The 70,061-nt window shown below is 35.9% G+C and overlaps 5 protein-coding genes and 1 long non-coding RNA gene across 13 annotated transcripts; 3 read left to right on the forward strand and 3 right to left on the reverse strand.

Moving 5' to 3' along the window:
- The first annotated feature begins 9,000 nt into the window (after positions 1-9,000).
- On the forward strand, positions 9,001-33,190 carry LOC143712720 (uncharacterized). 2 transcript variants are annotated; one of them, XM_077204716.1, is made up of 6 exons: positions 9,001-9,089; positions 10,047-10,656; positions 30,252-30,392; positions 30,575-30,639; positions 30,862-31,128; positions 31,975-33,190. In XM_077204716.1, exons 2-6 carry the CDS (start codon positions 10,056-10,058, stop codon positions 32,017-32,019), a joined length of 1,119 nt encoding a protein of 372 aa, XP_077060831.1. In that variant the 5' UTR covers positions 9,001-9,089; positions 10,047-10,055; the 3' UTR covers positions 32,020-33,190. The 2 variants fall into 2 exon arrangements, with proteins under 2 accessions (XP_077060831.1, XP_077060832.1); XM_077204717.1 differs by having other exon boundaries at positions 30,862-31,109; positions 31,975-32,165.
- On the reverse strand, positions 33,172-42,031 carry pnpla1 (patatin-like phospholipase domain containing 1). Of its 3 annotated transcripts, none has more exons than XR_013195053.1 (10): positions 41,219-41,522; positions 40,775-41,007; positions 40,098-40,163; positions 39,767-39,976; positions 39,327-39,387; positions 38,764-38,994; positions 38,553-38,685; positions 35,312-35,434; positions 34,557-35,218; positions 33,172-34,378 (listed from the first exon to the last, which is right to left on the reverse strand). XR_013195053.1 is itself a non-coding variant. In XM_077204711.1 (10 exons), the coding sequence occupies exons 2-10, from the start codon at positions 41,316-41,318 to the stop codon at positions 34,906-34,908; spliced, it is 1,470 nt and encodes a 489-aa protein (XP_077060826.1). In that variant the 5' UTR covers positions 41,319-41,350; positions 41,917-42,031; the 3' UTR covers positions 33,172-34,905. The 3 variants fall into 3 exon arrangements, 2 of the variants coding, with proteins under 2 accessions (XP_077060826.1, XP_077060825.1); XM_077204711.1 differs by adding an exon at positions 41,917-42,031 and having other exon boundaries at positions 33,172-35,218; positions 41,219-41,350; XM_077204710.1 differs by having other exon boundaries at positions 33,172-35,218; positions 41,219-41,617.
- Positions 42,032-42,832: 801 nt separating this feature from the next.
- Positions 42,833-52,151, reverse strand: etv7 (ETS variant transcription factor 7). Of its 4 annotated transcripts, none has more exons than XM_077204715.1 (9): positions 51,772-52,151; positions 51,143-51,260; positions 49,661-49,825; positions 49,448-49,567; positions 48,668-48,745; positions 45,888-46,043; positions 45,593-45,735; positions 45,419-45,519; positions 42,833-43,625 (listed from the first exon to the last, which is right to left on the reverse strand). In XM_077204715.1, the coding sequence occupies exons 1-9, from the start codon at positions 51,805-51,807 to the stop codon at positions 43,442-43,444; spliced, it is 1,101 nt and encodes a 366-aa protein (XP_077060830.1). In that variant the 5' UTR covers positions 51,808-52,151; the 3' UTR covers positions 42,833-43,441. The 4 variants fall into 4 exon arrangements, with proteins under 4 accessions (XP_077060830.1, XP_077060828.1, XP_077060827.1 ...); XM_077204713.1 differs by having other exon boundaries at positions 48,668-48,814; positions 51,772-52,036; XM_077204712.1 differs by having other exon boundaries at positions 48,668-48,814; positions 51,143-51,263; positions 51,772-52,029.
- Positions 52,152-54,270: 2,119 nt separating this feature from the next.
- On the forward strand, positions 54,271-57,056 carry ube2t (ubiquitin-conjugating enzyme E2T (putative)). Its single transcript, XM_077204609.1, has 7 exons — positions 54,271-54,402; positions 54,615-54,732; positions 54,830-54,899; positions 55,994-56,099; positions 56,289-56,387; positions 56,588-56,671; positions 56,821-57,056. The coding sequence occupies exons 2-7, from the start codon at positions 54,624-54,626 to the stop codon at positions 56,941-56,943; spliced, it is 591 nt and encodes a 196-aa protein (XP_077060724.1). The 5' UTR covers positions 54,271-54,402; positions 54,615-54,623; the 3' UTR covers positions 56,944-57,056.
- Positions 57,057-58,058: 1,002 nt separating this feature from the next.
- Positions 58,059-60,630, forward strand: LOC143712722 (putative methyltransferase YdaC). Of its 2 annotated transcripts, none has more exons than XM_077204718.1 (3): positions 58,059-58,210; positions 58,767-59,204; positions 60,203-60,630. In XM_077204718.1, exons 2-3 carry the CDS (start codon positions 58,769-58,771, stop codon positions 60,397-60,399), a joined length of 633 nt encoding a protein of 210 aa, XP_077060833.1. In that variant the 5' UTR covers positions 58,059-58,210; positions 58,767-58,768; the 3' UTR covers positions 60,400-60,630. The 2 variants fall into 2 exon arrangements, with proteins under 2 accessions (XP_077060833.1, XP_077060834.1); XM_077204719.1 differs by having other exon boundaries at positions 58,095-58,265.
- A 1,353-nt stretch (positions 60,631-61,983) lies between these two features.
- On the reverse strand, positions 61,984-63,061 carry LOC143712723 (uncharacterized). The gene is made up of 3 exons (XR_013195054.1): positions 62,742-63,061; positions 62,459-62,647; positions 61,984-62,350 (listed from the first exon to the last, which is right to left on the reverse strand). It is a non-coding gene; the product is annotated as an uncharacterized LOC143712723 (long non-coding RNA).
- Between the last annotated feature and the right edge of the window lie 7,000 nt (positions 63,062-70,061).

Genomic DNA, 70,061 nt, shown 5'->3' on the forward strand with positions numbered 1-70,061 from the left:
TTCAAACACAGATCATTATGGCTGATAATGGCCAGGATCGTCTAAACTTATTCCTAGAAGAATATGCATTCATGGCAAAAGAGATGCACAGTGTTTCACAATGAGCTGGCACACAGTTTGTATCAGAAATAAGCCCATTCTCTCAAGGATTTGTCTTATGGACTTGTGTGAAGAATAACTACAACTGCAATTTCAGTGCAGGGAATTTCAGTTTCATTTTCATTAGAAAATTAAGATCAAGTTGTGATGAATTCGTACAATTTGAGTTGTAGGAAAATGTACATTTAAAAAAAAACTCACCCCTAAACTTATCATACGAAAACATTCGAAAATATAAAACAAAACAAAACTAAAGCCATATTTTTTTTATTATTAAAATTGCTAAAGCAACATTTCTCATTTTCGTTTAGTTAAACTTGAAATAGTAAAATAACTAAAACCAAATACAAAAATCATAAAACTATAAAATAAATGCATTTACATTGACACATTTAGTAGATACTTTTATCCAAAGCGATGAAAGAGATAGTAAGGGTGTTTTCACACTTGGCATGTTTGGTTTGATTAAAACAAACTCTGATTCGATCGGTATGTTAGTGTGATTCATTTAAATAAGTGTGAATGCTGCCATCTCTGAACCCTGGTGTGCACCAAACAAGCGGACCGAGACCGCTGAAAAGATGGGTCTCAGTCCACTTACAAACGAACTCTGGTGCGGTTCGAATGAAATATGAACACAACTCGGACCAAAGACATCTAAACAAACTAAAAACAGGACTGCATGTTGCTCATCACAGTTCAGTACAGGCATCAGAACCGCGTCTCCTCGCAGCAGATCTTCATTTGTGTGTGTGACGGAGGGATTCCTGACACTGTTTTGACTCATTTTATAAGCTCTTCACAAAATATCACCCTATGTAGGCTACACACACTCAACAAGTGAATGTATCCCCGCACACAGCTTTGTTTTGGATGTTCAGCAAGTTCTGTCTCAAATAGCCAATACATAATAAAAGTCAACCAATCAGGTTGTGAACGCATCCCTAAGCATTTAGGTTCAGTATCTATATAGGTCTGGTGTTAAAAATGTCAATGTGTACACTAAGTGGACCAGGGCTTAATGTCCTGTTTTTTTTTAATGTTTTTTTTTGGTCTGGACCGAATGAACCAAGCGAACCAAACTACAAGTTTGAACACACCCTAAAATAACACTTCCATGAAATATGATATTTGCTCAATGACATATGATTCAAAGCTAAAAGGATACCATGAGTCTTCCACAGAGGTTTTTCAGTAAAAGAACCCTGGAGGAAGGACTGGGCATGTGAGATTGTCCTACTGATTGCTGTCTGTAAAGAACAGCAAGATTTTGGCCATGGCTGTGTACGCTCCAAAAGTACGCTCCCTCCACTAGGGACATCTCGAGAATATGTGGTGCTATTTCAATGTGGGATCCTCCCATGTTCGTCCCGGAGGCAAAACCCGCTTCTAAGTCTGACCTGGTGTGTGAACCGGTTTTTATATTAGTCCCACCAGGTGTGTGAACCGGTTGCTATATTATCTAATATAACATATATCTATATTATCTGTTGGTTGGGCTCATGACTCCACCCTGGCTCCTCTTTCCCAGTCGGAATACTGGTGGGGTTGGATGAAGAGGAGTCGTGTCCTGCACATCCTCCAGCACTGGAGATGTGTTTTTTACGCTGTTTGGAGTAATTGATGCTCTGATTTCCTCCCTTCCTCCTCTGCTGGTTCCATCCGGCATCCAAGTCTCTTTGTCTCGGCTGGTCCCACCCGGCTTCCATGACTCCTCATCTCCCCTGGCACCGCCCAGCTTCCAATTTTGCCCGTCTCTGCTGGTCCCGCCTGGCTTATATTTTTCCTCGTCTCCGCTGGTCCTGCTCAGCTTTCATGGCTCCAACTGGGATGTCGTCCTTCCGGCTCCACAGGGCTTCCTTGTCCCTCCGGCTCACCCTCTGTCAGTCGTTGCTCTGCCTCAATCACGGACTTCCGGGCTTATGGGTTGCGCCTCATCCCTCCACTTCTTAGGCTTTGTTGGGCTCCTCCTTCCCTCTAGCTCCTCCTCAGACATAAGTCCAACCAGTTCCACCTCAGCCTTCCGGCTCCACCTCGGGCGCTCGTCACCATGGATCTGCTTTGCCCTCCTGGTCCTCCGGTGTTGCTTGGTCTCTCTGTCTATCGGAATCCGCCTGGGTCTCCACTTCTCCCGGATTTACATCTGTTGGTTGGGCTCATGACTCCACCCTGGCTTCTCTCTCCATCAGTTCCACCATGGGTCATCCTCCTCCTGAACCTGATTGGGGTCGTCCCATGGTCTCTTCTTCCAACTACTTCTCCATGGACTCTGCCTCCCTCAACTCCACCATGGACTATGCCTACCTCAGCTCCCCCATGGACTCTTCTTCCCTCAACTCCACCATGGACTCTGCCTCCCTCAACCACCCCATGGACTATGCCTACCTCAGCCTTCCCATGGACTCTTCCTCCCTCAACTCCCCCATGGACTCTGCCTCCCTCAACCACCCCATGGACTATGCCTACCTCAACTCCCCCATGGACTCTTCCTCCCTCAACTCCCCCATGAACTCTGCCTCCCTCAACTCCCCAATGGACTCTGCCTCCCTCAAATACCCATGGACTCTTCCTCCCTCAACTCCCCCATGGACTCTGCCTCCATTAACTCCCCAATGGACTCTGCCTCCCTCAACTCCCCAATGGACTCTGCCTCCCTCAACTCCCCCATGGACTATGCCTCCCTCAACTCCCCCATGAACTATGCCTACCTCAACTCCCCCATGGACTCTTCCTCCCTCAACTCCCCCTTGGACTCTTCCTCCCTCAGCTCCCTCTTGGACTCTGCCTCCCGCAACACCCGCAACACCCCCATGGACTCTGCCTCCCTCAACACCCCCATGGACACTTCCTCCCCCATGGACTCTTCCTCCCTCAACTCCCCCTTGGACTCTTCCTTCGCTACCCCATAGGCCTGTATCTTTGTTCACCCCTCCTTCCCACCCCCAGAGTTTTGGCAACCCTCCATCCACTTTTTTTGTTTTCTTGTTTAAGGCACCAGGAGGCGCCTAATGGGGAGTGGTGTTAATGTAACATGAGGCTTTTGCTTTATTTTGTACTTCCTAGTTTTATTGTGTTAGTTCTCGTTTCCTTTGTGCCATGGTTATTCATTTGTTAATTGTCTATCTCCTCCTGTTCCTTATTTTCTCCCTTCACTTAGTTTGTGTATATAATTTGTGAATAAATGTGACTGCTGCGATTAGATCCTGCCTCTTATTGCAACCAGCGTATGAGACATCCACACACAGTCTTTGTCACATGTCAGTGGGAACACAGGGAAACAAAGAGGTGAACTCCATCTTTTTAAATCTTCACTTCTGCTTACCTGTTCTCCTGTTTTCTTATCCATCAGGGCACATCTAAAGACAGGGACAGTAACAAGTCATGACTGCTTAACATTTTAAAGCTCTGCACTTTGTCACTCTTTCTTCACATGACAACCGCCCATGTGTTTTGCTCTTCTATAACTGTAAGTCTGTGTATGTGTCTTATAGTCCATCTTCGCTCTGGGTCTGCAGCCCCAGACACAACATTCATCATTCTAAAGATCATCTGTCTCTGTCCTCTCTTTCTCCTTTGCTCCATATTTTTTTCAATCTGTCCTAACTTCCACACCCGCGCAATCAATACACTTCAATAGCTTTCTATTGTCATCTCACCATTTTCTTTTTTCTCTACCTTCCTAACAACATGGAAGACGCCCATCTCATTTGAACTCAAACATATGCCCAGTCCAAAACCTAAGCATAATTGTATGCAATAACAGACATAAATACTGTTATCTTAATTATAATGTCCAATAAGATGCATTACCCAAGTCCCAATATGCCTACTTTCTACAGTATGCAAAACATTTGTATGCCCAAATTCATAGTATATTCATAAAACAGTAAGCAAACATATTGTCACCCTTGTGAAAAATAATGGCTCTTTATCATACTTTTAGGAAGAACTTGTGAAAATAATACACTTTAAAACAACATACTTAAGTATGAATTGAATGTGATGTTTTCGGACACTTAATTCCCTGTTATTTACAATCAAATGAAAATATATTTAGTTTAAATTTGTATTAAATGCAATTAGCTGAACTTAAGAGTGCTTTTTTGACCCACTCGATTGTCTGTGAAACATGGTTAAAGTTACTGATAAATGTACTGACAAGCATTTATGGTAAATTAAAATATATAATGTCACTTTTATTAAAACTAGTATGTAATGCCTTTCATGGCTTGGCTTCGCAAACGAAGATTTAGGAAGGACATCCACATTTTCTACAGGCACGCTGGTGGCTGACGAGGCCTATGGGGGACAGTCAGGCCCTGCCAGAACTGCTGCAGGTAAAGGTCTGGTCCAGGATGGGTGCTGAGGGGACACGGTTCTTCCTTCTTCTCCTTTTGTCCTCCATACTGGCCCTGCGGGTATCTTCAAAGAGGGAAGTGGCCTGATGGACTGTGCACCGCCAGGAGTCGCGAGCAGCTGCTTGTGTTGCCCACTGACGGTGATCGATGCAGCAAGCAGTGAGGGACTTGTTCAGGGAGTCTTTGTACTGCTTTCGTGGTGCCTCGATGTTGCGGTAGCCAGAGGACTATTCTCTGTACAGCACGATCTTGGGTAGGCGATGGTTCTCCATCCTGGAGACGTGCCCTGCCCAGCAAAGTTGTACCTCGAGGACCATAGTCATAGCTAGTGACCTCCGCTGACTCAAGGACTTCAATGTTTAGCGATGAAGTCACTCCAACGAATGTTGAGGATTGTGCGGAGGCAGCGCTGATGGAATCACTCGAGGAGTCTCAGGTGATGACGGTACGTGACCCAGGACTCAGTGCCATACAGGTGAGTGGACAGCACAACAGCTTTGTATACACGGACCTTCGTGTCTTTTTTAAGGTTGTTGTTCTTCCAGACACGTCCGTATAGTCTGCTGAATGCTCTGTTTGCCTTGGCCAGCCTGTTGTCAACTTCTTTGTCGATCTTGGCGTCAGACGAGATTATGCACCCCAAATAGCTGAAATGGTACACTGTAAAAACAAATGTGTTCAGTTTACTTAATTCAATTGAGAAAAGTTGTTGCCTTAATTTAATTAAATAAGCATAACTTAATTACACCAATTTCTTCTTACTTAATCTATTTAAGTTTTGTCAACTTAATTGTATCTGTGATCTGAGGAAGTGTACTCCCATAGTGCATTGCGACATGAATAAATTAATTGCTTTGTTTTACCATTTTTGGCTTTATTTTACCGTTAAAATTTTATTTGCTATCGTTATTCGGGGTTATACTGACAAGAGACAGCTAATAAAATTGTAATGGTCTAATTAATTTAATTAATTTAAAAAAAAAACTTGTTACCATTGTTGTGGTTTGCATGCTGAATGTTGAAGTCTGTGTGTGACAAATATTGCCACAAATATAGAGGGATTATATCAAATCAATTTAAAGTTAATGCCATAAGTTTTAGCAATAAAATGTTAAAAGATCATTATTAAACATGAAATATAGTTATGTTATACATCATTAATACATGCATTAAGAACATGGAAATCATTAAGTATTATTATATATAATATTTATTACTTCACTTCCTTTGAAATCAAATAACTGTGATTTCATATTGCATCACTGCATCAATTGGAAGATAATCACAATAATATAAATGAAGTGCCCAACCAAAGGAACACTAATCACAATAATGGTCAGAAATTTTAGGAAATCAACAAGAATTTATGAAGTCAACTTATGTGACGTTCTCCCAAAATGTTTAGTTGTATTGACCATAACATTCAAGATGACTGGAATATGAGCGTATGCAACTTAGAAGAACAAAGACTGCAGAAGTGGAAGATATGAGTGAAACATCTATTAAGAATTGCCCCGCATCAAAAACCATTTGCCCCGCCTGCTTTTTTTTTTTTTTTTTTTGCTTTGGCAAGATGGTACTCAAACCAGTCAATTAATGTTTACTAGGGTTTTCTGAGTAATGAAGGCATAGCATGCAAACAGCACAGATCACTAAAGTGTTTTAAGTTCAACACATTTTTGGGGATTAAGTAAAAATAACTAAAAAATTTTTAGTAACAATGTTAGATTTTACATAAAACTTGTATGTCATGCAATATATTTGTAATTGCACATTTGTAATGATAAAATTGCAATTTAGTAAATTTATAATACACAAAATTTGAATGTAATATCAAATAACACATTACAGTTAAATTATAATTAGTACGTTTCAAGTGCTTTTCATTTGATATTATTGCAACATGCACTTTTTAAAAGTGTACTTGAGTGTGTTAAGAAACATGAAAGTGAACTCTCTTTAAGTGCATTTAAGTGGCCTTTCATTTCATTAATATTATATTATCTGCTTGAATTATTTTTTTAAATTTGATTTCAAATAGAATAATATATAGATATTTGTATATTTGTTTAAGGTTTATTATTTTCGTAATAAATACTCTTTTTTTAAATAAAGTGCACTTCTTTTTCACAAATGAGTGCTCTGTTTTAGGAAACAAATCACACTGCAAATCTATAAATCTCTCTGAATTTTATAATCACCATTGCGTGCACTTAAAAGTTGCTACATTGTCTTTTAGAATTATGTATATTATTGTTTATTGAATTAAATGTCCCATTTAATCTCCCTGGCTGACCAACTTCAAGCAAATCTAACATTAGTGTTAACCTACTTCTGAATAATTAAACCACTGGAGTTGAGTTAAACTCATGTGAATTATTCACTTGGGTGACTTAGAGGTAACATGGTGTTTCCTGACCTATATCTGTTTGAAAGATGCCAAAAAGACACAGTATCTCACGATAAGCCCTATTTTGACTTGCGTATGGTCTCTTAAGGGAATTTAAGTTGAATATCTGCTCTGCCGCAGTCTATGTAAGCACAGGTTATGTTTCGCCAGCCAGATTGAATTCTGCTGTGATAGGCTTCTGCAGTCATCAAGCTGTCAAGTGTTTTGATGTTATCGGAATGGAACGGAATAAGTAAATAAGGTGTCCGACAGTTTGTCAATTTACAGGATGGTCAGGAACTAACCGAGCCTAGTCTGATGAATAGACCAGTTTACATTGTAAATATTTCATTGATTATTTCCAATTAGTTTTAGAGAGTGTTTTAAAGGAGGCACCGCAATGCTGACTATGCAATACCGAGCCTGAAGGAGAGCTGGGTTTTCTTAAACTCAAAGAGAATGAAATAGGCCTACCCAAATATTTTAACCAAAGGCATGCAGTTTATAAAGAGAAAATGGAGAGGCCTTTATGAACGCATATGGAGCATAATTACAATTAATTCAGTTTAAATGAAGACGTACCATGTCCATGCAACACTGTAAAAAAAAATATTTTCATGATTTGTAATCACAACTTTTTCTTTCTTTTGTTGAATCAGGTAATTAATGTGGATTAGATAACAATGTTTAGCTTTTCTGTTGATTAAACCAATCTCCATAATTGTATGATCTCAAAATGTTAAGGCAACCAGGTAACTTACTTTTCTAAGTTAAACTAACAATAATGTTTACAGTGCATTAAATAATGTAACTATAACTCTATTACATTTGAGGCTCAAGGAAAATAAATGGCGGACATTGAAATGCAGAGATGCATTTCTGTCAAGCAACAAGAGAGGAAACTATTTGTGTCTTTTCTGTTGTAGCATAAATAGAATTAACTTTGAATGAATAGCGCCATCTTTTGGAGAGTTTAAAATGACAATTTGTAGAAGCCTACCCTCCTGGGACCCTGGAATAGACTTGTGTCCTATTATATTCGAGTGAATGTCACATGTCCCAATCTGGGTGTCCTGTAAAGAGCACATTCAGGGCTTTTCGGAGATACCAAATGTTTGGAGGTTTCACCATGAAAACAACTACTTCTTGGTCTTTAAAAATGTCTGACATTCATTTAGTGATTAAATGTAGCACTCCTTTGGAAATATTATAATAAATTGTAATTATAATTTAAATCGGACAAATTTTCAAATTGTATTTCCCAAACCAACATCGTAGGAAAACGTTATGGGGTTTCAAAAAAAAAAAAAATACTTTGTTACAGAACAGGGCATTCATTTCACTGTAGAGGACATCAGTACTGATAACAGGCATTTGGGACACAAGTGAATATGGAATTAATTTATATATCAATATTCCTATGAAATGTTAGATATTATAATTAAAATGTTGCCAATTATTACACTTCTTTTTTCATTAAATATTGCTCCAAGAACACATTAATATGCAAATTAGATACAATGTACAGATACATTGCATTAAATGGGAATATAAATTTTTGGCCATTTTACCCACATATTGCATAAAGTAAAATGATGTGTCAATTAATTCCGTTATATCTTTCATAAAGAATAGTCTCTATACAAATTATGGTTAAAAAAAATCCTGAAATCCCAAAATTTATTGGTGATTGAATTTTTTTATTTTTTTTAAGCAACTGAGTCATGGCGTCCACTACAGAGGACATAGATCATAACATATGCATAAAAAAGGTAATAAAAAAAAAAAAAAAAAAAAAAAAAAAAATATATATATATATATATATATATATATATATATATATATATTTTTTTTTTGCAATGGCATAACATATATATATATATATATATATATATATATATATATATATATATATATATATATATATATATATTATGCCATTTGTTTCTTATGCTCTAAAAACAAAGGGATGACATGAAGAAAAACTAAATAAAAAAACTTTTTTTTTCTGGTTCTCATGAGGCAATAGAGTGTGTGCTTCTTGTTGTTGTTTTCTAATGACTACAAATTATTCATGATGCTAATGAATATTCATGAGGTGGGTGGGCCATGACTGTCACGTGATCTCGTCGGAACCGCTAAGCGCTAACTTGCAGGGAAGTTGTGCGTTACTTCTGCAAGTGCAAGCACTTTTTAAATCGTTATTTGATCTCTACGTCCAAATGTGGTCTACATCCAATAAGGTGAGGTTTATTTACTTTAAATAATGATGTCGCCATAAGTGTAATGAGCGAGACAGCGCGTCTGGCGGTCTCAACAAATGAAAAGTGTTTTTGGGAGAGTACGAAGGTAAAGGCTGTGTCTCTAAACTTAGTGAGCTGCCTACTTAGACAAGCAGTTGGAGCCATCAAACCCGTTAACTTTACATGTTGCCCAAAGATATCTAAGTAGGCAGACAGCTCGCTAGGTTTTGAGACACGGCACTGACCGGGACCTAATTTCCGTTTTAACAGATACAGTTTCATTTTAACCGTTTAGATATGCTTATATATATATATATATATATATATATATATATATATATATATATATATATATATATATATATATATATATATATACATACATACATACATACATACATACATACATACATACATATATATATTTGATGAAAACCTTACACTGTAAACTGTAAGTGGTGGTCTAAGTTAACTGTGACTTTTACCATAGTCCTATTTTTTAGTGGAAATGTGTTTTCGAATAGTACAAATAATCTATTAGACGACTAAAGAATTAATAATTTTCATTATATAATAGGCCTATAGGCTATGTATATATATATATATATATAGATATAGATAGATAGATAGATAGATATAGATAGATAGATAGATATAGAAAAAAATATGATAATCTAAAAACAGTGAAATAATATAAATCGATTAGATATTTATTGTGTGAATAAAATAAATGATGCCTGTCACAAAGTTGTGGGGTCATTTTGATGAAATAAGAAAATAAAGGTAGAAAAACAAACACTTGTAGGTTTGTCAAAAAGAGCACATATGAGAATGTGGAAATGTTATTGTTGTGTGTATTTTGGATAGGCTAGATCAAATGCTATAAAATAGATGAAAATACAGTGTTCATGTGTGTGTTTTTTGGTTCTAACAGTATTATATTGTTTCATTTTATAGACATTGTGAATGCAAAGTACAAACATGTTCAAGTCTGCTTCCCGTAACTCTCAGCTGCTGTTGTTGGATCAGAAGTGTGCTAAATGTCTGTTAGAGACGTACGTCAAGCGGAGCCTCAGCCTGAATGAGGGATGCAGGAAACATCAGCTGAAACAACTCAAGAGGGTGAAAAGGGATGAGCGAGGAAGCCAGGCCAGACGGGCGTCCAGTGACCCCTCCACACACTGCTCTGCAGAGAGGCTTCTGAAGATCAACACGTGCCCAGACTGCACAACATCAGCATCTCATTTACAGTGTAATGGCCGGAAGGGCCTGAAAGAATCAAGCAAAACCAAGAGGCGTTCTCCCTTTAAAGGCTTTCTCAAACTCTTCTCTAAGAAGAAGTCTGACCTGAAAGTGAACAGAGAAGGAGTTTCAGAAATAGACAGTGGACAGTCTACAACAGAACAGAGGGTTGACACTTCTTATGAAAGCTCACCCGGCCACACTGAGACTCTGAGGAAAAAACACTCTCTGAAAGAGATCTCGCGCTGCAGAGATGCTGAGCAGAAAGAGTCATTACAATCAGACTCCACTCCAGTTCTAGGCGGTGTAGAAGGGCTTTCAGATGGTGAGTCAGTGTGATATTGCCTTATATTGCGCAGAGTTTATTGATAATGATAATAAGACAGTATTTTTACTGTTTTTGTGCCTGTCATGGACAGCTGACTCCAGAAGCTTCTCATATTCTTTAATATCTGCTAACTCTTTATTTTGATGCTCCCTAATAGACATTCTACAGACTATAAGTAACTTTGCAACTTTCATTTTTCATCAGCCTCAGAGAATTTGAGACTGGTGCAAACAGCTATTGAAATGACATCAGATAAAAGGCATATAAAAGGTTGATGCATATTGGGGTTTGATTTGAATGAGTACAATACCTGTTGACATACTGTGATTTTAGCCCAATCCTCCAAAACCCAGTGAGCGCATGTCACAATCTCAGTGAATCAAGTCCACAGAAGATGGTCAGATGAAGATGAATTGAAAAATAAAAGTATTTAATCAAACAAACTCAGATCATCTGCAGGCAACGTAACAGTGTTTTCTTGTGCAAACTCCAAACACAAGTAATATCTGACAATTAAGGAAGAGAAATGAGGGACTTTATACCCAGATAGTGAACTAAAAAGACTAGCAGGTGTGATGATTAAATTAATTACAATAGTAACAAATGAAAGAGGGAAACATGAACAAAGAACACAGGAAATAAAGAATTTCAAACTAAAAGTCCGTAATAGTGAAACTTAATGAACAAAAGACTGAATGTCTCTGACAAACCTCAGCCAGAGAGAGTCTCAGTGTGGAACCACACAAAGCAATTACTGTTAAAGTTCATGTGTTCCATAAAGTCTGGGTGAAAATGCTTACTGAGGTCATGTAACAACACACAGTTTTCTCTCCTTTCTTCAGAGACAACGAAATACTAATATTAAGTAGAAACAGACTGCTGTGGTTTTGCATAGCTATCATTTGTGGGGAAATATAAAAACCCACAGTAGACTTCGATTGCTGACTCTCCAGCATGATGTGTGGCTGCCTAATTTCAGGACAGAGTGTCTCAGGAGTTAAAGAGTTTGGCACTGTAGCTTTTCTTTGCTAAACTCGCACACACAGAGCAGAACAATTAAGGAAAGTATGCTGTTGGAAACCCAACAGAAATGTGTTGTGGGCATGTGGAAAGGTCTGTCATGCTTTGCACCACAAGAGCTTAAATGGTTATGGTTGTGATGTCAATGGTGTGGCGACTGTACTTCTTTCCTTTAGGTTAGGAATTCCAGAACACTCATTATGTTAGTGTGTGGCATCTTAAGATATATCTTGGCATGTAGCTTTACACTTACAGTATAGCTAGTCCAAATGTGTTGGACTCCAAAAATCCATGCTGTGCATATTAAATAAGTTTTTCACAAATACAGTTTTTTCATTTGATTTAACCAATCCTCCCTCTCACAGTGTAGCTAACCATTTAAAATATCTAGGCAAGTTATCAAATGGTCTTTTGAAATACCCAAATCTCTGTAATTTGGGGGCATTATGACTGAATCATTCAGTGTGGTTTTTCTTACAAACACAATAATGGATATTATGCTCTGTTTGCTTCACCACTGTGGACATGTGGTTATTTTTTACAGTAAATTTTTATATAAAAAAAAACTTTCCTTCCAAGTTTTTTTACTCCACGCACAAGCATAATCATATTGGATGTTCCACTGTTTGACATCAAGTCCTGTAAATGTGAGTCAGACAGTGATCTCATTCTGGAAAATTGGAAATTGTCACAGTAAGTGAAGAATCTGAAAAGTTTTTGACTGTCATCTAGATGGGAATAAGTTATTGCTTTAGATTGAAGGGAGATATAATCAATATTTGGCACTATAATATGTATAGAACTGGAAGCCACAGTAGTGTTATAAACTTAAGCCAAGTACAGTTACAGAATTACCAGGATTTCCTGGTAAGTCCTGAGTTTTTCAATAGTTATAATTGAATTTTACATTAAGCATTAAACTTAAAACTCTCAAATTCTAAGATAAATATTGAGAAGTGCATTCTGTGGATGTGCTAAACTAATAAATAGCAACAAAATATACATTTCATTCAAAAAGTTCAATTTCTAATGATAACAAGGGCCATATTATTGCATGCACCACAATTTTATTTCCATGGCCAAAAACTGAGGTAACAGACAAAAGAAAGAGAGCTGCTAAAGGCCTGGACTGGATAAGGACAGAGGTTTATCCGAACTACAGGAATTATGATATTATTCAAAATATAATATTAAATCAACAACTGGTGTGCTTCTAAATGTCTTTAAGCTTGTGCTTCAAAAGTATTGGCCTGACTTCTGATTTGACTTGGCCTGAAAAAAATGTATACCTATTGTCAACGCAAAACATCATTTCAGAGGAAAATATTCTTTGGACAAGCCAATTTAGATGCATTTAGAAGTATCACATTACATTCTGTGTGGAAGGTAACGTTTTCATTAAAGAGCAACATCTGCCAGCTTAAATTCATTTCCTGTGGCATTTTTGACTTTTATACGTTTTTTTTTTAACCTTATTAGATGTATCCATCATCTTTTAGGTAAGATTCTTACATTTAAAAGAATAGTTCACTTAAAATGAATGTCCAAAAATAGTTATTCTGTTTACTCACCCTCAAGTTGTTTCACACCTGTATGAATGTCTTCCTTCTGTTCAACCCAAAAGAAGATATTTTGAAGAATGTCGGTAACCAATCAGTTGATGGACCCCATTGACTTCAATAGTAGGAAAACAAAATACTATGGAAGTCAATGGGGTCCATCAACTGATTGGTTACCGACATTCTTCAAAATATCTTCTTTTGGGTTGAACGTAAGAAAGAAATTCATACAGGTGTAAAACAACTTGAGGAAGAGTAAATTATGACAGAATTTTAATTTTTAAGTCAGCTATTCCTTTAATCAAATTAATTTAGAATATCAAGACACCGTTACCAATTAAATGACATCAGTATCAACTAAATAAATTTTACACTGCAGAAGTGGCACAAAAGCTGCATCTTAAGCTGCATTTACATTGTATTTACACTGCAATTACAATTGCATTAATGCGCATCATTTTGTGTAATGCATTGTGTTTAATGCTATGACATTTATGTTTTAAAAGTAGTATTTCGATTTTTTAAAATTAAAATAAACTTTAAATATGCAACTAAAACCTCCAGTTGGTGGCGGCAGTCATTAAGTCATTCATTCAACTGATTCATTCAAATGGCTGATTCATTTATGTTGCTCGGAGAGGGAGACACACACCATCTGTGGCTTTGTTTGGAACTATAGCCTATTTATCTGCCAAATAGAGCAAAAACAGACAATGTTGTCAATATTGTGTCTAAAATATAACACAATATCAACTTCTTGTTTATTGAACTGTTATATAAAGTCAATATCCCGTTTGCAATTGAGCAGATATTTAGGGGAAAAATCCTGGTTGCTTGTGTGATATTGCTCAACTATGTCATATAGAAATACAGGGGGGAAAAACAGATGGGGCATTATATTATAAGAAGACATGAAGAAGATATGAAGAATGCCGGTAAACAATCAGTTTCTGCTCACCGTTGACTTCCATAGTATTTTTTTCCTACTATTGAAGTCAGTGGGGTCCATCAACGGTACATTCTTCAAAATATCTTCTTTGCGTTTAATAGAACAAATAATCTCATACAAGTTTAAAATAACTTGAGGGTGAATAAATGATGACAGAATTTTTATTTTGGGGTGAAATAACGTGTCATTTAGGGAGTCAAGGTCTGTTCACACTAAGACTAATGTTCAGTACAGAAATTCGGTGCAATAAACATTTTAATTTGAACTAGATAAAAAGTTTGTTGGCAAACTTTAAGTTGGCTTGAAAAAGCCTAGCCAGAAAGTTTGAAGTAGTTTTAAAAGCTTTCAGTTTAAAGGTTTTCAGTTTGAAATAGTTTTAGTTAGATAGATTAGATAGATAGATAGATAGATAGATAGATAGATAGATAGATAGATAGATAGATAGATAGATAGATGATAGATAGATAGATAGATAGATAGATAGATAGATAGATAGATAGATAGATAGATAGATAGATAGATAGATAGATAGATAGATAGATGGATGGATGGATGGATGGATGGATAGATAGATGGATAGACGGATAGATAGATAGATAGATAGATGATAGATAGATAGATAGATAGATAGATAGATAGATAGATAGATGATAGATATATACAGGTCCTTCTCAAAAAATTAGCATATTGTGATAAAGTTCATTATTTTCCATAATGTAATGATAAAAATTAAACTTTCATATATTTTAGATTCATTCCACACCAACTGAAATATTTCAGGTGTTTTATTGTTTTAATACTGATGATTTTGGCATACAGCTCATGAAAACCCAAAATTCCTGTCTCAAAAAATTAGCATATTTCATCCGACCAATAAAAGAAGTGTTTTTAATAAATAAAAAAAAGTCAACCTTTAAATAATTATGTTCAGTTATGCACTCAATACTTGGTCGGGAATCCTTTTGCAGAAATGACTGCTTCAATGCGGCGTGGCATGGAGGCAATCAGCCTGTGGCACTGCTGAGGTGTTATGGAGGCCCAGGATGCTTCGATAGCGGCCTTAAGCTCATCCAGAGTGTTGGGTCTTGCGTCTCTCAACTTTCTCTTCTCAATATCCCACAGATTCTCTATGGGGTTCAGGTCAGGAGAGTTGGCAGGCCAATTGAGCGCAGTAATACCATGGTCAGTAAACCATTTACCAGTGGTTTTGGCACTGTGAGCAGGTGCCAGGTCGTGCTGAAAAATGAAATCTTCATCTCCATAAAGCTTTTCAGCAGATGGAAGCATGAAGTGCTCCAAAATCTCCTGATAGCTAGCTGCATTGACCCTGCCCTTGATAAAACACAGTGGACCAACACCAGCGGCTGACATGGCACCCCAGACCATCACTGACTGTGGGTACTTGACACTGGACTTCAGGCATTTTGGCATTTCCTTCTCCCCAGTCTTCCTCCAGACTCTGGCACCTTGATTTCCGAATGACATGCAAAACTGAGCAACAGTCCAGTGCTGCTTCTCTGTAGCCCAGGTCAGGCGCTTCTGCCGCTGTTTCTGGTTCAAAAGTGGCTTGACCTGGGGAATGCGGCACCTGTAGCCCATTTCCTGCTCACGCCTGTGCACGGTGACTCTGGATGTTTCTACTCCAGACTCAGTCCACTGCTTCCGCAGGTCCCCCAAGGTCTGGAATCGGTCCTTCTCCACAATCTTCCTCAGGGTCCGGTCACCTCTTCTTGTTGTGCAGCGTTTTTTGCCACACTTTTTCCTTCCCACAGACTTCCCACTGAGGTGCCTTGATACAGCACTCTGGGAACAGCCTATTTGTTCAGAAATTTCTTTCTGTGTCTTACCCTCTTGCTTGAGGGTGTCAATGAAGGCCTTCTGGATAGCAGTCAGGTCGCCAGTCTTACCCATGATTGCGGTTTTGAGTAATGAAACAGGCTGTGAGTTTTTAAAAGCCTCAGGAATCTTTTGCAGGTGTTTAGAGTTAATTAGTTGATTCAGATGATTAGGTTAATAGCTCGTTTAGAGACCCTTTTCATGATATGCTAATTTTTTGAGACAGGAATTTTGGGTTTTCATGAGCTGTATGCCAAAATCATCAGTATTAAAACAATAAAAGACCTGAAATATTTCAGTTGGTGTGCAATGAATCTAAAATATATGAAAGTTTAATTTTTATCATTACATTATGGAAAATAATGAACTTTATCACAATATGCTAATTTTTTGAGAAGGACCTGTAGATAGATGATAGATAGATAGATAGATAGATGATAGATAGATAGATAGATATATAGATAGATGATAGATAGATAGATAGATAGATAGATTAGATAGATAGATAGATAGATGATAGATAGATAGATAGATAGATGGATAGATAGATGGATAGATGGATAGACGGATAGATAGATAGATAGATGATAGATAGATAGATAGATAGATGGATAGATAGATAGATAGATAGATAGATAGATAGATAGATGGATAGATAGATAGATAGATAGATAGATAGATAGATAGATAGACGGATAGACGGATAGATAGATAGATAGATAGATAGATAGATAGATAGATAGATAGACGGATAGATGGATAGATAGATAGATAGATAGATAGATAGATAGATAGATAGATAGATAGATAGATAGATAGATAGATAGATAGATAGATAGATAGAGAGGCAAAAAAAAGAAAATACTTTAAATGTACTTATGTAGCAGAAACATAATTAAACTAAGCACCAACAATAATAAACTCAAACAGACTTCAGAACAACATACATTTCATTCTATTTCACTATTACAATATGCGGTAAGATACAGACTTTCTGAAATATTGATATGAACAGTTACTCATGTAAGCGCATTGACTGAGCCTGTCGTCTGCCTCACGGCTGGACCTACACGTGAACACGACGATAACCCCCAAACCCTACACTCTGAAACATGTTATAAGTTTATGTCACAGTGTTATGGGGAGTCTGTACTCTTCGCAAGTGACACTTTGACAGAAAGGACAGCATATTTAATAATAGGTAATTACAAAATTTGTCTGTGGGTAATCAACACCTAATTTGAATTATTGTTGGCATATATATTGTCTTCAGCGCTTGTTTAGAGGTAATGTTAAGTGCGATATAAAATAAATAAATAAATAAAAAAACACTATTTTTTTTTAAATTGTGTATGTACACATTACTTCTCTATATAAGTATTATATAAATATGTAATTAACAGTTATAATGAATTAATTAATTACTCTCTTCTATTTCTTTATTCATATATCATATGTCATAGGTCATATATACGACCTCCTAGACCTAGAGAAAATGTTACTCTTAGTTAATGACTAGTAATTTAATGTTTAATTTGGAATTTATTAATGAGCTTATTTAATTTTGAATGTACTTGGTAGCATTAAGATCAGAGCAACATTAAGCATTTATGATTTATGTTTATGGTAGGGAGGTGATAAAACGCATCAGACTTAATCTTTATTTAATTTACCTTTATGAAATGCATAGAAAAACACAAACCAAAATATGTTAAAACTCTCTTATATGTTATTTAAATGTAACATAAATTCATGAATTCACACTGCTGGTGTGTGTGTGAACTTTAGCTTTATGAGGAGGTCCTCAGCAGTGATGTCGAGGTGTAGAGCTGCAGGAACACTGAGCTCCTCGTAGCTGTCAGACAGCAGAACTGTGACTCCTCCACCACACCGATATTGGACACCTCCACCCTCAATAAATACCACAGCTTAATCTGTTCAGCGCCTGTTCTCCGCCCAACTGCAGGCTCCACTCGTCACCACGATGGGAACTCCATCACAAAAACAAAAACATCTCTAGATCCCAACTCAATACAACATTAAACTATAATAACAAGCTTTCTCCTTAATTTATTTGTCTTAAAAACACGAAGATAAATAAATTAAACATTATCTCTTCCGATTATGTCCCGTGCAAAGCATTCTGGGAAATAGAAATCTCATTAGCCACAGTTCTGTACAGGAGGCGTCAAAAAGCAAGAAACCATTGCAATAACTTTTTGTACTGGATGAGGTGGTAAACACGACGAGACACAAACAGTCTGTAATAATCCACCTATAATATTTGCTTTTGTGAAGCTTCCAACAACAGAACTAATGGAATTGGTCAGTTGGCTTTGATGCGTGTGATATCAGGCAGCTTAAACATGCCAAACAAAGAAATAAGTCGTTTATAACCCAGTTTCATACATTTCAATCTGCAGACAAAGCTTTTCACTAGTTATCAGATCTTTTGAGAAGATAGCTTCACTTTACTGAAAATGTGGCTTATTTGTCACGCAGACGCAGTAATTGGCTAACATCAGGATCCACTCGTCACCACGACGGTAACCCGCAAAACTCCATGACAAAAACTTTTCTAAACAGTAATAACAATGATTCGTGTTTAAATGTGAGCATATTTTAAAATCTTCATCATAACATGTATATTTATTTCAACACTAGTTAAAATAGGAAATGTATATTTTAAGAACAGCTAATGTGGCCCTGGAGGCGCGTTGCACAGTAACCAAGGTGAAGATAAGGAGGAAATTAAACTGCTATTATGATATAAATAGAAAGAAAGAAAGATTAGTTAGAAAGAAAGATAGATTAGCTAGAAAGAAAGAAAGACTAGTTAGAAAGAAAGATAGAAAAAAAGATTAGTTAGAAAGAAAGAAAGAAAGATTAGTTAGAAAGAGAAAGAAAGATGGATTAGTTAGAAAGAAAGATGGATTAGTTAGAAACAAAGAAAGATTAGTTAGAAACAAAGAAAGATTAGTTAGAAAGAAATATAGATTAGAAAGAAAGATTAGTTAGAAAGAAAGATAGATTAGTTAGAAAGAAAGAAAGATTAGTTAGAAAGAAAGAAAGAAAGAAAGAAAGAAGAAAGATTAGAAAGAAAGAAAGAAAGAAAGAAAGAAAGAAAGATTAGTTAGAAAGAAAGAAAGAAAGAAGAAAGATTAGTTAGAAAGAAAGAAAGAAAGAAAGAAAGAAAGAAGAAAGATTAGTTAGAAAGAAAGAAAGAAAAAGTAAAAAAGAAAGAAAGAAAGAAAGAAAGAAAGAAAGAAGAAAGATTAGTTAGAAAGAAAGAAGAAAGATTAGTTAGAAAGAAAGAAAGATTAGTTAGAAAGAAAGAAGAAATATCAGTTAGAAAGAAAGAAAGAAAGAAAGAAATATTAGTTAGAAAGAAAGAAAGAAAGAAAGAAAGAAAGAAGAAAGATTAGTTAGAAAGAAAGAAGAAAGATTAGCTAGAAAGAAAGAAAGAAAGAAGAAAGATTAGTTAGAAAGAAAGAAAGAAAGAATTAGTTAGAAAGAAAGATTAGTTAGAAAGAAAGAAAGAAAGAAAGAAAGAAAGAAGAAAGATTAGTTAGAAAGAAAGAAAGAAAGAAAGAAAGAAAGAAAGAAAGAAGAAAGATTAGTTAGAAAGAAAGAAAGAAAGAAGAAAGATTAGTTAGAAAGAAAGAAAGAAAGAAGAAAGATTAGTTAGAAAGAAAGAAAGAAAAAGAAAGAAAGAAAGAAAGAAAGAAGAAAGATTAGTTAGAAAGAAAGAAAGAAAGAAAGAAAGAAGAAAGATTAGTTAGAAAGAAAGAAAGAAAGAAAGAAAGAAAGAAATAAGAAAGATTAGTTAGAAAGAAAGAAAGAAAGAAGAAAGATTAGTTAGAAAGAAAGAAGAAAGATTAGCTAGAAAGAAAGAAAGAAAGAAGAAAGATTAGTTAGAAAGAAAGAAAGAAAGAAAGATTAGTTAGAAAGAAAGAAAGAATTAGTTAGAAAGAAAGATTAGTTAGAAAGAAAGAAAGAAAGAAAGAAAGAAGAAAGAATAGTTAGAAAGAAAGAAAGAAGAAAGATTAGTTAGAAAGAAAGAAAGAAAGAAGAAAGATTAGTTAGAAAGAAAGAAAGAAAAAGAAAGAAAGAAAGAAAGAAAGAAAGAAGAAAGATTAGTTAGAAAGAAAGAAGAAAGATTAGTTAGAAAGAAAGAAAGAAAGAAAGAAAGAAGAAAGATTAGTTAGAAAGAAAGAAAGAAGAAAGATTAGTTAGAAAGAAAGAAAGAAAGATTAGTTAGAAAGAAAGAAAGAAGAAAGATTAGTTAGAAAGAAAGAAAGAAAGAAGAAAGATTAGTTAGAAAGAAAGAAAGAAAAAGAAAGAAAGAAAAAGAAAGAAAGAAAGAAAGGAAGAAAGAAAGAAAGAAAGAAAGAAAGAAAGAAAGAAAGAAAGAAGAAAGATTAGTTAGAAAGAAAGAAAGAAAGAAAGAAAGAAGAAAGATTAGTTAGAAAGAAAGAAAGAAAGAATTAGTTAGAAAGAAAGATTAGTTAGAAAGAAAGAAAGAAAGAAAGAAAGAAAGAAAGAAAGAAAGAAGAAAGAATAGTTAGAAAGAAAGAAAGAAGAAAGATTAGTTAGAAAGAAAGAAAGAAAGAAAGAAGAAAGATTAGTTAGAAAGAAAGAAAGAAAAAGAAAGAAAGAAAGAAAGAAAGAAAGAAAGAAAGAAAGAAGAAAGATTAGTTAGAAAGAAAGAAAGAAAGAAAGAAAGAAAGAAAGAAAGAAGAAAGATTAGTTAGAAAGAAAGAAGAAAGATTAGTTAGAAAGAAAGAAGAAAGATTAGTTAGAAAGAAAGAAAGAAAGAAAGAAAGAAAGAAAGAAAGAAAGAAAGAAAGAAAGAAGAAAGAGTAGTTAGAAAGAAAGAAAGAAAGAAGAAAGATTAGTTAGAAAGAAAGAAAGAAAGATTAGTTAGAAAGAAAGAAAGAAAGAAGAAAGATTAGTTAGAAAGAAAGAAAGAAAGAAAGAAGAAAGATTAGTTAGAAAGAAAGAAAGAAAGAAAGAAAGAAAGAAGAAAGATTAGTTAGAAAGAAAGAAAAAGAAAGAAAGAAAGAAAGAAAGAAAGAAAGAAGAAAGATTAGTTAGAAAGAAAGAAAGAAAGAAGAAAGATTAGTTAGAAAGAAAGAAAGAAAGAAGAAAGATTAGTTAGAAAGAAAGAAAGAAAGAAAGAAAGAAAGAAAGAAGAAAGATTAGTTAGAAAGAAAGAAAGAATAAAGATTAGTTAGAAAGAAAGAAAGAAAGATTAGTTAGAAAGAAAGAAGAAAGATTAGTTAGAAAGAAAGAAAGAAAGAAAGAAAGAAAGAAAGAAAGAAAGAAGAAAGAAGAAAGATTAGTTAGAAAGAAAGAAAGAAAGAAAGAAGAAAGATTAGTTAGAAAGAAAGAAAGAAAAAGAAAGAAAGAAAGAAAGAAAGAAAGAAAGAAGAAAGATTAGTTAGAAAGAAAGAAAGAAAGAAAGAAAGAAAGAAAGAAAAAAGAAAGATTAGTTGGAAAGAAAGAAAGAAAGAAAGAAAGAAGAAAGATTAGTAAGAAAGAAAGAAAGAAAGAAAGAAAGAAAGAAGAAAGATTAGTTAGAAAGAAAGAAAGAAAGAAAGAAAGAAAGAAAGAAAGAAGAAAGATTAGTTAGAAATAAAGAAGAAAGATTAGTTAGAAAGAAAGAAGAAAGATTAGTTAGAAAGAAAGAAAGAAAGAAAGAAAGAAAGATTAGTTAGAAAGAAAGAAAGAAAGATTAGTTAGAAAGAAAGAAAGAAAGAAGAAAGATTAGTTAGAAAGAAAGAAAGAAAGAAAGAAAGAAAGAAGAAAGATTAGTTAGAAAGAAAGAAAGAAAGAAAGAAAGATTAGTTAGAAAGAAAGAAAGAAAGAAAGAAGAAAGATTAGTTAGAAAGAAAGAAAGATTAGTTAGAAAGAAAGAAAGATTAGTTAGAAAGAAAGAAAGAAAGAAAGAAAGAAAGAAAGAATAGTTAGAAAGAAAGAAAGAAGAAAGATTAGTTAGAAAGAAAGAAAGAAGAAAGATTAGTTAGAAAGAAAGAAAGAAAAAGAAAGAAAGAAAGAAAGAAAGAAAGAAAGAAAGAAAGAAAGAAGAAAGATTAGTTAGAAAGAAAGAAAGAAAGAAAGAAAGAAAGAAAGAAAGAAAGAAGAAAGATTAGTTAGAAAGAAAGAAGAAAGATTAGTTAGAAAGAAAGAAAGAAAGAAAGAAAGAAAGAAAGAAAGAAAGAAGAAAGATTAGTTAGAAAGAAAGAAAGAAGAAAGATTAGTTAGAAAGAAAGAAAGAAAGATTAGTTAGAAAGAAAGAAAGAAAGAAGAAAGATTAGTTAGAAAGAAAGAAAGAAAGAAAGAAGAAAGATTAGTTAGAAAGAAAGAAAGAAAGAAAGAAAGAAGAAAGATTAGTTAGAAAGAAAGAAAAAGAAAGAAAGAAAAAGAAAGAAAGAAAGAAAGAAAGAAAGAAGAAAGATTAGTTAGAAAGAAAGAAAGGAAGAAGAAAGATTAGTTAGAAAGAAAGAAAGAAGAAAGATTAGTTAGAAAGAAAGAAAGAAAGAAATAAGAAAGATTAGTTAGAAAGAAAGAAAGAAAGAAGAAAGATTAGTTAGAAAGAAAGAAGAAAGATTAGCTAGAAAGAAAGAAAGAAAGAAGAAAGATTAGTTAGAAAGAAAGAAAGAAAGAAAGAAAGATTAGTTAGAAAGAAAGAAAGAAAGAATTAGTTAGAAAGAAAGATTAGTTAGAAAGAAAGAAAGAAAGAAAGAAAGAAAGAAAGAAAGAAGAAAGAATAGTTAGAAAGAAAGAAAGAAAGAAAGAAAGAAAGAAGAAAGATTAGTTAGAAAGAAAGAAAGAAAGAAGAAAGATTAGTTAGAAAGAAAGAAAGAAAAAGAAAGAAAGAAAGAAAGAAGAAAGATTAGTTAGAAAGAAAGAAAGAAAGAAAGAAGAAAGATTAGTTAGAAAGAAAGAAGAAAGATTAGTTAGAAAGAAAGAAAGAAAGAAAGAAAGAAAGAAAGAAAGAAAGAAAGAAAGAAAGAAAGAAGAAAGATTAGTTAGAAAGAAAGAAAGAAAGAAAGAAAGATTAGTTAGAAAGAAAGAAGAAAGATTAGTTAGAAAGAAAGAAAGAAGAAAGAATAGTTAGAAAGAAAGAAAGAAAGAAAGAAAGAAGAAAGATTAGTTAGAAAGAAAGAAAGAAAGAAGAAAGATTAGTTAGAAAGAAAGAAAGAAAAAGAAAGAAAGAAAGAAAGAAAGAAGAAAGATTAGTTAGAAAGAAAGAAAGAAAGAAAGAAAGAAAGAAAGAAAGAAAGAAAGAAAGAAAGAAAGAAAAAAGAAAGATTAGTTAGAAAGAAAGAAAGAAAGAAAGAAAGAAAGAAGAAAGATTAGTAAGAAAGAAAGAAAGAAAGAAAGAAAGAAAGAAGAAAGATTAGTTAGAAAGAAAGAAAGAAAGAAAGAAAGAAAGAAAGAAAGAAAGAAGAAAGATTAGTTAGAAATAAAGAAGAAAGATTAGTTAGAAAGAAAGAAGAAAGATTAGTTAGAAAGAAAGAAAGAAAGAAAGAAAGAAAGAAAGAAAGAAAGATTAGTTAGAAAGAAAGAAAGAAAGAAAGATTAGTTAGAAAGAAAGAAAGAAAGAAGAAAGATTAGTTAGAAAGAAAGAAAGAAGAAAGATTAGTTAGAAAGAAAGAAAGAAAAAGAAAGAAAGAAAGAAAGAAAGAAAGAAAGAAGAAAGATTAGTTAGAAAGAAAGAAAGAAAGAAGAAAGATTAGTTAGAAAGAAAGAAAGAAAGAAAGAAGAAAGATTAGTTAGAAAGAAAGAAAGATTAGTTAGAAAGAAAGAAAGATTAGTTAGAAAGAAAGAAGAAAGATTAGTTAGAAAGAAGAAATATTAGTTAGAAAGAAAGAAAGAAGAAATATTAGTTAGAAAGAAAGAAAGAAAGAAAGAAAGAAAGAAAGAAAGAAAGATTGAAAGAAAGAAAGAAAGAAAAAAGAAAGATTAGTTAGAAAGAAAGAAAGAAAGAAGAAAGATTAGTTAGAAAGAAAGAAAGAAAGAAAGAAGAAAGATTAGTAAGAAAGAAAGAAAGTAAGAAAGAAAGAAGAAAGATTAGTTAGAAAGAAAGAAAGAAAGAAAGAAAGAAAGAAGAAAGATTAGTTAGAAAGAAAGAAGAAAGATTAGTTAGAAAGAAAGAAGAAAGATTAGTTAGAAAGAAAGAAAGAAAGAAAGAAAGAAAGAAAGAAAGATTAGTTAGAAAGAAAGAAAGAAAGAAAGATTAGTTAGAAAGAAAGAAAGAAAGAAAGAAAGAAGAAAGATTAGTTAGAAAGAAAGAAAGAAAGAAGAAAGATTAGTTAGAAAGAAAGAAAGAAAAAGAAAGAAAGAAAGAAAGAAAGAAGAAAGATTAGTTAGAAAGAAAGAAAGAAAGAAGAAAGATTAGTTAGAAAGAAAGAAAGAAAGAAAGAAAGAAAGAAAGAAAGAAAGAAGAAAGATTAGTTAGAAAGAAAGAAAGATTAGTTAGAAAGAAAGAAAGATTAGTTAGAAAGAAAGAAGAAAGATTAGTTAGAAAGAAGAAATATTAGTTAGAAAGAAAGAAAGAAGAAATATTAGTTAGAAAGAAAGAAAGAAAGAAAGAAGAAAGATTAGTTAGAAAGAAAGAAAGAAAGAAGAAAGATTAGTTAGAAAGAAAGAAAGATAGATTAGTTAGTAAGAAAAAAAGAAAAAAGAAATATTAGTTAGAAAGAAAGAAAGACAGAAAGAAAGAAGAAAGATTAGTTAGAAAGAAAGAAGAAAGATTAGTTAGAAAGAAAGAAAGAAAGAAGAAAGATTAGTTAGAAAGAAAGAAAGAAATAAAGAAAGAAAGAAGAAAGATTAGTTAGAAAGAAAGAAAGAAAGATAGATTAGTTAGTAAGAAAGAAAGATAGATTAGATAGATAGATAGATAGATAGATAGATAGATAGATAGATAGATAGATAGATAGAAAGAGATAGATAGATGGATAGATAGATAGATAGATAGATAGATAGATAGATAGATAGATAGATAGATAGAAAGAGATAGATAGATGGATAGATGGATAGATGGATAGATAGATAGATAGATAGATAGATAGATAGATAGATAGAAAGAGATAGATAGATGGATAGATAGATAGATAGATAGATAGATAGATAGATAGATAGATAGATAGATAGATAGATAGATAGATAGATAGATAGATAGATAGATAGATAGATAGATAAGTTCATTAGTACATATAGAATGGTAGTTTAATTGAGTCTTGGGCTTCAGGGAGTTTAGATTTGAGTTTTTGTGTTGTACACTGCTGGGCCACCGTAGCCTTGGCTCAATTTGAACTGTTGCAATGAAAGTCAATGGGATTTTTATGATTTTTAATATTAATTTTTAAGAAATCTGAAAGTCAAATCAGTCTGAAAAGATATAGCACACTAAGTCAGAACAGTCTGAAGGTCTGACCCGAGTTTGGAGTTTGTAGAGTTAAAGCTCTAGGAGGAGTAGCAGTCAGAAAATTTTGGTTAAGAAAAAGAAGAAGAAAAAGAATAACTAGAAAAAGTTCGTCGAGACAAACTTTAAGTTGGCTTGTGAAAGTTTGGACCAATAAGTTTGAAGAAGTTTAAATTAGTTTAAAGTTTAAATTAGTTTAAATTTTAAAGTAGTTTGAAGTTGAAATTAGTTTAAAGTTTAAAGTAGTTTAAAGTTTAAAGTTTAAAGTTTTAATGGTTTAAAGTTTAAAGTAGTTTAAAGTTTGAAGTATAGTTTGAAGTAATTTAAAGTTGCTAGGGTGTTTCTAGTGGGTTGCTAAGGTGTTCTGGGTGGTTGCCTGGCGGTTGCTAAGGTATTTTAGGTGGTAGCTAGGGTGTTTTGGATGGTTGCTATGGTGTTGTTGGGTGTTCTACGGTATTTTGGGTGGTTGCTATGGTGTTGCTAGGGTGTTTTAAGGTATTTTGGATGGTTGCCATGGTGTTCTGGGTGGTTGCTATGGTGTTGCTAAGGTGTTGTAATGTATTTTGGGTGGTTGCTATGGTGTTCTGGGTGGTTGCTAGGCAGTTGCTAGGGTGTTCTGGGGTTGCTAGGCAGTTGCTAGGGTGTTCTGGTGGTTGCTAGGGTGTTGCTAGGATGTTCTAGGGTATTTTGGGTGGTTGCTATGGTGTTGCTAGGGTGATTTAAGGTATTTTGGGTGGTTGCTAGGGTGTTCTGGGTGGTTGCTAGGCAGTTGCTAGGGTGTTCTGGTGGTTGCTAGGGTGTTGCTAGGGTGTTCTAGGGTATTTTGGGTGGTTGCTATGGTGTTGCTAGGGTGATTTAAGGTATTTGGGTGGTTGCTAGGGTGTTCTGGGTGGTTGCTAGGGTGTTCTAGAGCATTTTGGGTGGTTGCTATGGTGTTGCTAGGGTGTTTTAAGGTATTTTGGGTGGTTGCTAAAAAGAAAGAAAGATTGAAAGAAAGATTAGAAAGAAATAAAGATAGATAGAAAGATTAGTTAGAAAGAAAGAGAGAAAGAAAGAAAGAGAGATAGAAAGATTAGTTAGAAAGATAGATAGATAGATAGATAGATAGATAGATAGATAGATAGATAGATAGATAAGTTCATTAGTACATATAGAATGGTAGTTTAATTGAGTCTTGGGCTTCAGGGAGTTTAGATTTGAGTTTTTGTGTTGTACACTGCTGGGCCACCGTAGCCTTGGCTCAATTTGAACTGTTGCAATGAAAGTCAATGGGATTTTTATGATTTTTAATATTAATTTTTAAGAAATCTGAAAGTCAAATCAGTCTGAAAAGATATAGCACACTAAGTCAGAACAGTCTGAAGGTCTGACCCGAGTTTGGAGTTTGTAGAGTTAAAGCTCTAGGAGGAGTAGCAGTCAGAAAATTTTGGTTAAGAAAAAGAAGAAGAAAAAGAATAACTAGAAAAAGTTCGTCGAGACAAACTTTAAGTTGGCTTGTGAAAGTTTGGACCAATAAGTTTGAAGAAGTTTAAATTAGTTTAAAGTTTAAATTAGTTTAAATTTTAAAGTAGTTTGAAGTTGAAATTAGTTTAAAGTTTAAAGTAGTTTAAAGTTTAAAGTTTAAAGTTTTAATGGTTTAAAGTTTAAAGTAGTTTAAAGTTTGAAGTATAGTTTGAAGTAATTTAAAGTTGCTAGGGTGTTTCTAGTGGGTTGCTAAGGTGTTCTGGGTGGTTGCCTGGCGGTTGCTAAGGTATTTTAGGTGGTAGCTAGGGTGTTTTGGATGGTTGCTATGGTGTTGTTGTGTGTTCTACGGTATTTTGGGTGGTTGCTATGGTGTTGCTAGGGTGTTTTAAGGTATTTTGGATGGTTGCCATGGTGTTCTGGGTGGTTGCTATGGTGTTGCTAAGGTGTTGTAATGTATTTTGGGTGGTTGCTATGGTGTTCTGGGTGGTTGCTAGGCAGTTGCTAGGGTGTTCTGGGGTTGCTAGGCAGTTGCTAGGGTGTTCTGGTGGTTGCTAGGGTGTTGCTAGGATGTTCTAGGGTATTTTGGGTGGTTGCTATGGTGTTGCTAGGGTGATTTAAGGTATTTTGGGTGGTTGCTAGGGTGTTCTGGGTGGTTGCTAGGCAGTTGCTAGGGTGTTCTGGTGGTTGCTAGGGTGTTCTAGGGTATTTTGGGTGGTTGCTATGGTGTTGCTAGGGTGATTTAAGGTATTTGGGTGGTTGCTAGGGTGTTCTAGAGCATTTTGGGTGGTTGCTATGGTGTTGCTAGGGTGTTTTAAGGTATTTTGGGTGGTTGCTAAAAAGAAAGAAAGATTGAAAGAAAGATTAGAAAGAAATAAAGATAGATAGAAAGATTAGTTAGAAAGAAAGAGAGAAAGAAAGAAAGAGAGATAGAAAGATTAGTTAGAAAGAAAGAAAGATTAGTTAGAAAGAAAGATTAGTTAGAATGAAAGAAAGCTAGAAAGTAAGATTAGTTAGAAAGAAAGAAAAAAGAAAGATTGAAAGAAAGATTAGAAAGAAAGAAAGAAAGAAAGAAAGAAAGATAGAAAGATTAGTTAGAAAGAAAGAAAGAAAGATTAGTTAGAAAGAAATAGATTAGTTAGAAAAGAAAGAAAGAAAGAAAGAAAGATTAGTTAGAAAGAAAGATTAGAAAGAGAGATAGAAAGAAAGATAGAAAGATTAGTTAGAAAGAAAGAAAGATTAGTTAGAAAGAAAGAAAGATAGAAAGTAAAATTAGTTAGAAAGAAAGAAAGAAAGATAGAAAGATTAGTTAGAAAGAAAGAAATATAGAAAGATTATTTAGAAAGAAAGAGAGAAAGAAAGAAAGAAAGAGAGATAGAAAGATTGTGTTCATAAGTGTATGAATTCATGAGTTCATAAGTGTATGAGTTTATAAGTTTATGAATTCATGAGTTCATAAGTGTATGAATTCATGAGTTTATAAGTGTACGAGTTTATGAGTTTAGAGTTTATAAGTTTAAATGAGTAAGAGTTCAGAGTTTATTAATTTATGAGTTTGAGTTCATAAGAGTTTGAATTCATGAGTTTATAAGTGTATGAGTTTATAAGTGTATGAGTTTATGAGTTTAGAGTTTATAAGTTTAAATTAGTCTAAGAGTTCAAGTTTAGAGTTTATTAATTTATTATGAGTTTAAGAGTTTAAGTGTAGATAGATAAGTGTCATAGATATATGAGTTTATTAGTTTAAATGAGTCTCAATGGCTCATATAGTATATAGAATGGCAGTTTGATTCAGTCTAGGGCTTCAAGGTATTTAGATTTGAAATTTTGACAGTTGGGGAGTTTGAAAATCTGAACATTCCGCCATGTTAAGTCAATGGGAGTTTTTTCCGACTTTGATCGTCATTTTTAGGAAAACCGTAAGTCCGATCAGTTAGAAAAGATATAGCATACCGAGTCAGAACAGTCTGAGTGTCTGTGCCGAGTTTGGAGTATGTGGAGTTAAAGCTCTAGGAGGAGATAGAGTTGTAAATTTTTGACAGAATAATAATAATAATAATAATAAGTTTAAGTACAATATCAGTAAGTTGGCTCTCACAAGCCAACTTAATAATAATAAGTTTAAGTACAATATCAGTAAGTTGGCTCTCACAAGCCAACTTAATAATAAGTTTAAATCGGATTTCAGTAAGTTGGCTTTCACAAGCCAACTTAATAAATGGGTGGTCGCACAACACTTTTCGTTTCCTTGACTTCCATCCGAAAATCACATACTGTTTAGTAGGTACTACGTTTGGTTTTAAACTTGCTTCGCGACCGCTAAAAAAAAGTATGTTCTATATGAATGTGTGTAATATGATTGTAATCTGGATGTACTACATTCGCCATGTTGTCATTATCATGTGACCGAACAGGATGGAAGAAAGACATGCACAACTTTGATGGCTACTGCTTGTATACGCGAAGTGTACTGTCCTTATAAAGTATCTTCTTTTCTTATTAAACTGTCTGTACACTGTTCTCAATGCTTCGGTTTGCAGGTAGAGACCCTAATTATGCTACCCTATTAGTTTGGGGCTATTTTGAGCCTTGTATTAACTAGCGATTTTTATTTGTACTTTTTCTATGCCCCATACACTAGCATTATAAGCTAATCTGTGGTTAAAATAATACTAAAGATAAAAATGGGTATATTCGATTATCATGAAAACGCATCCCAGAGAACGGTCGACTCGGTACCCATGTGTTATTTACCCCTAGGTTCATTTTTGGCCGGAATTGTCCTTTAACTTTAAAATTACCTTTAAAATTGTTAGCCAACCAACACTCAACACACACCAGCCAGACATTCATACAAAGACGCAAGAAAAAGTTGCTCAACAACAGTAAGAATACACACTAAGCTGCAGGTTTGCCGCGTTTCAAGAAAATGAAGTAGATTATATATTTTTACATTTTGAATGTATTATTATTTGTTATATGTCAGTGTATATCTATCTGGATCTGGCTCTGTACTCTTGTATTTGGTATTGTTGGATGAAAAAATCAGATTATGTACGTAATGTTTGACTTCCTTTTTTCTCCACGACAAGCAGGTGTCAGAAATGGAAACCTGCGAATCATTTTGTGTACTAGAGCATTTCTGCTTTTCTATAAGCGGTCTAGGAGTGAATTTATATTTTCATTCAGCCTGTCTGCATTTTTTTCCCAGTTTTTGTTCCAAATATTTATGCTGGTGTGCACAGGCCTTCAAACTTAAATGTCACTGTTTCATTGGTCCATATACATCAACTAAATCTGAAAGAATTATTTGTTTCCCTTCCTCTCCCTGTAGTGAGTGTGTACTCCAGTAATACATACTTTGAGAGGGTTTCAGAGGAATTGGAGTGGATTGTGAATGAGATCCAGTTTAGTCCGAAAGATGATTCTGCTCCACTGCCCTCTTCTGCATGTGTAGGAGATTGCAGCTCTGCAGGTGATTCTCTATGAAACATGACTTGCAGGAGATACAGTCAATTCATGTTTTTAAAACAGAATAAATTCCACAGAAAACGCTGGGGGTTCTGGCTCTGGGAGATTTTACTTACTTAATTCATTTATTCAAAGCTTGTTTCAATTTATTAAAAGTTGTAAATGTACACACTTGTGTCTCCTCAGGTGATGACAATACAGAGAGGATTATCAGCTTGCTGAAACAACATGGAGATATTATTGATCAAAAAGTTAGCATTTAATTTAAAGAATCATTACTTAAGTTTGAGTCCCTTTACCAGCCATTTGACTGTCATTCACTATATACAGAAGTTATTTTAAGGAAACGCCAATTAATTATTATCACATTTAATTACATGTCTCTTTAGGACGTTGTATTCTGACTGGTCAATCACACCATTCTGTGGTTTATTTGGTCATATTGACCAGCATAATGACAATTCTCCTTGTAGATCAGCAAGAATAAGAGTGTCCAGGACTTCCTCCAGAAACTGACGTACAACTCCTTCCAGCAGCTGGCAGATCGCTATACAGCTCAGATCCCCAGTCCTCTTCCCCAGACCACAGACGCCTCCCCTGAGCTGATCAAACTCGCCTTCACCCTGGACTTCACTGCTAAAGTAGCTGGACTGTGCAGCCAGACGGTCGGTCGAATCATGGGGTTTGGTTATCAATACCTACAGGATTCCTTCACACAAAGGTGTGCGGCCCATAGTCAGGTAAAAACAGATCAGGCAGCAAATAGCAAAAGCATTTTTTGCAGCAAAGTAGTAGACCACAGTTGGGTCTTGCAGAGTAGCAAATGTAACACGTCACCCAGAAGGTTTTGCATATTTTCCCACTTTATCATTAAAAGGGTTAGTTCACCCAAAAATGAAAAATATCCTGGCTCTTCCAAGCTTTATAATGGGAGTGAATGGCACCTTAGTTATTGAAGCCCAAAAAAGCGCATCCATCCATCATAAAAGTAATCCATGCGGCACCAGGGGGTTAATAAAGGCCTTCTCAAGCAAAGCCATGTGTTTTTGTTAGAAAAATATCAATATTTGGTAATAAAATATATATATATATATATAATGGATATTGATATGGATATTAATATATATAACACTATCCATATAATAACTCTGATTGTGTTTGGCTGAAAAAAGAAAAGAAAATCATATACACATAGGATGGTGAGTACATTTTGGGATAATTTTCTCTTTTGGGTGAACTAACCCCTTTAATTCTTCTGATGTTGGTAAACAATAGCACTGGGACTGAGCCGAGTTTCTGTTCGCCAAATGGATGGATTGATGTGTAATTATGGTCATGCATTTGTGTTGATGCATTTACAGCTGTAACAGAAGCTTAGAAATAAATGCATCTTTTTTCCCACTGGGGAGGAAGTTTTGAGTCCTGAAATTTCAGGATGTTCATAAGAAATCAAACTCTTACATAAAAGTTAGTTATTAAGTTCTAGTTATTTCCTCATTTTGTTTCCTGTTTCTTGTATATGGTTTCAGTTGGTTTATTGTAAGTGTGCAGTTTGGTCATTTCTCATGTTTTTCATTTCCTGATAGGTGCCTGAAGATGTGGAAGGACAGAATACCTGTGATACAGACTGACAGATTATTACTGTGAAGTCAAAAACGACAAATGGTACACTAGGGTAAACTCTGGGAAATAAACTGTGATATATGTGTAGCTGCTTTTGTGAACAAGCCAAATGTAGTAATATGTTTATAGTGTAAGCTTTATACAATGAACAGTTTTGTTATCATTGTATAAACTACAAGGACTGAACATAATGTTGAAGCTGTGAATAAATGTTTCTTGGGTGCCAAATCCTCTGAATGATCATGTGATACTGAAGACTGTGAGAGTAATGATGCCGAAAATGCAGTTATTCTGTGACAGGGATATTTATTGTAATATCATTAAATTGTAATAACATTCAAATAAATGCAGCTTTCTTCCAAAAAAATACTGTATAATCTTACCAAGCGCAAACTTTTGAACGGTAGTATGTATTAGAAATATTCTGCACTGTGACATTTAGGTTAAACCATGAGAAAATTTAAATAGTTTATCGGGGCCTCGTGCTGTGTGTAACCTCTGTTCAGAACTGATATTTACGCTAAACAACATTACGCTTGGGTATAAAATGTCATGTGATTTTTATATGGCTAGATCAGGTTGAGCTTTTAAAAGGTAATTTGTCGTGCTCTTTAACTGAGGTGGTGGTTTCTGTGGAAGCATGTTTGTTCTGATGGTAGAGGATGTTTCTTACGACTGCATGATTGAGACCAAGCTTCGATATGCTATCTTTTGTGCCATTGTGCTGAAATGGTAAATGGTTGCCATGAAATAATGGCAGTATTTGTTTCTGGATGTGAATGGCAGCAGGGCAGCGGTGTCTGGAACTGTATTAGCCACACTTGACATTTCAGGGCGTCCTGTAGAAACACATTCTGCATTGAGCACCATTGCTAATCGATCTCGAACAATTCATGGAGTTTGGGATTTGATGTCATCGGGGTCCTGTGATCTAACCACGGCTGCGTACGAAACTTAGGCAGCTGACTTGTTGCCTCACCTCAACAGGCAATGACTTTGCGGGCAGAGTTTATGCACGAAGGTGCCTCATGAAACTGATTTCAGACAGACTTCTGAGGCAGCGCAACGATTTAATGATCTAGGGCAAAATAGAGAGAATTGCACTAGAAATGGCATCAAAAGTGGAAAACGTTGGTCAAAAACACATTAATACACGCAACTTCCAGACGCCATCTTTATTTATTTTTTTGGCTCAACTGTCAGAGAATGGAAAGCACAGGATTGTGGGATATCAAAGGCAGCGACGGATACTTTAAAAATCAATCTGATGAAGGTATCTCAGGAAGTGAAGCTAAACATTGGATTTTATAATTGGTCGGACTTTTCTTCAACACAAATCATATAATGATTGCTAGATGAAATGATAAACAACTATATAAAAACTATTGTTTACCAGGACATGGGTCTTTTGATGTTCAGACAGCTGTATATGTTCTGTGTGACAAAATATTAAGTGTGATTAAACAGACAACAAAATTAAACTATTGGTTAGTATATTTTTATAATAATAAAACAAATAGTTAAAATGTGTTGACAGCATATCTGAGATTAACAAATTTTCTATTGTTTTCAAAACGTTACTGTTAAAAACTAGTACTGTCAAAAAAAAAAAATAAGAATGAAATGGTAATATAATAAAACTTAGTCAATGTAAATGAAAAAAAAAACCCTATTTCAATAATGTCTTATAAGTATTATCTTCTTATAATTGTTTACCTGTTGTCAAGTATCTTCTAAAAGTTTTTTTAGGAGTTACACAAGCATAAAAATTGGCAATAACTTAATAGGAAACACTTTACAACAAGGTCCCTTTTAAACATTAGTTAATGCATTAACTAACATTAACCTACAATGAGCCATGCATTTGTTACAGTATTTATTAATCTTAGTTAACATTAATTCATAAAAATACAACTTTTTTTAGTTCATGTTCGCTAAGTTCCATTAAATAATATTAACAGACACAACTTTTGATTTTAATAATGTTAGTAAATGTTAAAATGAACATAAGATTAATAAGTGGCTTGGTTACACTTTATTTAGTAACACTTTATTTTACAGTGTGCTTTTCATACATGTTATATGTACTTACTGTAGTAATAACAGTACATAATGCATAATTACATGCAACTAACCTTCACCAATCCAAACCTTAACCCTTGCCCTAATTATGTAGTAAGTACATGCTGTTAATTAATATTACTTGGTACTTAAATGTATAGTTACACTGTAACAAGGACACCTTACAATAAAGGGTTACTGTGTAATTATACATTTAAGTAGTAGCCCTAATAATAATTAACAACATGTACTCACAGCCCGATCTCACGGCAATTCGTACGAATTTTACGAGGTGGCTAATTCGTACTAATTCATACGACCTCCCTCGTACGAATTAGTACGATTTTTGCTAAATCATACATATTTTACGAGTTGCCCAATTCGTATGAATTTGTACGAATGACCTACCCCTGACCCCGCGCCTAAACCTACCCATCACGTGGGTTTAGACAAATCGTACAAATTCGTACGAGTGAGGTCGTACGAATTCATACGAATTAGCCACTTTTTAATCACTCGTACAAATTCGTACGAATTGGTCGTGAGATAGCGTTGGTACTTACTATTGAGTTAGGGTTTGGTTTAGGGTTAGTTGCATGCATTAACTGCATGTAACTTGTAACAAGGACACTGTAAAATAAAGTTTTACCAATAACTAAAGTCGACAAATGGAACCTTATTGTAAAGTGTTACCATGCATTATTATTAGATTTTTAAGAAGAAAAAGACACTAAAAAATCTAGAGCATTGTCCCAATGCTAGTCCCATGTTAGTATATATGTATTCAGTATTTAGCTAAAAAAAATGAAACCGCACAGAACGATACATCAACTTCACTCTTTGTTGAGTAACGTTAACCATCCTGCATTGCTTGCATTATTTTCATTTCTTTTCACATCAGCCACATGTTGTTGTAACGTGTGTTGCACCTCTATCTTGCGTCTTCTCCACTTGCTCTCTGTTTCTAGTGAAAACAGGAGCGTGTAGATGTTTGGCAGGGTCTGTGCCACAGAAGGGCTCGCAGGGAAAAGAGAAGATATGTGGCCATTCAGATTAGAGGAGGCCATGTGTCTCTCAGCAAACTCTCTGGGCCTGTGGTGCTCATCGTGAACTTGTGCTGGCATGAAACTGATCAGACTCAGCATCCTTTGCAAAAGACAGAACATACTTCCTCAGTGGTAGTATTAACAATAACTGGTACAGCAGACAATGTATTTTTTGTTGTTGTTGTGTACTTACATGTCTCCAAGGACTTTCCTCATAGTGGACAATATAATTTTGAGTACAAAGATCATAAATATCTTGACGCCATGCCAGAGCCAGTATGCCACAGTCGTAGCTTCAGTGATCCAATTCTGAGACCTGTGAATATCCAAACAACACGAGTGCTTCTTTTAAATTCAGAAACCTTTAGGATTGCATTTTAAAATAAATGATGTTGCTTTTATGCATTTAATAAAAATAACTGATGCACTGAAATTATGATTCTATTTAATAATCAACACAGTTAAAAAACAGTTGTAAAACATATATAAACTTGATATAAAATTATAATTATGTTTCAAATCTAATTTGTTGTTGAAATATAACCATGGCTGTGGTGGCTGATTCGTGACAGATTAATTCAAACATGCATGAAATAAGACAATTTGTTAAGTAAAAATATAACTAATATGCAATTTAGTGCATCTATTTAGCATAATCCTAGAGGGTTTTCTCTTTAAGCTACTAGGAGCTAGACATTGAACAGTTCTCCTGAGGTAAGTGCAGCATTGCGTGACTGTTTTGAAGCTGTTTTCTCTTGATGATGCATTTCGGTAAGTCATATTGTTTTCAACATACCTTCTGATGTTCTTTCATGTATATTTTTTGCTGTAACTAGTAACAAAGAGGAAGAGATGATCGTTTACTGCTGCTTGAACTGAAGCAGCGATCCGTCACGCCACAATAAAGAGTGCCTAAGCGGTATTTATTGTTTGAATTTTAATTAAAATTAAATAGGCAGAATTTACATATCTACAGATCCCCTAATAGCACATTAAGGGGAAAAAATGAGATGGGGAAAAAATTGTTGCATTCACTTGCAAAATATTTGTGTTATCCCAGAAACTTTGTGTACACTTGCAAAATGTTTTGAGTTTCCCAGGAGTGAATTTTTTGCATTTCCTGCACACAAAATGTTTTACGTTCCGCCGAGAATTGTTGCATTCACTTGCAAAATGTATTGCATTACACATGAGCGAAATGTTCTTTTTTTTTAGTTCCCCCCAAAAATGTTGCGTTCTCTCGCAAAATGCTTGCGTCCCACTGAGGAACTTTGATTTCGCTCGGAAAATCTTTTGCATTTCCCACGAGCGAAATGTTGCGTTCGCTTGGAAACTGTTTAACGTTCCACCAAGAAATGTTGTGTAAGGCCGTCTAACTCGATCCAATGGCGGTATTCGAATTAGCGGTGAAGGTCTTTGCGTGTTACTGTCTTTTCTCATGGCAAAGGGATTTTTGATTAAATACAATACATTTTCTCATATGTATTAACTCGTTATTTCATCTGACTCCATAAATGAAAGGGGTTTTAATGATATCTGTGCATCATTAAATGTGATCGAATGTTTTACTATTCCTTTAAACTCTTGAATGAAAATAATTTCAAAGTCAATTAGAATAATCAAATATCATAATTTAATATGTCAGGTAAATGTATCATTACAATTCCATAATCAATTCAAAGATAATCAATGCAAAACATCAAATGCTCTAGAACACAGAGGAAAATACCCGACAAGAAATATGTGAGGTATAGAGAGACTCCGCTCTCGACCTCACGGGCTGATCTGCATACAGAAAAAGAGCCCCGAGCTCTCGCTGCGTTTCATTATATACCCAGACCTCATTTCAAATCTAAACATCATCCACAGTGGAAATTTACCTGTAAGTCACCATTTGCTAGCAGTGGAAAATTAGCATTCAGTCAAATGGTCAGAAGGTGTTAACTCAAAGACACACCCTCCAGTGTGGAAGATATTTCTAAACTTCCTAAGAACTTTATTACCTTTTGGTTTATTTCTTTGGGAATGAGACATTTGTACCAGTCGCACCGAGGCATTTCAAATAATACCAAACTCAAACTTTTTGTATAAAACTCGATGATAATCATTCACATTAAACCATTTAGATTCTTGTGTGAGTTTGGGAGATCTCTGCCAGGATGAAGAATCGGGGAGAGAAATGTAGATTAGGATGAGGGAGGTGAGATCTTCGTCTCAATAGTGCATGAGGGGGATTTCAAATGTTAATTTCCTTTGTTTTCTCAGAGAGTGGCCCACTCTTAAAGTCCTTACAGTTTTTCCAGTCTTACAGTTGCATTCACTTAGAAAATGTTTCGCGTTCCACGGGAGCAAAATGTTTTACATTCACCCCAAAAATATTGCGTTTGCTCGCAAAATGTTTTGCGTTCCTCTCAAAAATGTTGCGGTCACTCAAAAAATGTTTTACGTTCCCCTCAAAAATGTTGCGTTCGTGGTGGAAAAAATTGGGGATGGGAGAATAATTTTTTTTTTTTTTAAATAATTTGCGTCCCCTCGCAAAACGTTTGCGTTCCCCCGAGAAACTTTGCGTTCCCCCGCAAAGATATTTGCGTTCCCACGGTACGCCAAGTCCTTATTCGGACTTGTCTTTCAACCGCCTGCTTAGAGACAAATTTATATTATAAAGCTTGTTTTGAGTAAAATTGGGTTGTAGCTCGTCGTCTACGTTACTATGATTTTAAATGGGTGTCATTTGTGTTTTAACAGCGCTTAGCTAACGAATATTGATCTGTGAAGTTTCAATATTTGAATATTTTGCCAACTTCACTAAACTCCTTGAAACACTCACTGACCACATTTCTTTATATTTGAGTTGAGTATTTAACGTACAGAGCTATTTGAAACACTGCCAGCGGGACATTAAACAGGAAGTGTCTGTCCAAGCTCACAACAGTTTTTGCGAGGGGAACGCAAACGTTTTTGCGGGGAATGCAAAGTTTCTCAGGGGAAAGCAAAAGTTTTGGGAGGCTACTAAAAATAAAAATTCTCCCATCCCAAATTTTTTCCACTACCACGTCCCTTTAGGCCGCGGGTCCGTAGTTTTACGGTCCCCCATGAAACTGTAAATGTTTGTTCACGCCTCGAAACCCCTAAACGTGATGGAAAAATTATAAGATGAGGGGAAAAAATATATATTTCAATGCTTTTGCCTTCCCCCGAGAAACTTTGCATTCTCTTTCAAAGAACTCAACAGAAAGCAGCGTAGACTAAAAAATCTCGTTTCATCAAATAGAAGACAGATTAAAAAAACGAGAAATCGATATTGTCAACCCAGCTCTAGCGTCCACACAGCTGAAATGTTTACCTGTTCTAGTATCTTTAGGTTGTCTGCCTGCAGTATTTATTATAAATGATTCATCCTTGGACATAATTTATAACTTCCCCTTCCTCTTTACCTTTCCCATAAGGTTGTGGCACTCCAGATTGGCAGTGTAAACAGCAAGAGCAGGTATGAGAGCGTCCGTTGAGATACAGAGACATCCGGATTACTCAGAATATCCAGCTGTCCCTCAATATTACACAGCAGCACTAAAACAGAGAATGTGAGAATGTTTGACGTGTATCGAATCCTTCATAATCAGAAATGTAAACAGGACACTACAGTACCTTCCTGAACGTTTACTGGCGAGTTCTTATGTTCTGTCCGCGCTTGACGGGATGGACTGACGGATGAACAAACCCCACTGATGGTCTTCTCTTCAGGATGTTCCAGGGAGTTCTGCTGTGAATCCTCTTCCTCAACACCATCAGTCTGTGTTAGCATCCAGTGATCTGAGCTCAGGGAATCATCAGATGCATCTGACTCCGTTCTCCGTTCAGGGTTCAACGGCAAAGCGTCTGTCCAGGTGTGTGAGACAGTTATGAATGAGAGTTGACGTGATTCAGAGTTGATTCAGCTTTTTAAGATTGCTGTCTAAATATTAAAATCACAAAGGTTCCAATATTTCTGATTAGTCTTTTCAAAGGATTTACAAGTATCACTAAAATTGTATATGTGAAAGGGTTTATGTTTTAAAAGCTGTGCATACATTGACATTGGATGTATCGCTGTCTTACCAAATGTAAAAAAAGTAAATGTTCACTTTACATATATACTTATGAATACTTCAACATGAACATCCGAAAAAAATCATTTTAAAAAAACAAATAAAATGTACAGTAAAACTCACTGCTCTGCTGCAGAAAGTACACGGTATCTTGGTATCCACTGTAGAAAGCCTTCTTCAAAATCTGTCAATGAATTAAGTTAAAAGAAGTGTTGATAAAAATCATGTTATCACTTATTCACCATTGTGTCATTTGAAACCCATATTACCATTTATTTATTTATTTAATAAAGTCCATAAAAGTTACAGAATGTTCAAGCTGCTCGATTCCATCCAAGTGGACAGTAATCAGGGTCGTTTACTCCAAAAAAAAAAAGAAAAAAAATTATGGGACGCTAAATTGCATCCACTTGACTTTAATAACATTTTCCCAATTAATAGGCAAGAATCCGACAACACAGCACTTGAATGTGACCAGCTCGTAATCATAACCTCAGAAGTGGGAAGTAGGAAAATTCCGATAGCCCTAAAAGTACTTGTGTTGGGACATTTACAGAACTCACCCTCCAGTCCCGAGGGAACATAGCATCTACCAGTCTGATGATGTTGATAAGGGAGCACTGGAAGGAGAGCTTCTGGATAATGGCATCACAGAGGATGATGGAGGTATCAGAGGGACAGATGTCCATGTTTCCAGCAAACGGGGAGATGGTGAGGGTGGGAGAGGAATCCTCGAAGGGCTGGATGTTTGTGAAACCTCCATCCATATAGTGCTGGGAAAGTATAGAGGTGTTATATTTATAGTTTGTTTTAAGCTGCATGTTGGTTTAGAGTATTTCTGTAGTTCTTAGGCATTTTGTTTCAGAGGACATACAGTACAACACTTTTACTCACCTCGCCTTTATACTGTGGTGGGATCACGCCAGAGTATACGGGAACAAAACAACTGCACAAAAGAGCCTTGTAGAGGACGGAAAGAGACCACTCAAAGGGTTAGTTCACACAAAAAAAATACAAATTATCTCATAATTTACTCACCCTCAATCCTAGGTGTATATGACTTTCTTTTTTGGCTCTTCCAAGCTTTATAATGGGAGTGAGCGCCTGAGATTTTGAAGCCCAAAAAAGTGCATCCCTCCATCATAAAAGTAATCCATACTACTTCAGAGGGTTAATAAAGGCCTTCTGAAGCAAAGCCATGCACGTTTGTAAGAAAATATCCATATTTATAACTTAATAAACTATAATCACTGGCTTCTGTAACAGCCGTACATGAGTCTAGTTCCGATGTCGGAGCGAGGTGAACTGGTGGTAAATTTTTATAAACTTGGATAGTCTCATTTTCATATTTTCTTTTACCTCACCAAAGTTTAGATTTTTAGGACTTTTTTCCTGCAATATTGTACAAAATAATATACTACAAATTAATATGAAATCGCCAACTCATAAAATTGTTACATTTTCTCATGAGATTGGTTTAATTGAGCTGTAACATGACACACTACTGTGAACTGAATATTTGTATACATTTTATATACATTTTTAAATGATATGGCAAAAATGATGCTTACCTTTACAAGGTCATTTTTGGAATGAAATTCCGACACTAAGACATTTTTCCCATCAGACATGCGAGTCATGGACACGTGCAGACGTCCGGTGGCCAGAGTGTGGGCATTATCAGGCAGACAGCGCTGCAGTGTGACCTCCAGCCACCTGTAAACATCCACCGTGGGACTGAGAAGACCGAGCGGCTGTTGTTTGGTAAATCTCGCAAATTCCAAAAGCTGGTCTCGCACACGTCCTGTGAGAAGAAAAGGTGGATTTAATGACTACTGACTCCTTTTAACAGTTCAAGTCCTGATTCTTTTATCCAAGCGACTTACAGCACACTTATCCCTGGACCAACCTGGTCTTTTTTTGGATGGAGTTTGAACCTACAACCTTTATAAGTACAACGCTAGTCCCATAGTCAATAAATGAAGGTGAATATGAGTAGAAAGATCTGAGATTACCTAGATTGGATCCACAGGCGACCGCTGCAGCCACGAGAGAACCAGCAGACGCGCCATAGACTCTTGGTGCTCCTTGCAGGATCCAGGCCGCGTTATCCATAAGACTCTGAGCAGCACCGAGTTGGTAAGTTGCTAGAAAGCCAGAACCACAGAAAGACACTGAGAGGTTCTCATTTTTAGACAGAATGCATAACGGTGATGACATGACTGGAAAGATCTCCTCGTGGTCGGATGGTATCAACTCTTCGGTGCTCTAACTCTAACTTAAGATGAGGACCATCAGAGCAACAACATAAAAACAGACAGTCACGGTGTTGTTATCAAAAAAAATGTAAGAAAGCCCGCAAAAGTCCCTCCTACCCCTCTAGGATAACAGGAATTCTCTCAAATCAATTCCTCACGTCATGATGTCTGAATTAGGCCTTTTATATGTGTCTGCACACAACCTTCAGAGGGCATCAGAGGTAAATGTATATCATTGTCATCTTTGGAGCAATTCAAATTCCTTGACATTTGGTAAATGTCTCAAAATGAGTGTAGACATTCCCGTAGAGAAGAGCTAAACCATGGCGTACATTACAACCACATCTATCAAGAGGGAGTATGGATCCAAGAACTGAATCAATAAAGTTGAGACAAAAAGTTGTCTTCTTCCTCTTTCAAAACTTATGTAGAGACCATATTTTATATGCACCTACCATTCACACAGTCAGTTGATTTGCCGTGAGCAATAAGCGAGTGATGTCACTTTCCTCAGCTGAACTCAAAAGCCCCTCATATTTGAACAATATTCAAAGGCCCAATTACTTTTCCAACTATTCATTATTTCTAAGATAAAAATTAAGAATAATGATTTTTATAGAAAAATCTATATTTATTTTAAAAATCAATTTGAATTATAAAATTTTATTAATTTACATGACTTTTCCAGGTCTAGAAATCACACTTTAAAAATAAGGCTAAATAAGGGAATTCTAGTTCTTCAAAGAAATTAAAATAAGAAATATATACATTTTTTAAAAACTGTTTTGTCTTATTTTAAATCATCATTTAGAACACAGCTTTAGGTGGTATTTCATTTCATTGACCATTCATCAACATTTTTCTATTTATGTTAAAATAATGGTAACATTAGGGTCTAATTCTCACTGTTAATTATGACTTAATTATAACTTATTAATAGTTACTATGGTAGTTGTTAAGTTTAGGTATTGGGTGATCAAGTGATGTAGAATATGGTCATGCAGAATAAGGCATTAATATGTGCTTTATAAGTTCTTACAAACAGCCAATATCCTAGTAACATGCATGCTAATAAGTAAGTTCATAATGAGAATTGGACCCTAAATTAAAGTGTTACCATTATTATACTAGATTTTGAGATCAAATGACATATTTACTTATAAACTATTTTTAAAAACATACAAACTATTTACTTTTGACTACAAAAACCCTTAAAAATGAAATAAAATTTCACAAAATACAAACTTTCCCTTCTGCATTCATATTAATTTTATCCTAATATATATATATATATAGTTCATGAGCATCTAATTTGTCAGTTACCTTTATAGAGTTAATAGGCAATTAATGAAAAATAGATAGATTTCAGTGTACATATTATGGTTGCACTTTATTTTACAGTATGTGCACTTACGTGTACTTATAGTGAACTTACCTAAGAAAGTACTGGGGAACATAAGGTAACTGGGTTAAGGTTAGGTTTAGGTGTAGGTTCAGGACTAGCACCTAGTTATTACCCAGTTACTAAACTTATATATTAGTACATACTATATTAATGCGGAACAGGACTATAAAATAAAGTGTCACCCATATTATTAATGCTATTTGATTAATTAATGCAGTACAGTTCACAAATCTGTAAAAAAATAACATTGCACAGTTTTACAACCTGAGAACGTTTCATATCAACTTGACAACGAGACTATGAGACTCAATCATAACTGTTGAGTTGATGAATGTGTTGTGTAGTTTTCAACACATCCTCACAGCAAACAACTGCATAAACTACCCTGAGTCAAAATTGTGTGAAGTAAACTTAAACTGAGCATCTCCTAAAATATTCCAATGGTTCCTCTACAGTATATCAGCAATCTCTGGGGATGTAGATGGCAGTCTGTGTTTCACATTGTACAGTATCGGACGTCCAGCTCTGGGGTTTCCCATTCTAAAAGGCCAGGTTAATTAATGCAGAAGTGAGTGTCATGGGATTGGCGATATGCTGAAGTTGTGATCAGAGCTGGGACTCGGGGTGGTAGGGGTCGATACAGGTGATACTTCCAGAGCGTCTTCTCTGTAGTCAGGGGACGCGGGACTATCAGGAGACTCTGAAGGTTCTGCACGCTCCGACCTGCCTTGCAATATTTCCTCAGGCGTCTTCAGAAACCTGCGGCAGACCAAGAGACAGTTTTAAAGACATTTAGGTAGTGAGTGATCAACATATGGGCCAGGACGCAGAACGTAATTTCACCATGTGCAACATGTTCCTGGATTAGAATGTTGTTCCAGGATCAACAAAGATGTTAATCAACCAATCAGATTTGAGGGACAAGTTTACAGTTTATGTCAAGTTTAGGCTCACAGCTAGGGTTCGGTGCTTCTACATCAGTGTTATTCACCATCATTTCCCTCAAATCCCCACAATCATTGATTTTTCAGGATAACTTATGGGTAAGGTTAGGTTTAGGGGTAGGGATATGGTTAGGACTACATTTTCGGATAGGAATGTTGTTCCAGGATCAACAAAATATGTTGACCCAGGAATACGTCTAACTAAAATCAGGAAGTGGACCAGGACAGCATATTCCTTTTTGAGATCATCATAGCCAGTTTAACAGAATTAACAGTTTTAGCTCCCTCTTGTGTGAGTTCAAAAATCTACTGTATCAACTGTATCTGTAAAAAAAAAAAATCTAATATTTTAGTGAATTTCTATTTTGTCTAAAATATGTCTTATATTTTTTTGTAATTTACAAAGTGTGGGGACATTTACTTATTCTTAATTTGTACTATTTTCCACATTTTATAATAACAGTAAAATGATTAAACTATGAAATGACAGATATGGACGTACTATTATCTATACAGTATTTATTCTCTCAACCGACTTAATCAAGCACATCTTGGGATGCTTTTAAACGGGATGTAATGAAGAATGCATGCCAGACCGAATTTAATCATACCATTTCAGATTAAATTTGTTAGCATCATAAGAAACATTAACAGAAATTCATGCAAAAGTGAATTGGCTTTTAGTATCACTTGTGAAGAATTTGTACACTTTACACTTTTATAGTATTTATCATGGAAAATAATACACTTTAAAGACCCCCTGTGGTGAAAATCAAGTTTTTAATGCTGTTTGTATGTTAATGTGGTGTTTATAATATGCTTTAAGACAAATCATGTGCAAATTCATAAGTCAACACCATTGCTGAATATTTTCCCCTTAGAACTGCAGTGTTTTGACTCATAAGTAGGACTTGAGTGTGATTTCATACAGGTGAAACTCGAAAAATAAGAATATCCTGCAAAAGTTATAATTTGGATGATTATGGTTTACAGCTTATGAAAACCCCAAATTCAAAATCTCAGAAAATTTGAAAATTACATGAAATCAATTTAAAAAAAGGATTTTAAATACAGAAATGTCGGCCCTCTGAAAAGTATAATCATGCATAATTATATACAGTATACTAAATATATTAGTTTCACCTTTTAATCTGAATTACTGAAATACATGAACTGTTGCATGATATTCCAATTTTTCGAGTTTCACTTGTACTTCTATTGTGTTTTTGGTTGAAGTGTACCAACCAAAAAGGTACACTTCTGTTTTATCGGCAGATAAAAGGGTAAAGATTATGAGGGCACATTCATTTTATTTAAATGATGATGTGCACCGATAAATCATTTATAATAAACACTGCAATATTCCATAAACAATTTAAAATGTCCATTTTGAATTCATGGGGACCTTAAAAATTAACTTGAAGTACAATACAAATGCGCATTCAATACAATTTTACACTTCTTTGTTACAAAGGGTATGACTAATTTGCCATCATTAAATGGAAAACAGCATCACAATCAACTAACAACTGATATAGGTCAACTCCGACATTTGATTTATGAGCAAGTACAAACAAATACTAATGTGCTTCAAATGACTCCACTTACCGGAAGAGCAGCCTCTGCCCTGTCTCTTTCTTGATAATGTTGAGCTTGTAGTAATGGCGCAATGCTCTAGACATTTTCTCATATGTCATATTGACCCTGTTCTGCAAAAACAAACAAACAGACCCAATTATTGTCAATAACACTTAAACACAGAAGACTCTCCTGTTAGAGTACCTTGTGGTTTCCCCAGAGTCGTGCCAGTCCATTGGGATCCACCACTCTGAAGACCATGGAGTCCGAATCCTCCCAGCGTATGAAGGCCTTATACCGACTGTCCGACAGCAGGTGGTAAACATAGTCCCATAAGAGTTTGCAGTCTAATGAAAGGATTGAATGGTCAAAGGCATGTTATTTTGTGTTTTTTGACACACTGTAATTTGTATTCTTTTTTTTTTTTTCATGTCCAGGGATTGGACATTATTAAATTATATCAGCCATAGTTATTGTCTCCAACAACATGCATGAGCACCTGGAATCTTTCCATTGGCCTCAGTGGTGTGTGTGGTGTTTGCAGGTTTACTCGACAGGTTGAGAGGCTCATCTGTACAGAAAACATTTACAGGCTGTCTGCTTTTGTCTGGAGATTTCTGTTGCAGTGCTTCCTTGGGTGAATGTTGAGAAAGCTCTGCAGAATATGGGTAAAAAGTGAGCTGTGAAAGCTTAGGGTCAAAAGTGATATTTGTAGTAAAAAAACAAACTCATACATATCCTATATTAGTGGATCTCAACCAATCATTGATGTTTAAAAACAAGTGATTTTAAACCGTTGAAACACAATAAAAAGCGAAAGAGAACTCATTTGTGAGTGCTTTTTGCTGACTAATTCGGCTTGAACAGTTAAATACACACTTATATGTAAAAAATGACCATCTTTGCAAGTGAACAGTCAGTTACAGCGCTCAAAGTTCAAAGCAAAGGGAGATATTTTCTTTTAAAGAAATCAATTTCTAAGGACTATACAGCAAACGGCCGGTTGGGAATACACGACATTCCTCCAGGGTTGCTGACATCACTAACCCCAATATTTACATAAACCCCTCCTCCGAGAATACTAAATAAGGGCGAAGCCATTTTTGCTTTGGAGAAGAGTTGTTGTGGTATAACGTGGTAGGCTGTTGTTGCCGCAATGCCGTCGAAACGCTGTTATTTTTATCCGGATTGCAGGTTCACTTTGTTCAGCCTTCCTAGGGGTTCTTCGGACCAAATGGTACCGAAGAATTTAAATAAAAAAATGTGTAAAATCATAGCTTCATCGGAATAGTCCGAAATTTGGTGACTTTGTTGGTACTTGGTATATGAACACCCCAAAAAATTGGGGACAGGATTTGAATAGTCTAATTGGTTGTAAAAAAAATGGTCACACTCAGGGCCTTCGGGTCCAAATGGTCCCGCCATAGGAAATGAATGGGAAATTGGCAAAAATGTGACAATACAGAGTTTTTTTGTGCGTACAATCTACAAATCAGCCACGATCCATAAAAAAAGCACACAACAGTGAAGGGGTGAATCTATAAAACATCAAGAGTGCAAAACAGACACATCCACACACACACACAAACACACTTTTATACATAAACAAACGAATAAATTCAGATTACATATGTGTTTTGCATTTTTAAAATGCTCAGTTTGTCCACCAGATGGCATCCATCTAATTTCAAAAATTGCTTTTATGAGGTCTAGGCTTGACTCTAAAATGAAATACAGCTTTAAAATAAAAAAATAAAAAATATTTTTACATTTTTTTTATTTTCTATTATATTCAATGGGGGGAAAATGGGTCATATTTATTGCATAGATATTAATTATAAATCTTAAATTATCTCAAAACACCAAAAAAGAAAAGAAAAAATATTATAAAAAACAAGTAAAAAAAAATATATATGATTTTCTTTTAATAAATATGAATCAAACCCTTCCGGACCATTTGGTCCCGAAGACCCTGAGTGTGACCCTGAAATGAAGGACCCCACATAATTATTACCCAAATCTCGCTCTCTGTGCTGCACGTTACGGAGGAAAGCTTCCACAATCTTTGCGAGTTCAATGCAGGATTCGCACATCGGCTTGTCCTGAAAGATGGAGCAGTTCCAACTTTAAGAACAGAAGCTTTTGTTTACGTCGATGTGTTTTCCTGCAATGTAGTAATGGCGCAATGCTCTAGACATTTTCTCATATGTCATATTGACCCTGTTCTGCAATAACAAACAAACAGACCCAATTATTCCAGGAACTTGTTTTCCTACGTCGATGTGTTTTCCTTCGTATTGTTAATTGTACGTGTGTAGCAAGGAAGTAAACAAATGACAACGCTGTTTGGCTCTGCAAACCAGCTTGTTAAATGCCCATTCAAACCTAACATGACAAACTTTTTTTAATCTCAACAGCGAACATGGAATTAGTGTTAATTATTCTTTGATTAGAGCTTTTATGTATTGTTTATCGACATGCTTGTTTATCTACAGGCATGCTAAACATGGTTCTGTGTTCGATTTGGCTAACTTACTGTAGTAACGTTAAAGCCAATGTTTAGTGTTCGTTTTGGGTTAATAGTTCTGTCGACAGATATTTGTCTACAATCGTTCTAAAAATACAAAAGTAACGTTGCCATACAGTCAGTAACGATCACTATAGGTACGCAGTCTTTACTCAAAGAAAATCTCTTTGAGGACTGTAACGTTGGTATAATTTGTTAGAACGATTATAGGTAACACTTTAGAATACGGTTCCTTCGTTAATGAACCAATAAGAGCCAATAAGTAACAATATTAACAATCTAGTAACTATTATTAACTAACAAGAAACTCTGATTAACAAACTAGTAAGTAATAGCTCAGATGAAAGTGGTAGTTCACTATTAACTAATCAATAACTACTATTTTTTAATACTTCCCAGAGAACTACTGAAAAAGTTTATTAACAATCTAGTAACTACTATTAACTAAAAAGAAACTCTGTATAACGAATTAGGAAGTAATAGTGCACAGATGAAAGTGGTACTTCAATAACTACTATATTTTTTTTAAAATGGTGACAAGAATTATGAAATTTCAATGGTATTAATTTTTTTAATATAAATTTAAAGGAAAAATAAACTTATTTAAAGCAAAAATAACTATGTTCTTATATTATTTATATATCGTTATTGTGAAATAAAATTATCATGATATAAGACATCTGCATAAAACCCTGAGATCTAGTCTCAGGACTTTTAAAAAAGGGGGTAACAAAGATGTCTTGAACACTGACCTGTTTTCATGACTTGTGGATGCTCAGGGTAAGAAGACAAGGGTTTTCCCTCCTGGCTGTGATCTGAGCTGCATCCGGCTGTTAACACCCGAGAATTTGGATTCACAGAACAAACAGGAACACTTCTGTTAGAGGGAACACAAGGACCTGCAAGACCATTTATCAAGTGCTATTTACAGCTGTAATTGCAAAGCAAATGAACATTTTATCTATAACATTACAGGGTCAAGTAAAATCAATGTGTAATATTGTTTGAAATGGAGTTAAGTCTGATTTAGCTGCACCTTGGGCAACAGCTCTAGTTTTGCAACCAGGAAATTCCCACATGCATAAAGGAATGTGTGTAATTTAACCCCATGTTTGACAAATGAAGCAGATCAGTGCGTTTCCAGTCAGAATCAATTATAAAGTACTTGCCAACAATACAGAACTGAGCATGATATGAAGTATATTTCCCTTTACAAGGACTCAGAAGCATATCGAAGCAGAAACAGTGATTCAGTTCCTTCAACTGCTACAAGCTTCGGCAAGCCACTTCATTTATTCTCTGGCACTTGTTCAAGTAGGAAGTCAGACATTTATCAATATGACTGGAGTATTATAGAAGAACAGACGGAACAAGGAAGAGTTCTTTCAGCTTGTTACTAAACCTTACTTTGAAACCTAAATAACCAGATAGATAGATAGATAGATAGATAGATAGATAGATAGATAGATAGATAGATAGATAGATAGATAGATAGATAGATAGATAGATAGATAGATAGATAGATATATCACCTGTGGTCCCATGCGAGTCGAGCATCTGTTGTGTGTGTGTGTTGGAGTTGGCCAGCGGATTGAAGACTGCGCATCTCCTTTGCTGCTTCACATGTTGAAGGAGTTCATACAGAACATCACCTGTTTCACAGCAGTTGCCATCCACAGTGCAGTTATTATAAAAGTTCTGGACAAAGCTGATAACTATAACCTAATAGTTTTAGCATCACGCACCAGAGCTGGGACAGCGGAGACGGAAGTCCTCTTTGGTGAGAAGACAAAGTGCCTTTCCGTTCATCTCAAATCTTTGGTGGTCCGCACGTCGCAAAGAGTATTCCCTCTGAGCCCAGCGCAGCCAGAGATTCACATCCTCTTTATCCCACAGAGAAGGATTGATCCCTGTACATTACAAACAGAAAATAAAGGGCTCATTTACTCACCCTTGTGTCGTTCCAGATTTTATTATTCTGTGAGAAACATAAAGAGATATTGTGCAGGATGTCCTAATGAAAGTAGCAGTGTGAAGTGACTCTGAATCTCCAAAAAAAAGCCATTTAACCTCTTTAAAAAATGAGTCTGTTACTATTTATGAAGCCTTGCATGTGTTTGAGGAACAGACCCAAATTGATATCTTAATTTGCTGAAAATCCTTCCGTGTGTCGCAGCAAATGTATTGTATATTCATAGTATACGTATAGTATAGTATAGTATACCAGCCACGAGGTTTGAATATGTGCAAGTTTGAATGTGATTTGAGAGTAAATTGAGTGACTAATTTCAGTCTATTCCTCTCACAAATCTTCCCGTTCACACCTGATGTTTTAATCCGTCTCTTTTGTCCACTTTCAACCATTCCTCTCACAAATCTTCCCGTTTACACCTGATGTTTTAATCCGTCTCTTTTGTCCACTTTCAACCACTTCTGTCCTGATTTCTTCGAGGGGACGGTCTATGGGCGGATAAAAATATGGACGTTTCAGATCTTTTGATCTAATGGACAAAATAAGCTCTTGCAATTTACATATGAACACGACCGGAGAAAATAGAAAAACTTAACTTTAGTTTCTGCTCTGACAGCAGCAAGATCGCACTGACCACTGCGAGTGTGTGTTAGAAATCAGGAATGGTGAGAGAACATTGTGCTTGGTACATTTTTCATCTTTAAACCAAACTTGGGTCTTCGGCCGACAGTTTAAATCCCGTCTGGCTAGAGCTCTTCTCATAATGTTACTCATTAGGTCAGTATGCGGACAGTAAATGGTCTTTTGTGGATGTTTGAACACATTCGTCCACATCAGCGTTTACACTACGAAAGCGATCCGATCGAATGTGTTTTCAACGACCTCTGGAAGTGGTGGAAAGTGGACAAGCTCGAAGTGTTTTAGACCCGTTTACACCTGTGTTTAGTGTCGTCCACTTCATCTGATCGACCTATACGCATCGTAATACCAGGTCTAAACAAGGCCTTATAGATATCGACAAATATATGAGCCCAAATGCTTCATGGTACTGTTATTGTTCTTTTTGACCTTTTGAAGACCGGCTACTGTGTGGAAAAGTGCAGCTTGGATGTTCTGCTGGAAGAAGTCATGTTTGAAACAGCATGATGTTGAGTACATTTTACCTTTGATGCATGCACCTAAAACATGTTTAGTCATTGTGATCTGTATGCATTTAATCTAATCACAGAAGTGGAGTTCTTATGTGGGAACATACGTAGTCTTCCAGGGAGCTTGCACAGTTCATCAGGCATGGCCTCGTTCATGGAGGGAGGTCCGTTTTGAGGGCTGGGCAGAACGGGAGCACCAACTGAGGCTTCGTTCCCATTACAACTCTGCTGACGTTTGGAAGGGAAAGCAGAAAGAACCATTAACTTCAATAACAAATGAAAGGGAAGTCTTTATCTCAGCCTTTAATTCCCTTTCATGTTTTCAGTGATGTATAATATATGAATGAACCAGAAAGGACAGAAACTAGATAGTGACTCATATTTTGCTGAATGAAAACAAAGATCTCAATTCACACAGCAAAAGTGAAAGTAAATTTGAGGCACACAGTTTTTATTTTCAGTTTTACACCGTCGCCTAAATTGTTAATGAAGTAGATTTGCATAATAAATCTACACTAATATATTACTTACATATTATGATATTTTGAGAGGGTTTGCAAAATAACAAAACAGCTAGTTAACATTTGCTTAAAGTGTTTTAATGTGATTAAATTATGCTACTTTAGTTCGTTTTTTTTATTGAGGCACTAATAAAAACATTGATTAGCCTATTCATTTAGATTTTTTAACAGTAGGTCTACAATGCACTTATTTGGTGAGTGAGTGCGTCTCTTACCTTTATTAAAGGTGGCGGAGAGGAGGCGTCACTCATGTTCTTTATCCTTCAAGACTTGGCACACTCTTCTAATTATTCGCAACAATATCAATAACTGGTTAAAATATCAACAACTGGTAAATATATACAAAAAAGAAGGTGTTTAGAGTCGCGTGACGTCGTATTCTCGCACAGCAGAGTTTGTCTTTTTCTTATGCGGATCGCCTGCAATATAAGGCTAAGAGAGGAATCCTTCCGGGAAATGAAAACGAAAGAGACGAAATAGAGCGGATCTGCCAGGGGCTGTGTGTGTGTGCTCTTAAATCTCACAAACACAAACACTGTAGGGAAAAGATCGGCCCTGTGTTTGTGACTCTCCAATAGACCATCTGGTGTTTCCTGAAAGTCCAGAAAGATTATTAAGCACAAATATGCACAGTGGTTACACTTTAAAAGAACGAAACTTTAAAAGAATATTGCAAACAAAATTTAGATGCTCTGAGAACCAAAAAAAAAAGTCTCTTACATGTTAATTTTTAAGTTTTCTACTTTAAGTTTTGTTTATCATTTTATCCATTTCTGTCAGCAATTTTCGGTCGAGGTGCGTCTTTTACGCATACTTTATAGCGCCAGGAACGTGAGGGAAACATCATTCATTTGAATAAGGTTATATGAATAAGGTTATATGAATAAGGTTATATGAATAAGGTTAGATGAATAAGGTTCTTATAGGCTCCAGCCTCCCCATTTCTCTATAGGACAAGCAGTAGTTTGGAAGATGGATGGATGTCAAGAATCAAAGTGACCATTACACTATAGTAAAATTATGAAATGAAATAAACTAATTGGTCTCTACAGTGCGCGCATAATTATTAGGCACGTTGATTTTCTGATCATATTTTTTTTTCTGTCACATTTGACCAATTCCAAACCACATTCACTTTAATAACTACTATTGATTTTGTATTTGATAATTTATAAGTGATCATTAATCATCTCCTACCTGAAGTCCATTTTGCAGAGATGGACTAAAAATGCACTCCCAAAACTTATACTGCCAGATTCTGGAAGATTAATTTTTCAAACAGTGGTACAAGAGGATGTGGTGCTGGTCCTTCAAGAGTCACTTCCAATTTGTCTGTCTATAAAGCATATAAAAAACAGTCTTCATGTATTTTTACTACACTTCAGCTTGTGATTCTAATTAAGTGGGTATCATTTTTTGGGATTCTTTACCTAACCTAAGTCTCTGAGATCCTGACACCTTGCTCTTCTGGAGACTCCAGGTCAGTTCTGGAAAATGGTTGCGCCATTTTCTAAAGACTAAAGGGTTCCTGATGGTTTCCCACTTAATTCTTCACTTTAATTCTTAATTCTTTTGCGAGTTAACATGTCTTTTCTTCTCCACCTGTTTTTGTCTGACCCTGACCCAATGAGCATTTCACTGTCCAATGGTCATGCCTTAACTGCAATTTCTAGTGGTTTACAGCACAGTAATAATTTTATAGATAGACTGCTCTCTTCTGAACACTAAAACGTTGCTGCCTCAATTTTTTTAGTACAATCAATTTGGATGTTTAAGTCATTTCAGCTTAAATTACAAAAATGAGTTGAATCTTCTTAGAAAGCCCACAATAAATAACAGCTGGGTTGTTATGTCTGACCCAGGTGATGGGTAGCACAAAAACTACCCAAACAATGAAAAAATACTCCACTTCCACTGGGAGATGACAGACGTTATCATTCACCAAGCCATGCAATTAATATAATTTTTTTTTAAATAAAAAGCATTTATCCAAATGTAAGTTTTAATATTTCCATGCTGTGACTGCATAAGGAAACGTGTGACGTTGCCATGCGCGTTGACCATCTGGAGACTACAATCATCTGAAGGACTGAAGGATACAGCAGCACCTGCACGTATAGGCTATGAGACACACCTCAGGAACTCAGAACTCAGGAAAAAAACAGAACTGTGGGATCATTTTAAATTGTGAGGTATAGCCTTAACATGAAACTGCGAATTATAGTTAAACAACTCTCAGACTAGACAGTGTCATCAAAGCGGTTTCTATGAAGGTTCTCACTGGAGACAAATGGCATCCTGAGGTCAATATGGAGGCAGATAACCGGAATTGGCAAACTTTTCTTTGCATTACATTTCAACCTATTTTTGCAACTCCTGTGATGAAATGATATGCTATCTGCTCTTCCACACTTACCAAGGATTGTGTTTCATATAAAATAAAATTAAAATGCAAAAGTAGTAAATACTTTCAATGGTTGGCATTATGCACGCTAGCAATATACTGTATAGTTAAATGAGGTGAGCTCATTTTACAAAACATTTCAATAAAAGGTACAAAACATTTCACCTCTCACATCCATACAGGCATTTTAAGTGAGGATTGCTTCAGCTGTAGCAAAAAAGACTAATCAAGCTATGACGAGTGAACATAGAAGCAAGAAACTACAATACCCAAAATGCACATTGAAGTAAAACCACGTGTCGGTCGCACAATGACGTATTAACATTTAGCGGGCAGAATCAAAAATAGGGGCTGTTTGTGTTTAGTGTTCAGCGTTCAACTTCACTGATAAGTCATTAAGCAAAACGCGGCAGTAACAACACTAGTAAGTCAAGATATCAAGGTAAATATCTCATATGTTGGTCAATAAAATAATTTGCTTTAGCTATAGTTGACGTTATGTGTACATCTTGACAAAACGGAGTTCGCACGCAGTCTTCATAGGTTAACATTGGGCTGATCGTAAGGGGAGTGTGCCATTCATATTAGTGTGTATTGTGAATATGTCATAGGCTAAAGTATTGTTCGCTTAATAACCGTGCCGTGTCAATTCAGACAGGCGTTATGCAGAGAACCAGTCGCCTGAAGCGGGAGATGCAGCTTCTCAGTGCTGAACCTCCTCCGGGAGTCTCGTGCTGGCAGGTCGAGGGACGGCTGGATCAACTACAAGCCCGTCAGTCTGCCTTTACTTCACATTACATGCCATATCTAAGTAAATCTGCAATACTGGCAGCATCCTCACTCCTGCATTACTCCTGTGTTTGATATAGAGATTGTTGGAGGTGCAAGCACTCCCTTTGAAGGAGGCCTGTTCACACTGGAAATCAACATACCTGAGAGGTGAGCCTACAGTAGCTACACATCCTGATGGTCAACACTGATTGAAGGCAAAATATATGTACTTTTTTTTTTTTTTAAATGAAAGGGATGTATTATATTTCAATTCAATACTAATTTGTTCTCTAATGTTTCATTTTTTGAGCGGATTTCATGTGGTATTCACCTCTAAAATATGCACAATTTATTTCTACATTAAATATTGTTTATTATTCTGTATTAATAAAGATAATACATAAAGATTAAAATAGAGTGCAAGAAAACTAGTGACATCTGGTGTAAAAGCCATATGAAAATCATATACCATGGTTTAACTACTAGCATAGGCTATATTAGATGATGCACCGATTGCAATTTTCTGAGCCGATTCCGATTTTCTTTCAAATAACTATTGACAAACAAAAATGTTATTTTCTTCAATGCACAATTTATTTCCTTAAAAAAAAAACATACAAGTTGAAGTCAGTTATAAAATAAGAACTAATTAACTAATTGCAAACAACAGCACAAATAAATGCAATAGATAGGATAAAGACGGATATGAAATAAATAGGTTATTTTTTATGAAGTTTTTCAGGCATTTTGCTGGCTTGTACTAATAGTGGATAAAAGCAAGATGACAAATGAGTTAAAAGCGTAATTGAACAAAACTATACCTGTTCTATCTCCATACAGCATATATTCTCTGGCTCTGTAGGCATTATTGTCCGACTCCAGGTCGAACTGAACACAGCTAGAGCTACTGAGAGTTTCTGTTCTGACATTTCCATTCCATGGGATGAGATTGTCCTGACACAGCTCATTTGCATTTAAAGGGATACACACAAAAACGTGCGTTTTTGTTCACCCCCAAAAAGTGACAATTTTAACATCCTGTAAAAAATGATCTGTTGGGTATTTTAATCTAAAACTTCACATTCACAGTCTGGGGACATCAGAGACTTATTTCACATCTTGTAAGAAGTGGCATAATAGGTGCCCTTTAAAACAACAGTTTTTGGTTTAAAATGATTAAAGTCCACCACAGGGTCTTAGCATCAATTTACAATTTTATTAAATAAATTTAGACGCGTTTAACACTTTTCTCATGTTTGAAGGTATCCGTTTGAGCCGCCGAAGATGCGTTTCCTGACACCCATTTATCACCCCAACATTGATAATGCAGGACGCATTTGTCTTGATGCTCTGAAATTGCCACCAAAGGTAAGGACTGAAAATAGAATTGAACCCTAACCTTTAATATAATTCTAGTGTGGATTATATATGTTTTACAAAACATAATTCATATATGACACTTGTAGTGATATTAGCACTGACGGTAGACCTTTTTTTATGCATATTTGTTGCTATTGTAAACTAGTCAACCTGGTATTCATGCATTTTCTTTCAAAGGGAGCGTGGAGGCCCTCGCTCAACATTTCAACATTGCTCACTTCCATACAGTTACTGATGGCCGAACCGAACCCCGACGACCCACTCATGGCTGATATAGTGAGTTGAACTGCTGTGTGTTCCCTCAGTTTAAAGATCAAATCTGCAACTTCACAACATAATTGACCGAACCAGGGAATTAAGTTAGGGATTAGCTGTTAGTTTAAACAATGATTTTATTTTGTGCTGCTTTCTTTACTTCATGAGGTGTTCTGACTGTCATTGCTCTTGAAAATTAATTAGTCTCACATACTTTCCAGTCCTCAGAATTTAAATACAACAAACCACTTTATCTAGAGAAGGCGAGGAACTGGACGGCTGAACATGCAATCCAGAAGAACAAGGTACGATTTGTGCTTTTTAGGTCTGTTGTGTTTCAACTGTCTGGCAAAGCCTGAGCTCAACATACACTGTCGTTACACACATGAGTCACTGGGGGGAGCCATTGTTATTTAATTCTTCACTCTGTTTCCCTTTCCTCTTGTGTTTGAAGGGTTGTGTGGAGACCGAAGAAAAGACTTCAACTGAGAATAAAAATAAGAAAACTGCACACAAGAGAGAAGCACTTACTGCACAGGAGAATTTAGAGCATACCAAGAAAGTATGCATGCAGTAGCTTTATATTTTACAAATGACTGATACACAATGATTAAGTTGTTGGTTATACAAATTGTTTCTTTTTAGTATGGTTATTTTTCTGGTTTACTTTTCTTGTTGATTATGTGAATGTAATAAAATATATTTAAAGTTACACAAAATTTGCATCTTCTTGAATTGTTAATTAATCCTCAATACATTTATAGCATCTGTTGTCTAAAGAGCCTAAAAAAGGTCAATATAAAATTATATCTTAGTACACATTTATTATAAAGATCCCAACAAAACTATATTGCAATCTGTTTAAATCTCTCATGGATCTCTCATTAAATGTTTGCACTTCTGTTTAGGATTTATTCACTTGTAATCTGAAAACAAGGTGATTATTACAACAATTTTAGCTGGGCAGTAACAAGTAGTAACCAATAAACAAGAAATATTTTTTTATTTTTGACAATGTAAACATTTAAAAATGTGACCTTGTCTTAAGTTGTCAATATAAACAAAATAGTGTTGGTATGCAAAACCTTTCAGCGCTGTTACATGATTATTTCTGAAAATGCATGACATAATTTTTAAGTCGACATGAAAAAAAGTTAGGGTTAAACTTTTAGTTCATATTGTGTCATATCAGAGTGAAATGGCTTTTCAAACAAGAAAATATATATATGGCTGGACTTTGGATTTTGTCCATTTGGGATTGATCGTATGGTTTGCTATTGGTGGATCTCATGTGAGTGACAGGTTGCCCCGCCCTCACGTCAGTAAACACATTGGAGAAGATATGAGATGTTGCAGTACAGAGGAAGTTTTTTTGATTAAAGTTTATGAGGGCACATGAATTCAAAAGAAGTGCACGGATGCATCGTTTATAATAAACTACAATATTCAATAAAAAATAAGAATTATCAATATTGATTTCACTGTGACTTTAAATGGCTACTTATCTTAGGCCAGGGACTCCTTAGGAACCTGCTACAAGTCAGAATGTAAAATAAAATTTTGGTAGATTTTAGAAATAATTAAGCACTGTTCCATGTATTTGGGGTAAGTAAATAACCTTTAGAATATGTCTTATTGACGTTTTGTCGTAACCAAATCAATGTATGGACGCCTCAGACGTCGCGCAGTGTGTGGAATTTTCACACGGTCCCTTATTTACTGCAGGAAAGGAAAGCGCGGAGCAGCACACATACATAACACTGCTGTTTTGTCAACTCGCGTAGACTGTTTTTGATTAAATGTGTTGTTAACAATATTTGTAGTATAGCTATAAAACCGTCTACGTACGTGTGCTATTACTATCTTTTGTAAGACAGACTGTCGCTCCCCGTCCAGAAAGTGAATATCGAACTTATTATTAGGCTACTTTACTACACTAAAGCCTTTAACAATAAAACTATTTAAACATAAACGTGTACCTGTATGAGTTTACATTATACTAGAACGCAGAGAATGGACCTTGCCTTCTCATTTCATAGTCCAGCACATGCAGTGGCAACTTAGTGTGTTTGTGCGTGCTATTGAAATACACACACTATTTCAACAGCCTAAATTGAGTTTAATTTAACGACATAGATCTAATGTGATAGATCTTAGTGTGATGGTTTCAAATACAAATGCCTAAAAGGCGTTTCATTCACTTTTTATAGTAGCCTACTAAATTATTGATACTCTAATACCTTTTCATTATCACAGAATTATTAGTATTTTTTGCAGTTCAATTATTTGAATTGCGTTCAATTCTGTTTTGATCATAAATGTTTGTGTGTATTGTGTGTGTGTGTGTGTCTAGAAATGCTGTCTAACATTGTGTGTGTGTGTGTGTGTGTGTGTGTCTAGAAATGCTGTCTAACAAATTGGGCAAACAGCTGGGTCACCCCACATATTCTTTATCTGGATGGTTGGCGAGCAAGTTCTTTAAATGGCACAATCAGATTTTGGAGGAGAATGCAGTGAAATTGAGCAACATACAACCCAACGACACCGTGCTGGAGCTGGGTCACGGGCCGGGCATCGGTCTTCAGGAGGCCTCGAAGCTCCTCATGGGCCCGAGAGGAAAACTGCTGGGTGTGGACTACTCACAATACATGCATCAGATGGCCAGCAAGCGCATGGAGGAGCAGATCTCCAGAGGAAAGGTTGTGTTGTATTACAGTGATTTGTTGGCCATGCCGATAGAGGAAAACACTGTTGACAAGGTGTTTCACTGTAACTGTTATTACTTCTGGCCGGATCTGAAAGCGGGAGCGAAAGCGATCCACAGAGTGATGAAACCAGGTAAGAGTGATTTAACCAAATCTTGAGCGATATGTGTTTACTATTGGTAAACTTTAATTAGGCATATATATATATATGAATTAAGAATAGAATGAGATTAACAGGGGAATGTGCCACCTTTTTTTCCCAACACATTTATTAAATGGTTGTGCTCTCATTCATCTTAATGGACATTTAAAATGGCATATTTAGCCATCTTACACTTAAAAATAAAGGGATCTAAAAAGGGTTATTTGCAGAATGCCAGGGGTGTCAAACTGCCACTGCCCTGCAGAGTCTAGCTCCAAAATAAACACACCTGCACCAGCTAATCAAGAGGTGTGTTCAACTTGAAGCAGCGCTGCGCTGTGCAAACCGATCGTTGTATGACATTGAAGTACGTGATTCGAAAGCACGTGGAGCCATCTTCTCTAATCACTCGCGGTACTTTGATGTCAGGATTAGAAACTTCCAGGCATGCGTTTTGGCAACGCTATCTCACAACTACGATTTGTCTAAACCACCGTGACGGGTAGGTTTAGGGGTGGGTTCAGGTGTAGGTCATTCGTACGAATTCATACAAATTGGGCAACTCGTAAAATGTGTAAGATATAGCCAAAATCGTACGAGTGAGGTCGTCTGAATTCGAACAAATTAGCCACCTCATAGAATTGGTTATCAATTGCCGTGAGATCGGGTTGGTTTTGGAGCTAGTTGGAGCTAAACTCTGCAGGTCAGTGGGCCTACAGGAGCGACGTTTGACACATGTGCCATAGATGAACCACTTTTGGTTCCCCAAAGAACCTTTCAGTGAACATGTCTTATAAGAACTATTTTTGGATAAAGTGTAAAGACCATTTTAATAATCAAAAAAACATTTTCTGCTATAAAAAAAACTTTTGTGGCTCCAAGGATGCTAAAGGTTCTTCATTGAATCTCCATTGCCAAAAAAAAAAAACCTTTATTTTCATAACATAACAATGTTTAACATTCAGAACAAATTATTTTCTGTTCCTCAGGTGGAATTATGGTTACAACTCTCAGACTAGAGAGTGTTAAAAAAGTTGCCTCGAAGAACATGTTTAGCGGGGAGAGCTGGCGTCCTGAGGTCTACATGGAAGCGCTGGAGTCCTCTGGGTTCACAGATGTCCGAATGGAGAACAAAAGAGAGAAACTCGTCACATTTCAAGCTATTTTTGCCACTTCTGTGAAGTAAAATCACTGTGTACTGATATGTTAAAATAAGATATCTGCCCTGTCGGGATCGAATATACTCCAATTCACTGTTGAAATTAAATGGTGAACTGACAGATTTATTCAATCATGCAGTAAATAATGAAGACAACTGGTCAATTAAAAATACATTGAATTTGAAATGTAATGCATATACTTAGCAAAATTATTTTCTAGAAGATTAAGCGATGGACATTAAATGGCTTTCCTGGGGTAATGACGTGTTTCCACTGTACTGTTTCTTTCAACATTCCTTCTTATGTTCATTCATTATGATTTCGTGCTATAACTAGTAGGCCTAAAGATGATTTTGTCGTGGAAATGTTTAATACGAATGCAACCTATTTAATCTGACTTCTTCACCACGGACAATTTAAACAACTTCTAGTTGTTAAAAATAATAACTACAGTATCTTGAGGTAATTACCTGAATACTTACAATACAATATAATACTTCACTGAAGTATGGTGACGGCGTCCCATCAAGAAGCTTTATCTTTATCACTTACAGGTGTTCTGTTGTTGTCTTTTGAGCGTAGAATATATTTCTCAGCTGCGCAGCATACTGACACGACTCCCGAGTTGCTCTTTGTAGAAATTAAGTTTTATTCACGACCGGAAGATCACTGGCCACAACAACCAAGTGAGTTTCCTGAATAGACAGATTTAACATTTAAATCATATTGTTGAGTAAAAATCAATGTCACTCAAGTCTTCACTGTGATTTGTTCTGGTGATTCGTTTGTAATGATCTAAACTAATCATGACTGTTAGTTCTACTGTGTTAAGCACTTTTTGGGTAAGTATATACAGTTGAAACCAGATATTTACATACACTTCAGAAAAAACTCAAAAACTTTTATTTCTTTACTGTCATACATTAAATCAGAGTAAACCTTTTCTGTTTTAGATCAATAAATATTAACATATTTTTTGCATTTGTTAAATGTCAGAATCGAGCGAGGGATAATTTTTATGTATTTTTTTAATCACTTTCATCAAAGTCAGAAGTATACATACACTAAGCTTATTGTGTCTTTTAAAAAAAAAAGAAAACTCCAGATGATTCTACTCTGAGCTTAAGAAGCTTCTGATAGGTTAATTGATTCCATTTAAGTTAATTGGTGGCACACCTGTGGATGCATATAAAGGCACACCTCAAACACAGAGCCTCTTTTTTTGACATCATGGGAAAATCAAGATAAATCAACCAAGACATCAGGAAAAGAATTGTGGACCTCCATAAGTGTAGTGATGGGCAGATCGAGGCTTCGTGAAGCAATGAAACAGTCGAAGCAAATGTGCCATTTTGTTTCGAGGCTTCGAATCAATCCGAAACCCGTCTCCACGGTGACACCTAGTGGTCACTTGCAGGTGTTGATCTGAAACAACCTTTACAAAGAGCTAATAAAAAAATGTTTTTTTTTTTTTTTTATTATTGTATTTTTGTAATATATGAAGCTTGTAACCTGTAGTCTCTTCACATTGCATAATGTGATTTTTGTCATGAAAAATTAATATTAATAAAAATAAATCAAGCCACAATGTCTCCCTTTCTTATAGATTTTTATTCAAAAATATTAATTTCTCTGCTGTTGAAGGACTCAGCCTACTTATTTTTTTACAGATAATTTCTCCAGCCTTTGAAAAAATTCTCTCACAAGGGACACTTGTTGCTGGCATACAAAGATATTTTTTAGCTAGGACATACAAATGAGGAAAGATTACTGCTCTCTCTTTCCAGTAAGTTAGAGGATCATGAGTTCTGGGCAAAAACGCATCGCTGAGGTATTTTTTCACTTCCACTGTGGCATCAGCTGTAGGATTGTGTATCATCTGGGTCTCACGGATACGATTGTCAAAATGTTCCCATAAACTGTCTTGTGTTTCAACTGGTGTTGATGATGATGGGCCTGATGTTGACATTTGTGGTTCTGAATTAAAAGAAAACGGCAATTAGTAACAAATCATAAACTGACAACAAATATGAAGTATAAATTTCATGAATCACATTACATAAGATAACATAGACTGAAACTCACCAGGAGTTGTGTTTGAACGCATCAGTGAAGCACACTCCAGTGTGATGTGCTTTTCAGCATCCAGGGCTTTGGCAGGATTTCCAAAAGCCACATTTTTAAACCTTGGGTCCAGCAGTGTAGCCAGTGCCAAGGCTCTAAAAGTCTCGTACCCTCCACATCTGGAGTGCAGACCTTCTTGTAGATGTGAGCCTATGAGCCAACACAAGAGAAAACCATATTAATTAAAATAATGACAACAATATGAGAGTTATGGCCAATTACACGTATGGTCATAGTGTCCTACCTAATTGTACAGTTGATTCCTGCGTTGCATTTCCTTTTTTCTGTGCAAGCTTGTGCTGCAACATCCTGTACAATGGTATGAGCTTTGAAGCAGACACTCTCTGTTCCTCTGACATCTCTGTTGTTGCTAGTTTGAATGGTTGAAGAAGTGTCAATGACTGTTGAATAATGTCATACTCAAGACTTGTCAGGGGAGCAGTATCACTGTTTAAATTGGCAAGTGCAGCACCCACTGGCTCACATTGCTCATACAAGCGTTGTAGCATGTCGAATGTGCTGTTCCATCTCGTTTCAACCTCCTGTATCATTTTCAGACTTGGTCTGCCCATCAAGCTCTGCATCTCCACAAGCTTGTCCTTTGCTTTGCAGCTGGATCTGAACAACCCCACTATCTTTCTGGCTTTCTGGCGAATTTCATTGATGACTGGGGTTTGATCCAGGGCCTTTTTCACTATCAAATTCAAATTATGAGCAAAACATGGGACATGGCGAAGGTTGAGTAGCTGGGCACTTAGGATCATGTTGGATGCATTGTCAGTCACCATGCAGTGAACTTTGGAGGTTATTCCCCACTCAGCCATTAGCAAGGCTTTAGCCTCCATGAGATGCTGGGCTGTGTGGGTTTGGTAAAACCTCCTTACACCCAGTAAAACAGTTGCCATTGTTGCCTCTGGTGTTATGTAATGGCATGTTACACCAAGATATCCATCCATATTAATGGAAGACCACATGTCAGCTGTAAGGCGAACAAATTCCGCCTTTTGTAGGTCCTCTATTGTCTTCTCCTTGGTTGTGTTGTACCTTTCGCTGACCATTGTTTTAAGCACCTTCTGGGATGGGAGGACATAGCTTGGATCAAGCTTGTTCACAAAGGCCCTGAAACCCTCATCCTCCACGATGGTGAAGGGCTGCAGATCCTTCACCACCATGTTCAGAAGAGCCTCATCCAATTCCCTCTGTCTGCCTTTTAAAAGAGAAGATAAAACATACTTTCAGACAAATATATTGGAAAAATAGTAGCCTACCGTGAAAGTAGTCTACTGGTTCATTTGGAAACCTTCCTAAACAAAGTTATGTTATGAATATTTATGCTCAGTGTGCAGAGAAAGATAAAGTGCATTATAGAAATACAACAATTACAAAAAAAAACAAAATGATGTCTTGGCTGTAGATTGGGTACTCATATGTAGACATATAAAATGTATATTCACAAAGTATAATATTATATTGACAACATTTGTTTTTAAAGTGATTGGCAGTTGTGATTGGGATGTTAGGCATGTCTTAGTCCATGGCCTTTCTAAACAATGGCCCAACACTTAGTTATTATATTTCACTTATAATTAGCCTATATTTCAAACAATGCATACCTTGCTTAGATGGCCCATCAGTGTCAGTAGCAGGCCTTGGTACAGGGGGAACACTACCATCCTCTGCACCCTGCAGAATGGCAGGATGAATGCTCCTCAAATGGCGCATCATGGATGATGTATTGTTGCAGTAGGCTAGCTGCCGATCACAATACACACATCTCACTTTATTTGGGGTTTCCAATTGGAAATGCTCCCACACCACAGATGTACGGCATCTCTTCTGTGGAGCCTCCATTTCTATCTATCTATCTATCTATCTATCTATCTATCTATCTATCTATCTATCTATCTATCTATCTATCTATCTATCTATCTATCTATCTATCTATCTATCTATCTATCTATCTATCTATCTATCTATCTATCTTTCTATCTATTTTATATGTAGCCTATCTATCTAATAATCTATATGTATCTGTAATATATGTATCTATCTATTAATCTATATATATATATATATATATATATATATATATTTCTATCAATGCATCTATTAATGTGTCACTATATGTACTCTGTGTGTCTCTAAGTCAATGTGTAAATGTAAATTAAATCCTAAATATAACTAAACAAATCGCACTATAAATGTCACTATATCACCAAAAATCCGCTATCTCAAAACCAAACTCCTCTCACAAAAACCCACGATATGAAAATGCGTTGACAAAACTTTTATACTGTGTGATTGTGTGATTTGTTCCCGAACCGACCAATCAATGAAACCCTGATTCGGAGGAGCACTCCACCTGATGAAACACTTAGACGCTTCATTTAGCCGTTGTCACGTGACGTGGGTGTTTTGAATCACGCTTCGGATCAGTGTTTCGAATCATCTTTGCTTCGGGATCTCGCAAAGCTTCGGAACGTCTGTTTCGCGCCAGCCATCCTTACATAAGTGTGTCTCATCCTAAGGTGCAATTTCCAGATGCCTGAAGGTCCCACGTTCATCTGTTCAGACAATAATATGCAAGTATAAAAACATGGGAATGTACAACCATCATACCGCTCAGGAAGGAGACGGATTCTGAGTCCCAGAGAGGAACGTTTTTTGGTGCGAAATGTGCGAATCAATCCCAGGACAACAGCATAAGACCTTGTGAAGATGCTAGCTGAAACTGGTAAGACAGTGTCATTATCCATAGTAAAACGAGTCCTGTACCACAATGAGCTAAAAGGTTACTCTGGGAGAAGAAAGCCATTACTTCAAAACCACTATAAAAAAGCCAGACTACAGTTTGCAACTGCACATGGGACAAAAATCTTAATTTCTGGAGACATGTCCTGTGGTGTGATGAAACAAAAATTTAACTGTTCGCCCATTATGTTAAACGGTATATTTGGAGGAAAAGGGCGAAGCTTTGAAGCCTCAGAACACCATCCCAACTGTGAAGTATGGGGGTGGAAGTGTAATGTTGTGGGGCTGCTTTGCTGCAGAAGGGACTGGTGCACTTCACAAAATAGATGGCATCATGAGAAAAGAGAATTTTGTCGATATATTGAAGCAACATCTGAAGACATCAGCGCAAATGGGTCTTCTAAATGGACAATGACCCCAAGCATACCTCCAAATTAGTTACAAAGTGGCTTAAGGACAACAAAGTCAAGGTATTGGAGTGGCCATCACAAAGCCCTGATCTCAATCCCATAGAAAATTTGTGGGCGGCACTGAAAAGGCGAGTGCGAGCAAGAAGGCCTACAAACCTGACCCAGTTACACCAGTTCTGTCAAGAGGAGTGGGCCAAAATTCCAGCAAACTATTGTAGAAAGCTTGTGGAGGGATACCCAAAACGTTTGGCCCAAGTGAAACGGTTTCGGGGCAATTCTACCAAATACTAAGGAAGTGTATGTATGCATCTGATTTTGATGAAAGTGGTAAAAAAAAAATCATAAATTATCCCTCGCTCGATTCTGTCATTTAACAAATGCAAAAAATGTTTATATTTATTGATCTAAAACAGAAAAAGTTTACTCTGATTTAATGTATGACAGTAAAGAAATAAAAGTTTTTGTGTTTTTTTCTGAAGTGCATGTAAAACTCTGGTTTCAACTGTATGGTCTTTGATCTGAGCATCATTCGTCTGCATTTTTCTGTATATTTAATGTTGAAAATACCTATTACATAAAATATTTATATCACAATATGTTCACGAGCGGTCGGGTGCTGCGCTGCCACTTCAATGGCTACAGCGGGGTTAAAGAACGCCATAACTTCATTAATTGTTTGACCGGAGAAGGGCTAATGAAGCATCACTGTTTCAGTCAGTGATTTGGCCCTAAACCATTTTGGTCGAATACATTTCCGAAACTTTTGCATATCACTTACACTAGCAGGGTTCCCATGTGCCCTGGAAAATGAATGACCAATTTTCCAGTCCTGGAAAACACATGGAAAATGAAAGCGAACACGACTTCCTGGAAAATCTGCTTGTCCAACAAAATTATTTTTCTTTTTTTCTAAATGTTCTTGTTCATTGAAGAACAAACAGTTTACAATTGGTCTGAAACAATTAACATTAGTAGCCTAGCTGGAATTAACATTAGTGTCTGGGGTGTGACGAGACACTTACCCCGCGAGACGAGACACAAGATTGGGTTCATGAGAATGAGACAAGATTTTTCCTCGATAAAATATATAAAAAGGAAAATAGTCTTAAATTCAACTGAAAATCACAAAATGCAAAACAATTTAGGTGCATTTTGAAATCAACTTGTAATGAATGTCATTTTACTTCTATTTTAATAAATTATATGCAGTAAAAGAACATGTAAACACTGATAACACAAATATTTTGCCACAAATTCAACCGACTGCTTTCTCCCCTGTTTGATTTCACTTGAGAAATGTAACTGAACTCCTTTCCACAAATTGAACATAAAAAAATAAATAAATTATAATTATATTAAACAGTATAAATAAAATAAACATATAAATAACACAATACTTTTAAGTGCGAACAATAATTGTCACAATAATCAAAGTAGTTCTCTCTCAAAACTAAAAGTGCAAACTGAAACTGACCAAATCTTTTATACAAGCATGAAAAAGAGATAAATGAACTACACAGAACCGCCTGAGATATGGTCATGCCCTGCCAGCTGATTTTATTTTGGCCTTTGCTGTCAGTGTTATTAAGCTTTATTTGAGAAAACAGTAATTTTTCTGAATTTTTGGCCACTCTCTAAATGTATGCATATTTGCTGCAATTCTGCATAATAATAATATAATGATGCAAATAAACCATAAGGTATAAAGACACTGAAATATTATATAAAGAATGTGTCGATCGTGCTTTACCTAAATCAGTTGGACAGGTCCCCTGTGCTCCCTTAACAGTTATTTGTCTCTTAGATTATGAATGAATAGCTTTGGATATAGTAGGCCCCCCGAGTCACAGAAATAAATGTATTTTAGTTATTGGGGATTACTTTTCTAAATGAAACAGATGTATTCTCATTACCTCATCTGGAAGCTCAAACAGTAGCCAAATGTTTGGTAGAGGAGTGTGTTATGTTTGCGTTACAATGAAAAAGTGTACAAGGTACAGAGACAGATACGTAGCATGAGTGCTAACTTTAGCAGCGAGTACACAACTGAACCTTCTATGGCTAATTTGCATAGACTGTACTGACAAGTGCTATAGCCAATAAGAACAGCAGCTCTGAGTATCTATGTACATCAAGGAAGGACATTTTGAGTCATGCCTTTTTAAAGAATTCATATTCTATTGTATGAATTGGTGTGACAAAGTAAAAGAGTTGAGAAACAGCTCAGGCTCTGTAATTTTTTATTTTACTTGATTTACCTCAGGAGTGTTTACTATGTGCTGTGCATGGGAAAAAAGCACATGAGATGAGCCAGCTAATGCAATTATTATGACCATTAACACAGGGGAGAGGGGACAGTTGCAACATGGCTTATTATAGCGTATAGAACATTATCAATTCCTATAATTAAATGTTAGGCTGCATAGATTAGGTCAGCCGGAACCGGGAAAACTTCCCATAAACCCTGATGTACTCGTTACATCAAAAGAAGAAAGGCGACTATGCTAATATTAGTCTCTATGTTTATCCCGAGGTTTACCGCAGTCCGGTAAGCACCTGCGCCTGGACACGACGACAACGCAGTCCTGAAGTGTCAGCTAGTCTCTCCGTTGTGAAGGCCTCCTTCCCTTTACCTCTGTACTGATAAAACGATGTGTCGGGATAATTCAGATTCATGTGGCTACGTGGAAGCAATATAAAATTCTCAGAGCCAGCAGGCTCTGTTTTATGCAAATGAGCGGCCAGATCGCATTAAAGGTTTTTAAACGCATTAAACGGTGTTGTGTTAGCGGCCCCTAACAACTAATGATCATTGCGACGGAAGTGAATCAATCAAAACTAAATTTAGCTGTACAATAACTTTATTCTAGAGCTGCTGTAAAGCCAAAACAAATCTCTGTTACTTTAATTTCCTATTATCACTGTAACGCTACTTTGAAACAGTCCATATTGTTAAAAGAGCTATATAAATGAAGGTGACTTGACTTGACCTAGGTGGATCTCCAGGACGCATATTTTCACATAGATATGTTTCCTGTACACAGGAAATATCTGAGGTTCGTCTATCAGGGCACAGCATAGGAGTATACGAGAATACAATCTGGCCTAGCTTTACCCCCTCTGGGTTTCGGCAAGTATGTAGAAGGAGCCCTGACTCTGTTGAGGAGATTAGGGGTCAGGGCTTCATCATATCTGGACGATCTGCTCATCAGCGCGCCGTGCCTTCAGCAGGCAGAGAGCGATATACACACACTAGTGACGCACCTGGAGAGATTAGGTTTCAAGATAAACCAAACGAAGAGTTGTCTATCTCCATCTCGGGAAATAGTATACTTGGGTCTCAGGTTGAATTCTGTGACGTTTTGAGCTTTCCTATCAGAGGAACGCATCAAGACTTTTCACAGCTGCCTCTCCCTTTTTCAAAAAGGGAGATCAGTCTCTTTCAGAATGTGTCTTCGGCTACTAGGACTGATGGCCTCAACTGTGTCCGTGGTTCCCCTGGGACTGTTGTGAATGAGGGATTTTCAGAACTGGACAGCGTCACAGGGTATTCGTCCCAAGAGCCGCCTCAGCCGCAGAGTGCGCGTCTCAGCAGAATGCACGAGCGCTCTCTGTCATTGGAGAGCCCCGTCTTTTCTCAGGACAGGATGCTCTCTGGGTCCTATCGTACTTAGAAAAGTGGTGACGACAGATGCATCTCTCACAGGCTGGGGCGCAGTGTTCGAGGGCAGAACAGTGTGGTCTCCCGCACTGAGAGAGAAGCACGTAACATTTCTAGAGCTGCTGACAGTTTTTCTAGCTCTGAGACATTTCGTGCATTTTCTCAAGAATCATCACGTATTGGTCAGGACAGACAATACAACGGTGATAGCCTACATAAATCGACAGGGAGGAGTGTGTTCTGCACGCTTCACAGGGTAGCGAAGAAACTGATTATGTGGAGCAGCAGGACCTTCCTGTCATTACACGTGACGCATGTCCCAGGGATAATGAACAGGGGAGCAGATCTATTGTCCAGAGAGACTCCCCTGTACGGGGAGTGGAGAGTTCACCCCCAGGTGACCCTCATTGTGTGGCAGAGATTCGGTCAGGCTGCTGTAGATCTCTACGCATCGCGCAAAGACGCACAATGTCCCCTGTTCTTCTCTGGTCGGCGACGATGCACCATTGGCCTGGCCCGTGAAAGGTTGAATCTGAACGCAGCCGGGCTACCTCCGAAAGTTATTGAGATGATTCAGAACGCGAGGGCTGCCTCGAGTCGTTCTTTATATAATCTCAAATTGAAAGTTTGAGAGGAATGGTGCGCAGATAAGAACATTGTTCCTTTCTTGTGCTCTGTTTTGGACGTGCTGTGTTTTCTTCAGGACCTCCTGGATGAAGGCAGAGCTTTTTCCACGGTTAAG

Source organism: Siphateles boraxobius, unplaced genomic scaffold, assembly GCF_051911475.1.
Source record: "Siphateles boraxobius isolate OS27281-9 unplaced genomic scaffold, OSU_SipBor_1 50, whole genome shotgun sequence".
NCBI classification, from domain to species: domain Eukaryota; kingdom Metazoa; phylum Chordata; class Actinopteri; order Cypriniformes; family Leuciscidae; genus Siphateles; species Siphateles boraxobius.

Bases quoted from the DNA above. Each gene is read 5' to 3' on its own strand.
- LOC143712720 (XM_077204716.1), top strand. From the start codon at position 10,056: ATGCAAAGTACAAACATGTTCAAGTCTGCTTCCCGTAACTCTCAGCTG. The intron at 30,393-30,574 runs GTGATTCTCTAT...GTGTCTCCTCAG, and splicing joins AGGAGATTGCAGCTCTGCAG to GTGATGACAATACAGAGAGG. The intron at 30,640-30,861 runs GTTAGCATTTAA...TTCTCCTTGTAG, and splicing joins GAGATATTATTGATCAAAAA to ATCAGCAAGAATAAGAGTGT.
- pnpla1 (XM_077204710.1), bottom strand. From the start codon at position 41,423: ATGTCATCACCGTTATGCATTCTGTCTAAAAATGAGAACCTCTCAGTG. The intron at 38,995-39,326 runs GTGAGTTTTACT...ACACCTGGACAG, and splicing joins GTACTTTCTGCAGCAGAGCA to ACGCTTTGCCGTTGAACCCT. The intron at 38,686-38,763 runs GTACTGTAGTGT...TCTCTGTTTTAG, and splicing joins GCCAGTAAACGTTCAGGAAG to TGCTGCTGTGTAATATTGAG.
- etv7 (XM_077204712.1), bottom strand. From the start codon at position 51,807: ATGAGTGACGCCTCCTCTCCGCCACCTTTAATAAAG. The intron at 51,264-51,771 runs GTAAGAGACGCA...TCCAAACGTCAG, and splicing joins CTCCGCCACCTTTAATAAAG to CAGAGTTGTAATGGGAACGA. The intron at 45,520-45,592 runs GTACTCTAACAG...TTGTTTTTGCAG, and splicing joins GACTCTGGGGAAACCACAAG to AACAGGGTCAATATGACATA.
- ube2t (XM_077204609.1), top strand. From the start codon at position 54,624: ATGCAGAGAACCAGTCGCCTGAAGCGGGAGATGCAGCTTCTCAGTGCT. The intron at 54,733-54,829 runs GTCAGTCTGCCT...TGTTTGATATAG, and splicing joins GCTGGATCAACTACAAGCCC to AGATTGTTGGAGGTGCAAGC. The intron at 56,100-56,288 runs GTAAGGACTGAA...TTTCTTTCAAAG, and splicing joins CTCTGAAATTGCCACCAAAG to GGAGCGTGGAGGCCCTCGCT.
- LOC143712722 (XM_077204718.1), top strand. From the start codon at position 58,769: ATGCTGTCTAACAAATTGGGCAAACAGCTGGGTCACCCCACATATTCT. The intron at 59,205-60,202 runs GTAAGAGTGATT...TCTGTTCCTCAG, and splicing joins CCACAGAGTGATGAAACCAG to GTGGAATTATGGTTACAACT.